The 72,089-nt window shown below is 34.7% G+C and overlaps 2 protein-coding genes, 1 long non-coding RNA gene and 1 other non-coding gene across 5 annotated transcripts; 3 read left to right on the forward strand and 1 right to left on the reverse strand.

Annotated features, from left to right (window-relative positions):
* Positions 1 to 5,033: 5,033 nt before the first annotated feature.
* Positions 5,034 to 5,621, forward strand: LOC107776775 (uncharacterized). The gene has a single exon (XM_016596697.1). It carries the CDS (start codon positions 5,034 to 5,036, stop codon positions 5,619 to 5,621), a length of 588 nt encoding a protein of 195 aa, XP_016452183.1.
* Positions 5,622 to 30,971: 25,350 nt separating this feature from the next.
* LOC107776772 (putative aminotransferase TAT2) lies at positions 30,972 to 40,949 on the reverse strand. Its single transcript, XM_016596694.2, has 8 exons — positions 40,935 to 40,949; positions 34,862 to 35,235; positions 33,194 to 33,533; positions 32,605 to 32,823; positions 32,454 to 32,513; positions 32,047 to 32,202; positions 31,870 to 31,963; positions 30,972 to 31,358 (listed from the first exon to the last, which is right to left on the reverse strand). The coding sequence occupies exons 2-8, from the start codon at positions 35,188 to 35,190 to the stop codon at positions 31,228 to 31,230; spliced, it is 1,329 nt and encodes a 442-aa protein (XP_016452180.1). The 5' UTR covers positions 35,191 to 35,235; positions 40,935 to 40,949; the 3' UTR covers positions 30,972 to 31,227.
* LOC142165481 (U2 spliceosomal RNA) lies at positions 39,924 to 40,118 on the forward strand. Its single transcript, XR_012696192.1, has one exon. It is a non-coding gene; the product is annotated as a U2 spliceosomal RNA (small nuclear RNA).
* A 4,498-nt stretch (positions 40,950 to 45,447) lies between the features above and the next one.
* Positions 45,448 to 49,319, forward strand: LOC142182713 (uncharacterized). Of its 2 annotated transcripts, XR_012711692.1 has the most exons (5): positions 45,448 to 45,705; positions 46,381 to 46,608; positions 46,697 to 47,447; positions 47,667 to 47,734; positions 48,892 to 49,319. It is a non-coding gene; the product is annotated as an uncharacterized LOC142182713 (long non-coding RNA). The 2 variants fall into 2 exon arrangements; XR_012711691.1 differs by having other exon boundaries at positions 46,381 to 47,447; positions 48,892 to 49,318.
* The last annotated feature ends 22,770 nt before the right edge of the window (positions 49,320 to 72,089 follow it).

A 72,089-nucleotide genomic window follows, 5' to 3' on the forward strand; every position in this document is an offset into this window, starting at 1 on the left:
ATTAAGAAATCCCCACAGACAATGCCAAATTGTTTGACCAAAAAGATATTGAAACCTTTTCGACTAAATCAATAGAAATAATTAAGGGGTAAATCTTAGTTAAACATAATAAACTCCAGATCTATAAACTAATCGGAAAATAATGCATAAAATGAGATAGAGGTAATCGATCTTATTGATACTTTTCATTTTGTCTCTCACTAATCAATGGAGGAAGCCATTTTACATATTCTCTTGGAGATTGCTTTGTTCTTCATTCTACTATGAAGGTTATAGAGGAGAGGAAAGAGAGAGAGAGAAGTCCCCCTTTTAGAAGATTTTTACCCCATATATATAGTTAGGGAATCTTTGTTATGTGCTTGGTTTGATACACTTTCATACTACGTCCGCCTCCGTCGTCCCCTAAGCGTTGATTTTTGACTTGGCCGGTGTGGTGAATACTGGATTTGAAATAAACCATGTCAGCTTTCACTGTTTCGCCGCTTGGAGGGGATGTCGGCTGGATCGACCGTAGCGGTCAGATTTTGACCAATACAGTATCTTTAAAACAACAAATCAAATTTAATTGTTACTCGTATTTTTGAGATAAACAGTTTACTATTTAATTACTCATGTTATCTATCACCTAACCTAACACATGAAATCTTAACCTTTAACCACAAGGTTTAATATATATAACTTTTTTTGCCGCACCATTTATGCAGAGCTTACTTCTTCACATAAAAAAATTCAAAGAGTGATAAAATAAGATGAAAATGTATAAAAAAAAACTAACTGTAACAAGTGATAATAATTATGTGCAATAAAACAGCACATGTTTAAATTTTGTAAAGCATATGTTTTAGGTAAAACTTGCACGGAGCGCCTTATTTGGTCACCCCCATTTAACTTATACCCATTTTTTTTAAAAGTTTTAACCTGTACCTACTTTTAAAACAACTTCAGGTCTCTGTCTCCTCCTCCTCCTTCGTTTTCTTCTTCTTCTTCTTCTTCTTCTTCTTCTTCTTCTTCTTCTTCTTCTTCTTCTTCTTCTTCTTCTTCTTCTTCTTCTTCTTCTTCTTCTATAGTGATACGTATATCCCTTCTGAGGGAAGCCAATAATATGTAAAAATGGAGCAACAGAGACAATGATCTTTACCAATATTGTCAGATCCCATTGTTTGTTGAAGTTCAGCTCCACAAACTAGGCCAAGAACTGCCACCACCACCAACATCTATTTTCATTGTACTCTTTTGGTATTTATTATTGCAACTTCCTTTACAATCCAATTCGAACCCCAAATGCTTGTTTCTTTCAATAGATTTGGAGAAAACGGATTCATTGAGAGGGGTAGTGATTATAGTGGCTTTAACCCCACGTGAAGCTACGAGTTTAGCCATGTCTAACGTAGGAATCATGTGGCCATGAGCCATAAAAGGAAAGAAGAAAAAATGGAGTTGACCCATGTGTGATAAAAAAGAGAGCATTTGGGGTTACAAAACTTCAGCTCTAAAAAGAGAGCATTTGGGGTTACAAAACTTCAGCTTTATGCCAGTTACAAAACAAAACTTCAGTTGTAGAGCTGAAGTTCGCCAGTTACAAAACAAAAACTTCAGCTCTAGAGCTGAAGTTCGCCAGTTACAAAAACAAAAACTTGCTACTTCAGTCTCGTCTACTAGAATGCTGAACTTTTGCGTGATTGCCTTTTCTACTTCAGCCTCGTACGCTGAAGTTACACGAAAAAGTGGGTACGCTTACAAATTTTTTTGCAAAGTGGGCACAAGTTAAAACGTGACCGAAATAGCGGATATAAATGCAAATGCTCCTATGTTTTAGTCATTAGCTGTTGGTTATGTTTTAAAGAGTAGCCATAAAAGTGGCTATCTAATGTCATTTATATTCTTATTGAATGCTCAGGCCCATATCCGACTTACCTGATCATGGGCCTAAGTACCCAGTCCAAGTCAGCTAGGTTGAACAGAGCCTGCCTTTAGGACTCCAACTAAAAGCTGTCTGAATTTTCTTTACACTGTATTTGACGGCTATTTGTGTAATAATCCCTAACGTACATCCAATTACTTCTATATCATTATGAAATACAAATAGGCAAAACTATTTACTTCTCAAATGTGTAATATAGATAATTAGACGACAAATATCAATTTTACGCAAATAATCGGTCAAATTTACTATTTATATTTTCTATCCGGTATAAATAAATTAACACACACACTATATATATATTGTACATATATTATGCATCTTCCAACATTTTTAGTGTAAGCAGTCAAGCAGCTATTTAGGTTATGGTACTATTACACAAAAGCCGGTCAAATTTAGTGTTTATTTTTTCTAGCTGATATACATAAATTATATATTGAATACACACAATTAAATATTTATTATATATACATTATACATATATTATATATCTACCAGTTATTTTTAGTTTAATAGATTAGGTGAACGGTTATTTGGATTAATTCTTCTATATGCTATAAATCAGTGCCTAGACGTGCCAATTGCAAACTATTAGTCCAAGTCTATATTGTTTTTTTTTTTGGAATTTTTACCTCTTATAGCAAATGTTAACATCTTATTTATTTTAAATAAATACCATTTTGAAAAATTATATTTTATATATACCTTTTAATGTTTATAGCAAAATATCTAATTTTGGTTACCACCTACCCCTAAGCCACTAAATGCGCTATTTTTTATTTCTCTCTCTCCTTTTTTCAGATTTTTCTCTCACATAATTACCGTATTTCACATAAACATCTCATTCCAAGTTCTTTCTCTCTCTACTTTGATACATGTCATTCTCTTCCCCCATTCTCTGAAAATACCTAGAGTAACAAAAAGAAAAAAAGCTGGCGCAGCAGCTTAAAGAGAGGAGAACGGCTGGACAAAGAGTGGACCTAATCCAAAGAGACATCTTCAGCGCCTCACACCCCTTTAGATCTTCATCATTCTTTTCCTCAAAATTGAAGATACACATACACAGATATAGTAGAGAGGAACGGATAAGAAGAGAACGAAACAGAGAGAACGAGAGTAAGAGGTGGCCAATTTGTTGCTTATTCAATTTCTTGGATTACCATGGAATTTACAGTTATCAATTCCAACGAAATTATCTATCTTCTTGTTTTATTGTGTTGTTTACAATACAACGAAATTATCTACTTTACAGGATGCGTGGAAACATGGAGATTCAGGGTTTTGCTCGATTGCGGATTCGCCGGAAATTAGGGTTTGTTCTTGAACAAAGACAACGAAGTTTGGGGCTGAGCAACTTGAATTTCTGTTAATATTTTTCAACAGGGAATCGAACTCCAGATGTTCCCGACAAATATGTAGCGCTAAGAACCCTTTTTGTCAAGTGATGTCGCTCCATTTTATTTCTATAGTATTTAGTTTGCATATCAATTCGTATTCATATATTTAGTAAAATTTTCTGGTCAAGCGGTGTCGTGAGTCCAGGTGCATCCGCCCCTGATTTTAACAAATGACAATTCCATATATTTTCTTATATATTAATTTATTTATTGTAAAATATTATCTTAATGTAGTAATTTTAAAACTCTTTGCATGTTCTTTACAGATTGACGCTAGGCGCATATTTTAAAATATAATTTACATGTTCTTTTTGTACATATATTTTATTAATTAACGTTAGGCACACATGCAACGCACGCATATTAAGACTAGTTAGAATTAAATAATAAAGAGATTATTTAATGAATATACTATTAAATCTTGTATATTTTACTTTTAACCCAATGAACATCTACTAATAATAGTATATTCATTAAATAATCTCGTTATTATTTAATTCTAACTAGTCTTAGTATGCGTGCGTTGCACGTGTGCCTAACGTTAATTAATAAAATATATGTACAAAAAGAACATGTAAATTATATTTTAAAATATGCGCCTAGCGTCAATCTGTAAAGAACATGCAAAGAGTTTTAAAATTACTACATTAAGATAATATTTTACAATAAATAAATTAATATATAAGAAAATATATGGAATTGTCATTTGTTAAAATCAGGGGCGGATGCACCTGGACTCACGACACCGCTTGACCAGAAAATTTTACTAAATATATGAATACGAATTGATACGCAAACTAAATACTATAGAAATAAAATGGAGCGACATCACTTGACAAAAAGGGTTCTTAGCGCTACATATTTGTCGGGAACATCTGGAGTTCGATTCCCTGTTGCTTAGTGTTAGAATTTTTTAATCCATACAGTATATTTTTGAGTGATTGTGATCTGGTGTATTATACAAAAGAAAATATTTAGTATTAATTCTAACGAGACTAATAATACATTTAAAAAATTAATAATATACTTCAATTGTGTTTTATTCATATATTAGAGTTTGTGTTTTTAATTTTTTAATATGATATTGATCACGTCTTTAAATATCGACACGCTTATAAAAATTTCTGCATACGCCCTAGTTAAAATGAATATAAAAAATGACAATTCACTTAGTATCATTTTAATTTGTCGTATATTGTTTCACCCTTATTGTGTAAAGTTTGCTTTTTTACCAATTTAACTTTTGATAAGCCCAGTGCCAACCTCTAATCGACAAGATAATGGGAAGAATAGAGTCATGGACTTCCAAATTTCTATCTTATGCTGGCAGAGTCCAACTAATAAAAAGTGTGTTGTTCTCTATACAGATATACTGGGCACAAGTTTTTGTGTTGCCTAAAAAGATTACAAAGTTAATTGAAGCAATGTGTAGAAGTTTTTTGTGGACTGGCGAAGGAAGTATATCGAAGAAGGCTCTACTGGCATGGGAGAAAGTCTGCTTGCCTAAATCTGCAGGAGACTTCAACATTATGAATATAGCTGTGTGGAACAAGGCTGCCATCTGTAAGCAATTCTGGAATTTGTGCAAGGAGAAAAAGAAACAGTGGATCTAGTGGATACATAGCTACTACATCAAAGGAAGACACATATGGGATGTTCAACTAAAACAAGCATCGTGGATAGTGAATAAGATCTTAAAAGCAAAGGAGACATTCATGGATGCAGGACTCAGCTATGAAGACATCATGAATATGCAAAGCTGCTCAATCAAAAACATATATCACAGGTTGCGTGGAAGATTTGAAAAAGTTAGTTGGAGAAGGATAGTCTGCCATAATACAGGATGCCCACGATGGACATTTATTCTAACTGTGGCAGCTCATGGGAAGCTATACACAAAGGATAGATTGCAGAAGTGGGGATTGCAGGTAGATCAGAAGTGTGTATTATGCAACCAAGCCAATGAAACTATACAACACTTGTTTTTTGAATGCACATATGCGAAAGCATTGTGGAGCGCGCTGTTAACATGGCAAGGAATTAGAAGACCTGTAGCTGGTTGGGATGAGGAACTACGATTGGCTGAAAAGAAGACTAAAAGAAATACAGCTGCTGCAGAGTTGTATAAAATGACAGCAGCAACAACAGTATACCATGTATGGAAAGAAAGGAATACTAGAATTTTTCAAGCAAAGGTGACAGGTTGGGAAGCAATGAGTAAGAAGATCATTCAAGAGATACATTGTCGAAGTACCAAACATACAACGGGGATACTACATAGACTAGATTGGTACCCAGTGTAATAGTTAGATATAAGTGTATATAACAATATATGGGGAGGGGGTGAAGTATAGGAAAGAAGGTTATCTTGTAAGGTTTTTTTGACTTACTTGTAAATATTTTCCCTGGTAATACAAAGTTTAATTACCAAAAAAAAAAAAATTTGATAATATATTATAAACCGATATATATTAAAATTTCAAAAATGTGATTTGTTTTATTTTTATTTTTACAAATTAGTTAATTCAGAGACTTTTTTTTGGTTAAATTGATTCAAGGACTTAATATTTTGTTCTTAACTAAAGGAAAATAATTTATTTTTATTGATTTAAATCTTAATGTTAGTCATCCTAAGTTTTAGTTATTTAACTGTAAGTCTATATTACAATTATTATTCAATAAGAATTCTATGTTCAAAAGGAATTAAAAAAGAGCACTATATGACAGATTCTTTATGCGAGCAAAACCATTACTGTTATTGATTCTTACCAGCCAATCTCTTTCTTTTATATTCTTAAAATTAAAATATTTTATTAGTTAAGCTTGATACTTAAATTTTAAAAACTTTGGAGTTAATGAAATTTGAGATTATTCCCACTAAGCATGGTTTAATCCAAAACTTTAGCGGATTTAAAATTTTGAAACATTAGAGAAATAATTAAATAATTATTGTATTATTTACAAAAATGCTCATAAACCTTATAAAAGAACTCCTAAAATTGGAAAAAAGAAAAGGAAAATAAGGACTCCTAAGCAGCAACAACAACAACAACAACAAGCCCAGTAAATTTTCACAAGTGAGATTTAGGAAGGGTAAGATGTACGCAGCCTTACCCCTATCCTGGAAGGATAGAGAGGCTGTTTCCGATAGATACTCGACTGGAGAACGGATAAAAAAAGAGAGGAGAAAAATGTGACAACAAGTAGGAATAACAACAAAATAAAGAAAAACAAGGACTATTAAACTAATACTCATAAACATCCAAAGAAAACACCTAAAACTGCTAAATCTAAATAGTTGATAACTTGCTATGAAAACCCCTAAAATTGGAAGGAAATTGAAAGTACTTGATTTTTATATCAAAACTCTAAATATTAGAGAAATAATTATTTCATTATTTCAAATATCAGAGAAATAGTTAAATGACTATTTCTACATATTAAAAAAATAACTTAAATTATTATTTTTTCTAATATGAAAACGTGTTTTACAAGATAAAAAAGAGGAATCTTACCTCAACTCAAAATAAATAGGAATATGTAACTTCTAAACTTCTTGAGAAATTTCTTCGTAAAATCTTGGACATGTCATAAACTGTTAATATGAAGTATATGTTAAAATAAGCAAAAAAAAAAACTAAAATCGTACAATAAAATAATACTCAGTTACTTAGTTTTCATATCATGTTTGTCCTTCTCCAAATACTCAAATTGAAGTAGCACCGAAGAAGGATCACTCTCAACTTCATCACCGACGAACTCGTGACAAATAAATCGCTTGATGATAAGTACAAGCAATATTACCTTTGGCCCAGAACACTGGAAAAATTTAATATTGATTCACTTTCTCCTTATTCTCCCAGATGCGGGAAGTAAGACTCAGATGGTTCGGGCACATTCAGAGGAGGAGCACTGATGCACCGGTGAGGAGGTGTGAGCGACTGGTTGTAGTGGGCACGCGGAGAGGTAGAGGGCGACCTAAGAAGTATTGGGGAGAGGTGATCAGACAGGACATGGCGCGACTTAGGATTACTGAGGACATGGCCCTTGACAGGGAATTATGGAGGTCGAGCATTAAGGTTGTAGGTTAGGGAAAGTTGTGAATATTTCTACAGCACAATAGAGTGAGACTAGCCAGTTAGGAGTTAGACTAAGAATGTCATTGGTCGTCTATTGATGCAGGGCTTTACCTGCTAGTTTTACTATACCAGCCATCTATTTCGTATTTCGTATTCTGTATTTCATATCTCTTATATTGCTGTTATTTTATTATGCATTTTTATGGTACTAATATATCGGCTCCTGTTGCTTTTTTGAGCCGAGGGTCTCCTGGAAACAGCCTCTCTACCCTTCGGGGTAGGGGTAAGGTCTGCGTACATATTACCCTCCCCAGCCTCCACCTGTGGGATTATACTGGGTCGTTGTTGTTGTTGTTGTTTCTCCTTGTTCTAAAATCTAAATTAGGTTGATGAATGCATCAGCCAACCATAATAGTGTTCATGGAGAATAAAGAGTTTTTAAACTCTTTAGTAGCCATATTATTTAATAAGTTTCATACCTATATTCTCGCATTATTTTTTTCTTTTGAACCTGCACAATTTGACTTCTTTTTCATAGGGGATATTATATAATAAGTTTCTATTATAGTATCCTATAGTATAATTTTTTAACCTACGACAATCCCACTTCGTATGGGATATCTATTTTATTTTGGAAAGTTTCCAACTTATTTTCTTCTTCTTTTCTTTTTGTCCTACGATATTTGTTTTTTGCTATAAACATTTTTATTTGTATTTACATTTTAATCCCACTTAGAATGCATTTTACGGAGGGTAAAAATGACGAACGACATTTTGCTAAAGGCCTTCGTGCTTTTAATAGAGACTAGTTTTAGGGTACGCGCATTGCGCGTGTACCCTGTCACAATGATTAACTATTTTAAAATAAGATTTCATTAATATTATATTAAAATGTGTGCTTGAGTTATAATAAAAGTGCAAGATATGTTAGTGTAAATAAATAGATTATGAATTTTTAGTGTAAGAGATATAGCTCGTCACAAATCTAAAATATTAATTGTAATTACACTTCTATCAAATATATTACAAAATTTAATTTTTAAATAATAATTTATTCTAAAATAGTAAAGAATCAATGAGTACTTTATTTTTGGATCTTTATGTTATTGAACCGCTAGTGTTATTTAACGTTCGTGGACTAATTTTGCTCACTATATATATGTGTGTGTGTGTGTGTATTTCACATATTTACTACAAAGGTAACAACAAATTAAAAGAAGAGAATTAAAAATTAACAAAATATATAAACAATTTTTTCTCGGCCCCAACTAAAAGTATTCTAATAACATAATATAGTGAAGGAATTGTATTCTACATTACAGACTTCCAACTATTCAAGGTTTTGCAATTTTATAAATGCAGCTTTTCTAATAAGTAAAAGTTTTAAAATAAGGAAGAATTTTAATAACGAATAATATAATCGATTTTAAACTCCTAAATATTAGGAATTGCTACACAGTTCAAATAGGAAAATATTTAATGACCAAAATTTTAGTTGATTTTAAACTCCTAATTTATAGGAAAAATAATTGAATGACAATTTTGTCCAGTGTAAAATATGTTTATGAAGGGTAAAAAAGGCGAACGATATTTCGCTAAGGGTCTTCGTGCTTTTAATATAGTACTAGTCTTTATGGTACGCACGTTGTGCGTGTACCTAATCCCAACGAATACAAAATATAAAGGAAAGTCAAATAAATATTATTTTAATATTTGTGTTTGAGTTATATAATAAAAGTTAGCGAATAAATGTAGTAAGATGGGAGCCAATACAAAGCTAACAAGCGGGAACCTTGATCTAGACCCAGTAGGATCAATTGAATTAGCAAATCTAATGTGCGTACAAGCATCTTTTTCCTTTTATTTTTGAATTTGGCACCATTTAAAATTATGAAAATAATGATAGCCAATCCTATTAGATTTTTTTAAATAGATTTATTTGTTGAAGGATTAATTTATTTTTTAGAAGGTATAAAATTGGATATATCGGCCAACTCAACTCTATGGTAATTTACTTCATATAAATTACTCCATAAATTTTTAGATTATTAGGTGCCTTACATATTTTTACTTTTTGTTTGGTTTATTTTTAATTTATTTTAATACTTTCAAAATCGTTATTTTTCAAAATTTACATATAATAAGTAACCAAATCTCACCGTAGTTTTCAAAAATATTCTATGTTATATAATTTTAAAGTTCTAAATATTAGAAATTTAAGCAAATGACTATTTTGCCTAATTGTGAAATATATTTTTAAAGTGTAAAAAAGGCGGACAACATATCACTAATGCATGTACCCTAAAGCTAGTCTTAAGATACGCGCTTTGCACATGTATCTAGATTAATAAATATAAAATCTAAAATGTTTTAGCCAACTAAGAGAAAATAACACTAAAGATTAAGGATAATTTACATAATCTTGTGATGGGATAAAGAATTTATGTACTGAAAATGACATGAAAATCAGTTGTTTTCAATCTATTTGTTTTGTCTTCAAAGATTAAATACCGCAGAAACTACAATAGAGATTATTGTTATTTCTATGACGTAATAAGTAACACACAATTTTTTTTAATAATGATTCTTCAAAGAATTATCAAATAATACAAATTAAAAAAATACTTTTATTATGATTCTTCAAAAAATTATCAAATAATATATATTAAAAATTAATTAGAAATTTGCAAACAAAGAAGTTGGCATATTTTTAACTTTAATATAATTTGCCTATTTTTTTTTAATCAATTTAACTTATTAGATCTCGATAAATACTTGTTTAACTATTTTTTATACAGTTTTATGTTTGAAGCGGAGATGGCTTATGAATCTATTTTATATTTTGAGTAGTTGCCGAAGTTATACTATACAAACATTAGTTTGATGAATTAGGTTAAGGAGCCATGATTCGGTGCATGTTCTTTATTTGTAATTTTCTAGATTCCGTTTAATAAATAACTAGTATTAGTACCCGTGCGATGCGTGGATACAAATATCAAATTATAATTTGAGTTATTGGAATTATCTTAAAATTTAAAATTTCCAGATAACATGTTTCTTTTTATTTATATTTTTATTTTATATCTGTAACAATCCAACTCCTTGATTTAGTACTTGTATTTTATTTTGTGGTCAATATTAAATAATACTAAACATATCACGTTTGTGATATGTCTTGTTTGAGCATATTATTTAACAAAATTCTTACTACCACTTTATGTTTCACCGCAAATTCGAATAAGTCTTATCCTTCTACATTTTCACCCAAAACAATTCTTTCTTTAATCTTTGCTTCTAGTTATTGCATTATCTATTACTTAATAATGTTATATTCATGTAATCTTTTATTAGCTTACCAATTGACTTGATATCTTGCTTATTGCCCTTTTGATAAATATATATAAATATAATTTTTTTTCCTAAAAGCTAATTTATTTTTGTACTTTTATCCTCTTAATTACTTGGAACTCTTTTTTCATTTAAATCTTTCAATAATATTTTTGAGTATTATTTAATTATTTAATTTCCTTATAAATTCAAAGGATAAATATTCTCACACTATCTCTATTTTCCTCTTTATACATCCTCTTCCCTAGTCCCTACTGTGAATTTTTAATTAGTTATTTACATTAATATTTTACCAATAAACAAAATATATAATATCACATTTTTATATTAAGTTATAACTTTGAATTAGTTTAAAATATTAATAGATATATTTTTTCTTATTATATTTTAAATCTATTAAATTTTCTTATAATTGTTTTTTATATCACGTGTAATTAAATTCTCTTTCTCTTTTAACGTTAGGATACAAATTAGACTTTAATTTTCGTTCATAAAATTACCCACATAAGATATTTGTTCTGTATTTCCTTAGTTTTAATTTATTATCCAATTTTTAGTTTTTTATCTAGTAAATTTTAATTTTGTAGTCCTATCCATAGTTTGAGCATTTTCACCATAATTTTAATTTAAATCTCAAGTTCAAATCGTCTTTCCCTTCTATTTTTAATATTAAATATTTTTAAATTTTTTATTATTGCTATTAAGTTACCTAATATGTAGTATTTTATTTTCTTATGTGGCTTTCATTAACATACCTCTTTATTTAATATCATAATCTATTTATATCCTTTAATATTATTAGATAAATCGATGTATGATTTTTTAATATTGAAAAAAATATTTATTTTATTTAAAATTAATACTCAAAATTATTAAATAGTTTAAATTCATTAATAATATTTTTAAGCATTATATATTTACTTTATTTTTTAAAACTAATTCTTAGTATAAATAACCTCGCATTATCTCTAATTTATTAATATTTTGATATTTTTTAATTTTTTTAATCTATTAAACTTCAGTTATGTGGCCTTATCCACATCATGACCTTTTTTATCATACTTAAAAAAACCTTTTTATATCAAATTTAAATAAGTTTTATCCTTTTTTGTTCTTTATGATAGAAATTTTAATTTTTTCTCTGTTTGTTTCTTATTTTGCTATTGTATATTCAATACTTAATATTATTAACATTGTCATGTGCTTTTTATTAGTTTACTTGAATTTAATATCCACTTTTATCACATTCATTTTAATATAATATAAATAATAAATAAAAATTATTTCAATAGTAACTTTGACTCTATTGCTCATATTCTTAAATATGATTTTTCTTATCATATTAAAAAAAAGTCTCATCTCAAATTCAAATATATCTTATTCTTCTATTTTCTCCATTGGACCACATTTTCAAAAATCATCTTATACTTTCAAACTTAACCTAGCAATACTCAATTCAAATATTAATCGTAAAAACTCTAATTGTTGCAGCAATATTTCCACTATTAATTTAATAAATATTTATTTATGTATAAAATATTTATTTGTCTGAATTGTAATTACTTTATATAATGAGGTCAGATACCTATAGTAATGTATATTGTTCACAAATAAGCTCAGATACAAAGCTTGTACTAAATAAAATATTATTATTCCAACTTAAAATTAATGTGTAATATACAAAATAAAAATTTAATTAATTCTTTCTCAAAAAACACAAAAGTTTAATAAAAGATACCTATTGTAATGTATATTGCACTCAAATAAGGTCAGATACAAAGGTTTTACTAAATAAAGAATTATTATTTCAACTTAAAATTAATGTGTAAGATACAAAATAAAAATTTAATTGATTCTTTCTCAAAAAAAGATACCGACCACAACTGAATTATACATAAAATTTTAATTAAAGATACCTACAGTAATGTATATTGTACCAAAATAAGGTCAGTTACAAAGCTTGATCAACTAATTAAAATTCGTCCCTACCATAATTTATTTCGTCCCTACCATAATTATACAAAAAAAATGTTAACTAAATTATACTATTAATAGAGATTTGTATCATAATTAAAAAATAATTCTTATTGAACTATTACTTCTATTAATTATGTTTTCATTTATAATTCAAATTTTTAATGTTGTCTTAAAATTGCCAAGTGACTTTTTTTAGCTTGCCACTTGGCTTAACCTCATGCTTCACTACTCTCCTTTTAATATAATATAGATTATGGGTCCTTCTCTAATGATAATTATCAATTATACGTAAGTAAAATTTTATTCGAGTATTAATTAAGTTCCTAAATATTAGGAGTTTGTATATAGTTCAAAAAGGGAAAATTTAATATCAATGTCCTAAATATTAGCTGAATAATTAAATGACTATTTTATCTCGTATGAATTCTATTTTCGAATGGTAAAAGAGATAGAACGATATTTCGCTAATGGCCTTCATGCTTTTAATATAGTATAGATAGATATAGATATAAATAGATATTATGATTCTCACATTATCCTTGATGAGTTATACGGCAAAGTCAATTATACAATGAATTGACTGCTTATAACCTAAAAACTTGCTTTTGGTTATTCAATAATGCCTCAGCAGACTATTCGAGATGATTTCTTTATAAATATTCCAAGAGTTTATGAGATTTTTGAGATCCTTTATTGATCTAGTTACGAGAAATAATTATTTTCAATTTCCGAGGAAAAGAATGCGAAAGAAAGAAATGAAGTCATATACTCCCTCCGTTCACTGTTACTTGTCCATTTTAAATTTTTTACGCCCTTTAAGAAATAATAAATAAGTACATAATTTACCATAATATTCATATTAATTGGTGTATAGCCTTAAAGAATTTGAAAAGTGATTTATAATGAGTAATTAATGCTAAGGACAACACAGAAAAAAATAAATTATTTTTCTCTTGATGTACGAAAAGTGACAAGTAAAAATAAAAATTTATTTTTAAAATACTTGACAACTAAAAGTGAACGGAGGGAGTATGTTTTAAAAAAAATTAAGAAAATTTTCGAAACATTAAAACGACATAACACACATTTATCATTTTGCCATGAACCTCTGAAACTGCCTTCCTCAGTTTCTTTCTGTAAGAATCTTTGTATTTCCAAGCAATTGTTGCCTACATTAAAAGCTTTATCCTTAAAACAGGTGAAGAGGCGGAGAGTCAAGATTTGAAGTTTATGGTTTCTGAATTTGTCAATATAAAATAAATTTTCTAATACTAATATATATAGGGTCTAAGCAACAACTAATGATACCTTAATATTAGAATTGGCCGCAACGAGTTCTTAATTCTTCTCTACTCTAATATTTTCTTTGTCCCAATTTATGTGATGGGTGTTCAGATTTCAATAGTCAAATGAATTATACTTTGATCGTAGTTTTTTCATATGCCTTTTAAATATTTGGATTATTAATTACTGTGACTAGTCTTCTTGAGACGAGGGTCTTACGGAAACAGCCTCTCTACCCCTTCGGGTAAGGGTAAGGTCTGCGTATATACTACCCTCCCCAGACCCCACTAGTGAGATTTCACTGGGTTGTTGTTGTTATTGTTGTGACTTATAGTACTTTTTACGTAATTTTTAAATATATAAATTTTATTTTCAAAAATTTAAAGATTTTATATCCAGATGCACGATTAAATTAAGAAATTTGAATCTCAAAAACTAAATGTATCACATAAATTGGCAAAGGAAGAGTATTGTTTTATTATGGTCAACAAGATGGAGATATGATTGATATATAAGTTTCTTGGTCACCTTAGCAGAACGATATAATTAGGAAAAATGATATTGTATAGTAGCTGTAAAATAATAAACGAAAAATGTATAAATTTTATATATATATATATGTGTGTGTGTGTGTGTGTGTTATATACAAAAATTTATATAACTTTTATACACTTTTTCGACTATCAGATATTAATAGTTTCTTGTGCAGGCTAAAAGTAATAATACCATGTATAATTAAGGGAGGTATTTGTGGCCTAGTAGTGAAGGAATGTAGCAATTAACGCAAGATCATTGTAACTATAAATAGTGTAACACAAGGAAAATATTACGCGTATTATATGTTTACATCAAACCAAATAATTCAACCTTATCAATTACTAATTAGAAGTGTGAAAACACGTCACTTAATTATGATCAATAGATCAATAAATGTGTCTGAAAAACACATATCTTGTATTCATTAGTTTGATGTAAGTAACATGATACATTACATGATACAGTACGTAAATTGTTTCAATAATACATGTCTTTCAATTTTTCCACACCCAAAGATCTTTTCCATTTTGCCAACTTAAACGACAATTTGATCCTTCTTCTGCACCCATCAAACAAGCATAAAGCTCATCAAATTGCAAATTAGACTCACTATTATTTTTTACCAATGAACAACTCACATCTTCTTGGTAGTTAGAACTCACTATTCCTTCCTCACAACCACTAGAAATGGAATTAGCTGCATTTAAAGGAATTAATCCTTGTATTTCCTCATATCCTTGTGCTTTTTTACAAGCAACTAACATCTCATTTACCTTCTTCAACTCGCCTCGAAGACGTTCGTTTTCTTTCTCAATCTTCCTCTTCTCAGCTAATGTAGTGTCAAGCTTATGTTGGAGTGCATTGTAGTCGAGCTCGAGGCTCTGGTTCTTCCATCTAGCTCGTCTGTTCTGGTACCTGTCGAACACATAATTAAGTAAATAAACGTTTTCTCTTTCAGACAGTTTAAGTTTTTAGATGAAGTGATCATATAATTTAACAGAACGTACGTACCATATAGCAATTTGTCGTGGAGGAACACCTAACTCTTTAGCAAGTTGGATTTTTTGCTCTGGCTCAAGCTTCTTTGTTGAATCAAAACTCTCCTCTAACCTCTTGACTTGTTCTTGATTTAGCCTCTTTTTGTTGTGGTTCAATATAGATTGGTGTTTATGTAGGTATTGAGAATTCAAGAAATTATTCATGTTGTTAATTAGAAATGAGATAAAGTTTGGAATTTGTAATGAAATGATGTATTATGCTTTTATGTTGTTGCATTTATACAAAAAAATTCAAGTCTTGAAAATATTTTTAAATTATTCTTTTGAATTGTTTAATATACATAGGGAAGGTTCAAAATATTTGTGTAGGGATAGGGCTGACTTCTCATGCAGTGAGTTTGATGTTCACGTGAAGTTGGTCCTACTATGTTATTAAAAAACAATATTTTTTAGTAAATTAACATTTAGATTATTTAACTTTATTATCCGATACAGATTAAGGAGTTGATAATCAAATAAAGTAACAATATCTTTTTATTTTTTAAGAAAAAAAATAATACCAAACTAGTTTTAATGTCCGTATCATGTACTTGGTCATCTTTTTGTTGCTCCACTACAACAATATTTCATTTAAAAAGACAAAAAAATATTAAAGGAAGAGAATAGAAAGAAAACATATCCAAATTAATGCCACCCATTTTTTTTTTGGTGATCAAAGCTAAATTTAAAGAGAGCATAGCTGTATGCAATAATATATATTCCTTATGGTCCTTTTGAAAAGAATATTCACTTCCATGATAAATGTTTAATTATTTGGTAGTTTTAGGTGAATCGGTTACTGATCTACTACTTCTTTTTATCTTCTTAAGCCGAGGGTCTATCGGATACAGTCTCTCTACTCTTTCAAAGTAGAGATAAAGTCTGCATACTTACTACCCTTCCCAGACCTTACTCGTAAAATTTTAACTGTTTGTTGTTGTAGTAGTTTTTAGGCCGATCAAGTTTATGTTGTAGCAAGCCATTTGTTAAAAGGAAATTTTTTTCAATGCAAGAAAGATATTTGAAGTCGTACACCAATAATTTCTTAATTAACTTTATTTAATCAACTAATTTACAATCATTTAAAAAAATTATTTTGACCATTTCTAACTGTAACTATATCATCTAATCTTTTCCTATTATGCCCATCACCAATAGGAAATCAACAATCTTGAAGTGACATTTCTTCTTTTGGTACCTAATCAAAATGGTAGCAAAAAATTATTGGGTCGGGTTCATCCATAAGGCGTGCTAATTGGCACATTAGCTCAGCTGGCCATCCTCCTAAATCCTATTTATAACTTATAATACAATATAATGGATATAGAGAAATAAGGTTTTGTTGGGTTTAAGCTTGGTTTAGCTTAAAATAAAGAGTGAATGGGAAATGGAAGGGAAAATGAAATATTTGAATTTTTCTGTTTGACAAAGGTACATTGCCCCGTATTGGAGGAGGAAAAGAATTTTGATGGATATATATACAATTGCTCTTCTTCTAGCTCTTAAAGTGTTAAGAAGAAGGCAAGTCTCGCACTGTTGTCGTCATTCGCTCGATTTCGGATTTGAATTTGGTCAAATAATTTGATTGATCATATTTTGGACCAAATTTATTTGTTAATATTAAGATTAACGTAATATTGTTTCATCCAAATTAGCCCTTTTATACTCCGCGTTCATAACAATCATTCTAAAGAGTTGCACCTCTTCGTTTAAACTCAATCTGTTGGCTATAAATAGCAGGTCATTCCCTCAGATTTTCCTTACAAAAATTTTGAATTCTCCTTCTTTCTTCTGCATTATTTCAACTGAAAGAAAGCAACAATAAGTGTGATTTGCTACCGATCATTGTATTCGCTGAAACACTTGGGTATGAAGTGTCGCTACACCACTGTGTAATCCGTTCTATCCTGTGAGGAAATAATACACAACCTCGGGTACTAGAAGGGGATTAAGTTCCTTAAGGAAACACTAAATTCAGTGGGCTCGGATTAAAATTCTGTTTCTTCTACATTTCTATTTTATATTATTTTATTTCCAAAATTACTTTACAAATACAAATTAATAACAGGTTTTTCCAACATTTTTTTATGGAAAACAAAAGACGTTTAAGAATTAGCTACACAAAAATATTCTTGCATCACTAGAGTATATTTATGCTGTGAACATAAGGGAGTTCATCCCTCTTGTGAGGAATCCCAACGACCAGTAACTCGAGTCATAGTTGCGGCAGATCCACTTCCATAAGTCTTCTAAACTAGTATTTATATCAAAATACTACACACACACCAAAAAAAAAAAAAAAACATTTCTTCTTTTGGTAGAGTTGAACTAATGTTTGTCAAAAAATGTAGGCTATTGGAAGGGCATAACATTCCCCACAAATTAAATAATGGTAGTTGGAATCTTTGTTCATGCACCTGAGGGTTTATGTAATATTGACATGACTACTGATTTCTATTTGATTTAAATTTGGGATCTTAATCAAGATTTTGGACCTAGCCCCCTTTACTTAACTAGCCCCACCCACCCAACACCACCATCCTACCCCACCCCCAACACCCCCTTGTCCTTCTTTCTCATTGCCTCCAAAATTGTTTTTGGCATATATATATATATATATTGAAAATATGTGATTTTTTCTTACACTAAATGTTTTTTCGCGAATGATAGCATACATATTAGTTACTATTTTTATCAAGCAAATGGAGTAGAGAGTTTATTATTTCTTTCTACTAGAGTCGCAAGCTTATTGTAGTCGATCTCAAGGGAAGAACTTTACTATTTTCCCTCGCTTCAATCTGCCCCAACTCCCTATATTTTTATCAATCTAAAAAAGCAAACTATAAGAAATGCAATATTTCAACCTATAGTGAGAGACATCTTTCACCTTGTAATTCAGGAGCTCCAATTATCATAAAAATTTACTTAAAATTAATTTATAAGTGATTAATTGTGCAAATATTTTTTTCTATGCAATCATTACATAAAATTTAAACTCAATTATTTTTATGCTATTAATTGGTTTAAAATGGTCCAAAGAACTAACGTTGGATTTATGTTTGTCCGTGGAATCAATCATCTATGAGAAACATTAAACAAACTTATCTGTCACATGACTTGCTAGCATGACTACTAATTTAAGTATTAACTTGATAAGCTCCTTCATATTGTTTGACCATGCCATTTTTGGAAACTTTATATTCAAAAGTAAACACTCGATTTTCATCTAGATTATTAGGATTCTAATTAAATCCTAACCTCCTATATTTATCTTCTCACCTATCTATGGTATCGTAATAGATGCAGTACTCTTTTTGTCCCAATTCATGTGACACTCATGTTAATCATTATTTTAAAATGTATTTAATCATCATATTGACAGGAGAAAAAAAAAACATATTATTGTACTTTTCTTATAGTTTTTGAATATTTAAATTGTAACTTTAAAATATTGAGTTAATCAAATCTAATTTAACTTAAAAATTAATTAAATTGACTTTCAATAAGCTAAAAGTACTACATAAATTGGAGAATACTTAACAACAACACAAACTTTTAAGCAGAGAGAGCCGATGAAAAAGGGCAGTGTGGAGCATAAAGCATTCCACGTTTACACAGGGTCCAAAGAAGGGCCGCATGTGTGATATAGATACTCTACCTTAATGCAAGCATTAGTGGCTGCTTCCACGGCTCGAACCCGTAACTTATAAATCACACGGAGACATATGAATGAATCAGGAAATAAAAAGCTAGCACACTTTGAAATTAGATTTATATATGAAGTTAAAATATCCATACGCTTCAGAAAAGATTTGTTTTTTTTACACCTTTGCACCCTGCGAGTTCCTGAGCTTCCCCCTACCAAAATAATGAGCCATCCACCTACTAAACAGTCTAATTTATCAACTTCATAATTAGTCTAATAGAGAATTGCTGGATTCCTTGGCAGTTTAAAGTAAATGATATGCAAATAAGCCACGAGAGAATTGCTTCAGTGATTAAAAGGAATTAAAAAGCCAACTATTTGTACAAAGAAAGACACCATGATCACAAATATATACTCAAAATGGATCAGAGGCTAAGTAAACAGGAAAAGAGACAATAAAGGCACAGAACATAGAAAATACTGTAGAAACTAAAATTAGAAAGAAGACTACATAGCAGTGCCAAATATAGAAATTTGTATTGCGAGGATGTTACAGGCTCTCTGAAAGGAGAAGGAAGTGAATTTTAACATCAACTGAAGAAATTAAGTTTAATTTAACAACAACTGAAGAAATTAAGTTTTCCTCGGATAACACAGAAGAGTATTGACAATAGAAGGATTCATATTTCTTGATCCACTTGCCTGTTTAAAGTAATAAAAAGAATATCTGTTGAGATATGAGCATTCACATATAAAGGGAAAGCTCAAATGCTTTCAACTAATATTTTCAAGTTATTAACACACGAGGATAACAAAGAAAACACATAGTTTTCAGCAAAATTGTCCAACTTCACATAAAAATGCAGTGCGAGTCTGGTAAAGAGCAATGATCCACCGCAAATTTCATAACACCAAAGAAGTTGCAGAGCTGTCTTTGTACTGTCTCAAACAACTTTCTTTTACACCTAGAAAATAAAAGCATGTGATCCTAGAAGTTATTTCATGCAAATATATAAGTTTCCAACCTTTTTAAGAAACAATTACTATTGAGCGAAGAACTTTTCCTCTTTCCAAACATTTAAAGCCTATAAATCAACATTATCAAACATAAATACTATGTTAAATGTATTTGTCTCACAGTTAGAGCCCTATGATAGACTTTTAAGTGTATGCAACTTAGGTTGTGTGTCAAGTACGATATTAGACACAAACAGAAATTCCCAATACAATTACAGCATCATCTATCATTCTTTTGAAGCGGCTAAAGACATCAAAGATATTGAGATGGAATACAGAAAAAAGTGTCTGAGCCTTCCGTAATAAGAAGACAACAACAACAACAACAACAACAACAACAACCCAGTATGATCCCAATTAGTGGGGTCTGGGGAGGGTAGTGTGTACGCAGACCTTACTCCTACCCTAGGGTAGAGAGACTGTTTCCAAATAGACCCCCGGCATCCTTCCCTCCAAGAACTTCTCACCTTCCGTAATAAGAAGGCGAAGGGAAAATTATGGACAAGAGAAGGTACAATTTGAAGCTCTGGCTTATGAAATGCTTTTGTACACTTGTGTCCAGGAGACAGGAGGTCCGAAGAAGTTCAAAAACTGTTCTCAACTCAGCTCACATATGATGAAGAAATCAGAATTACTACTACCATCATACCTGTTTTGTAAGAGTGAGTTCATCGATATATTTATCTTTTGGAAAAGATTACACATTTAAAGCTAAGATGAAATACATCGCCAATTTTTCAACTAAAAGAACAGCCATGTGAAGAAAGTTGATAAATGCAGATAATAGGATCGCTTCCATTGATAAATGCTGATATATCACAACCATACACCCACTAAAGAAAAAGGATTATTCTCGTCTTTCTCGGAGATTTTTTTCACTTCTTATAAGTTTGAACACCCTTGAGTAAATTCCTGGCTTCGCCACTGGCTTCAGTAATAAACAATGACGAAAACTAAAAGTATAAAGCAGCCAACCTCATACGCTGGATACATTAGGTCTCTTTTGCATTTAATTTATAAAAACACTACTATATGTAACCATAGCCTAATCAAGGAGGTCTAATTTATCACAATATTAGAACTGGCACATTTCCTGATTTCTGAGTCTTAAGATCACCAGGACAGCCCGATACACCAAGCATCCCACATTCACACAGGTACAGGAATGGCCACACCCCAAGGAGTATGATGTAGGCAGCTGATCCTCTAGTGAAGCATTAGCGACTGATTTTACAGCTTGAACTCGTGACCTATAGGTCACATGGAGACAATTTTACCGTTGCTCCAAGGCTCTCCTTTAGTTTTACGATCACCTATTTAATAAAATAAATTCGTCTCTTTGGCCCGGAAAATCTTAGCGCATACTAAAATATATAAGTGCAACAACAACAACAAATCCAATTTAATTCCATAAGTTAGGTCTGGGGAGGTACCCCTACCCTGTAAAGATAGAGAGCCTCCTTCCGATAGACCCTCGGCTAATCGGCTCAAGGAACACTAAATTATATATAAGTGCATCTTCCCAAAAAGGTGATCGCAAAGTTCATCTGTTCGTACCTTGATCGTTACGAGTAGTGAAGAGGATAATGCTGGTCTCATCACCGATCAACCATTCAGAAATACTCGTATTACGTAGATGTGGAGACACCGAACGTCCCTTCTGCAACACAGTATTCGATTCCAGAACTTTCACGATCAGCGTATGGCCGTTAGTACCAGGCGTTAAATTCTCCACTTTCACGAAAATCGGCTTCCTTAAACCCGGTTTAGGCTTGTCCTGTGATGAGTTTTCAGCCATTGATTTGATCTGAACTTCACTGTAAATGTAGCTAAAAGAAAAACTGAACCTTTCTCTTTAATGGAGAAAATGTGAATGCGGTATTTGTAGCGTTTTTTTTTCAACTAATTTTAGTGTACGTGCGTTGCACGTGTATTGTGTGCCTATTAATTAAAAAATTATATAACATATTGAATACGAATGAATTATTATAATAGCAATTGATGTAGAGATATATACAACGATCATTTAAATGAAAAAAAAATACTTTATCTGAAAATATAATTGTATTGACAAAATTAAATTCTAGGGATAACTTCAAGCTAGAAGTACTTTGGCCATGTTTATGGAAAAAATTACTTTTTTCAGCTTCTACCACTATTCGAAAGTACCTCAAAACACCTTAACTCTCCAAAATAAGCACATTTAAAAAGAAATATTTATCTTTGACTTCCCAAAAACTTGGCCAAACGGCTTACATATTTGGATGTGAGCAATGTGGTGAGAATCGACATTTTTTTTTTGTCTAATTCAATTTGAAGTTTGATCGTCCAATTCGTATAGAGGCGTCAAAAGAACATTAAACAACCAAACTACATTATCTTAACGAATCCATTCTACGAGCTATTGTAGGTTCAAAAACTTTGGGAAAAGAAATATATGGACATATAATATAAGTATATAATGTAAATAATTAAAACATTAAATTAAAAGGAAAAGAAGAGAGAGGAGAAATTAAAACACAGCCCTAAAATTTGTGAATTCTAATCAACCTAAAACTGCGTGAATCTTCTTTGATTCAAGTATCATAGTATGGTGTGATACAACATATGAACGAATATATAAGATTCAGGTTCACAACTAAAATATATAGGTAAATCATCAATAACAATAATAAAGAAAGCAACAATTACAACAAGAATATATTAACACAATAATTAAAAAAAAAGGAGAGCGTGAACAAAAGCTCAAACTTCTTATAAACAAATACATGTAGTAAAAAGTCTATTGTATGCTAACACAAGATACACATGGAGTTCTTTTGTTTATTAGCTAAGCAAAGAGGTTTAGCTATCCAAGTAATAATGATTCAAAAGTTAAGCCCTATAATTCGAGACATAAACCAGATTTTAGATCAGAAACTTGGAAGAACTATAGAGATCTAAGAGAGGTACTTTGGGAACTTGGAATTTTGTGTATTCACAATCAAATTCATGAATTGCTTGATTTGATGATATTCCTAATATGGAAAAGCCTCCTTAAGGGCGGGTTAGCTTAGTCAATTCGGCCCGAGACGTCGTTCATTGGCAAAACTGCAGTAGGAATTCCGATTTTTCAATAGAACGGAGGTGAACTGATCAATAAGCAAGAGGCCCTACTTACTACAAACGAATACACCACAAAATTGAACTGTACTTATGCCTCTCCCGCATCAAGTCCCTCCCCCCCCCCCCATGTAGGGATTCTATATATTTATGTTTGGAGTGCGCGCGTTATGCGTGTGCCTGTGTCATTGAGTAATTTAAAAAAAAGGATAAATGTTAGTCTCATAAATGTTAGTATGTGAGATATTGTGTTTGAGCTATAAAATAAAACACATATATTCCGAAAAAAGGATGAATATTGATCATATATAGTTAACTCAAAAGAAGTTATCCTATAGAAATCCTTCAATTTAAAATCTATTCCTGTTTCATAATTTTATCACTTTCTTTTCAGTTTTAGTAAGAATATGTAAGCCTTGAAGATTTAAGAGTTTTTCTAAAATACGTCTTGGATAGTTATTTTCAAGTTCATCCTAAAGACATAAATAGGGTCAATGAATCGAGAGAAAATAATTTTTTTTATTTTTTTATTTTTTATCTTTGTTCTATTTCAATCAATAAAAAGCACCACTAAAAGCGTTTTTTTGAACGAGCGACATTTCTATCTTATTGGAAATATATTTTAGTAAATAGGATTCTTCTAACTTTCTTTTGAATTGGATATTATGTACTTAGTAGTTAGTACATGGTAATTAATTATATCTTTTGGTCTTATTTTTATTGCTATGATAAAAACATAGTAAATTATTTATAATTTCTTGCCAAATTAAAGATGAAGACAATGTACAACATTCATCAAATTAAAATTTCAAAAACTTTTTGTATCTTTCATATTTAATCTAAAATGGGAAATATAAGATGTTTCTTTGTTTTTAAACTTTTAAGTTGAGAAAGATTTTCAACTTTTGTTGGTAGAAGGTAATTGTAGAGAGACCGATGTTACGCCAAATTATTTATACGATAAATTTATTTATAAGGTAATAACTAATTACATCTAAGCATTAATTGGTAGTATATTAGAAATTATTTTTAACTTGCTATCACAAGTTAAACTCACTATAGTTTTTTAAAAAATACTTATATTGTTAGTACATAGCCATGTCACAACCACCAATACATTAAGAAAAATGCTATAAAAAGATGTTGCGTATTTTTTTTTCCTCAACATATAAAAGTTTTTGAGCTAATATAAAATGAAGAAATATGTAACTCAACAAATTTACTTTTGTAATTCTAAATATAACTATATACTTTTGCATGATTAGGAATAGGAGACACAAATTTAACTACATAGAATGGAAAAAATAAATGAATGGATAATTAGTACGTGGTAAATTTTATATATTTATCGTTTATAGTTGTATTAAGCTTTAACGGATAAATGTATTAATAATTTATTTATTTAGTCTAAACTGATACCAAAATAAGAAAAGAAATGGACAAAAACTTGGGACAAGCAAGATAACTACGTTTCGCGTTCAGAAATTGAAGTCACCTACAAGGAAATAAATTATATTAATATGCTAATATTTAGGACTTTTTTACTTAGTTCAAATAAGGAATGTTTTGATAAGTACAATTTTAATCAATTTTGAAGTACTACATATTAGGAAAATAACTTAAATTACAATTTTGTCCAAAGTTAAATTTATTTTTAAAGGGTAAAAAAAGCGAACAACATTTCGCTAAGGGCCTTCGTGCTTTTAATATAGTACTAGTCTTGTGGTACACGCGTTGCGCGTGTATCCTATCTAAGTGGATTATTTTGTTAAAAATAACTTAATCATCATGCCAAGTAAACCAAATAGTTCAAAAATATTTTATTTGGGGGGTGATAATTCCTATATATTTTTGATTTTTTAAATATTCCCATCTATAGTTTTCAATTCCTATGAAAATACTCATTTATATATGCTTCCTATTCAATTGATTTTGGTTTCTAGAAACAATTCTTCATTTTGTATTTAAAGAAATATCACCTTAATAAAATTTTAATAAGCAATCAGTGAGTAGGGACTTAATTGTATATGCTATAATTGATTTTATTGGGGAATAAATATTAATTGATAAGTAATTCTCACCAACTATAGGTTCTCATATGACCCAAACTTTTAGGAAAGTTGTTAATTAACCAAAATTCAAGGAAAAGGAATGCCAAGATTTTGCTAATATACCAAAACTTAGAGTAGCAATTTTTAGCTGACCTAAAAAAAGTTGATCAATATTTTTATAGGAATTTGTGCTTTTAAAATAATATAGTTTAGATAGATATAAGAAATTAATAAATATAGAAAGTTTTTTGTTGATTAATTTATTTTTAAAATACATAATTGAATTTCTAAAGAATTAATTTATTGTACATCTATAAATTTATAAAGTCTAATCATTGTTTACTTATTTATCCTCCTTTATATATCTATATTTTTTTAAAAAAAAAGGGGTAAAAATTATCACTCATGGACATGCTCTCTCGATCTATGTAAGATAATGTACTATTTTTTCATGGATTCCAATTGACCAACACCTAACATTTATTAATTCTTTTATGAAAATAAAGCACTCCTAAACCTAAAAGAAATTAAAAGTGAGAAAATTTTAATGTAATTTTCATGTGTTATTTTTTTTATTTTTACAAATATGTTTATATTATATAGTTCAAATAAGAAAGAATTCAATCCACAAAGTTTAGTTGATTTTAAGTCCAAAATATTAAAATATAATTAGATGTATATTCCTAAATATTAGAAAAATAATTAAAAGACTATTTTGTTCGGTGTGGAATCGATATTACAAGAGACAATCTAATTTATAATTTGTTTAAGACGGGCAATTTGGCTGGAATTTATCAATTATACAACATATGAAAAAAATAATATTATTTAATAAGGCTTAGATCAGATGTCTAACTAATTTTCTGTTATAAACCGCATTTGTCCAAATAACCTATATATAATTTATAAATAAATCAGATATGAAATCAGCTAAATCCAAAATATGAAACAAAAATATATTAAAATTAACATAAGTTTGTGAGATATCAAATATAAAATAAGCCAAGCTAAATAAAAAATATGAAACAAACAATTATATAAAAATTAAAAAAAGTTTGTAAGATAAAGAACACATAAATTTAATTACATTCCAGACCAAAACCATTATCAAAAAGAAAGCTTTCCAGAGGATGGCTTACAACACATTAATCTTGTAACAAATGCCTACAAACACCATATACAAATTAAAGACAATGTATAATACAAATTGCTTTTGTATTATATTCAAAGTTCTAATAAAATACGTGAATACAAAATTCAACTACTAATATAATGTTTACAAATGCATAAATACAAAATTCAACTACTAATACAAATAAGTGCATGCAAAATTCAACTACTAATACAAAGTTTACAAGTTGAATGTAAAATTCAACTATTAATATAAATACGTAATACAAAGCTTCTTGCTCTAGGAAAGAGAAAGCAAAACCATTAGTTTTGTGCTGCTCGAACAAGTATTGTTTTAAGGATGAAACCTAAAAGGAGACTAAATATTAAAAAATAATCAAATGACTATTTTGATCAGTATAAACTTTTTATTTGAAGGGTAAAAAAGACGAACAACATTTCGCTAAGAGCGTTTGTGTTTTTAATATAATATAGATATAGATAGATAGATATAGATATAGATTTTCTATTCGAATTCCCTTTCGAATTTTCTATTGTTGGGATTTCAATGTGTTCGAATTCTGATTCTCTGTTTCGTAGGTTCACGAGGAAATGGTGCAGTCAAACTTGTTTATTGACCAAAGATCATTACTATTCGCCACGTGGCTTAAGCTGATTGAGTCTTCTAATTTTGGGCATTTTTTTTCTTAAAGTACTTTTTGGAATTTTTCTACTATGGTCTATGTTCATTTTCTTTATTTTTTTCTTTTTTTTTTAAAGAAGAAATTTTAATTATGGTGTAAATTAGGTATTTTATTGTATTTTCTTTCTGTTTTGACACGTGTCACGATATTATTGGTGCGTGATATTACACATATTTTGAAAAGCTAGTCAACAAAAAGATGGTGTGTACTAGATACACTTTACAAAGGTTATGTGTGTAATGTTATTATTATCCACATAAAGTGTGTAAGGAGGATTTGGGCCATAGATCAGGTGACAACTTATGTAATTTGCCTATATTAAAACAATTAAATCAATCATAGTTATAGGTATTCTTGTATTGGGCTTGCTCAAGAGGCGGACCTAAGATTTAGAGATAGTTGGTGCACATTCACAGGGGCGGATCTACCATGTAAAATATGATTCACGTAAACCCGTGGTCCTCGGGTTAAAGTATAGATATGATGTATATAATTTGGCGAAAATAGGTATATATACTTGACGGAACCCATAGTCAAAAGAGACCAAGTGGTGCATTGGTTTTGGTCTCTTATTTCCAATAGCCTAAGGTCAGGGGATCAAATCTACATTCAATCAAAATTTACTTTATATATAGGCTTTTTTACTTTTAACTCGTGTCAGAAATTAATTATATTCGATAACCGAAAAGTATATAAAATTTGTATAATTGTGTATATATATATACAAAAAAATATGTATTTTTCGACTATTATTTTGAAACCGGCTATACAATATCATTTTTCCTTGTATATATAAGGTGTCCTACTAAATCACTATTTTGAAATTTTATTTATATATATATATATATATATATATATATATATATATATATATATATATATATGTGTGTGTGTGTGTGTGTGTGTGTGTGTGTGAAATTTTGCCGAACTTTATAGGTGCCGGTGACCCCTCGTTCTATAATATAGGTCCGTTTCTACCTATCAGTCTCAAACCGGCTATACAATATCATTTTTCCTTGTATATATAAGGTGTCCTACTAAATCACTATTTTGAAATTATATATATATGAAATTTTGCCGAACTTTATAGGTGCCGGTGACCCCTCGTTCTATAATATAGGTCCGTTTCTACCTATCAGTCTCTTTCGGATGATGAAATAACCTCACCAAAATAATCGTGCTAAGCATTCTTCAGGCGTGGCTTATTATGACTGCCAACAGGAAAACTAATGCATGCACAAAATAATCAAGAATTCTCACAAAAATAACGTTTATGTAGGAAGGGTCTAGTGTTTAGATAAGCCTATTTCAGATTGAGTTTAAGTTATATGTAAGGTTTTTAAAATATTTACACAATCAGGACAATCATGTAATTATAGGTAATCTCTTGATAAGCATTAATTAGTTTTTGGTTAAAATGGTAACTAGCCTCCTATCACATGTTAAATTTATTGATAAAATTTTTTACACAATCTCTGGTTGTGCTCATTTAGGGGGCATTTGCATTTATACACATTTTTTGTGTCACGTTTTAACTTGTGACCGCTTTGCAAAAAACAATTGCAAGCGTACCCGTTTTTTCGCATAACTTCAGCATACGGGGCTGAAATAACAAAGGCAATCACGCAAAACTTCAGCATTCTAGTAGTCGGGCCTGAAGTTCAGCTCTAGAGCTGAAGTTTTTGTTTTGTAACTGGCGAACTTCAGCTCTAGAGCTGAAGCACCACAATTAGTAGTGATTTTTTTAAGAAAAATAGTGTACATCTTCTCAGCTCAAACACGAATAAACATACAAAATCTCCAAAATTTTACAGCTCATCCTACTGGTAACATAAAAAGACTAATTTGCTGTAAATTTGGAGCAGAAGTACAACTGCCGAACTGTTCAATTAAAAAAAATTGACATTATAACTAAAGCAGCGTTGCTTCTGGAGATAAATACCAGTTTGTTTTGTAACTTGAAGAAGAAAACAAAGGAAGAGAAGGAGGAGGAGAAAGGGGACTGAAGTTATTTAAAAAGTGGGTACAAGTTAAAAGTTTTTAAAAAAATGGGTATAGGTTAAATGGGGGCGACCAAATAGGGCGCCCCGTGCAATTTTTACTCATTTAGGCTAGGTTGTCAAATTTGGCCCAAGCTCATATGACCTACCCAACCCGCCTAAAGTTGGGTTGGGTATTGACCTACTCATTTATTAAACTCAGCACATCTTGATCCAACCCAACTTAACCAATTTAAAATTGGAAAAATGACACTGTATAGCCGCTCTCAAAATAATAACCGAAATATATTTTTTTTTTATATATATATACATTTCGTATGTTATATACAAAAATTATACAAATTTATACACTTTTTTGTTTGATAACAAAAGAACAAAAGTCTTATTTAACATTTATATACTCCCATAAGAAAATAACACATATTAATTAAAGTTTAGTAAAAGTTGGGGGATTGAGCTATGACCCTATTTTAGTCCAACTTGACGCAGCTCATCTCAGTCAAGTAACTTTTGGGCGGGTCAAATACAGCTCATCTCTACCCAAGTAATTTTTGGGCGGGTCATTTGACCCGCTCAAAATCGGCCCAAATCACCTATTTGACACCCCGATGCCTAGCAACTTTTTTATATGGATATAAGGCTTTATATTAAAGGTAAAGGAAGTACTAGAGTCATTGGAAACTTGATGGGGATGGTGGGTGAAGGTGTGACCCCAACCCTTTTTCTTATTCATTAGCCACGAAAAGCATGTGGAAAGTTGGAAGAATTAATAGCCTGTTTGGCCAAGCTTCTAAAATCTGCTTATTTTGAGAAGTGTTTTTTTTAAAAGTGCTTTTCAAAAAAGTACTTTTGGTGAGAATCGGTTTGTGTTTTGTTAATTAATTTGAAAAACACTTTTGAGCAATAATTAGTGTTTTGCCAAGCCTTTGAAAACTTCTTTTAAGTGTATTTTTTTCAAAAGTGCTTCTCAGAAAAATGCTTTTGGAGAAAATCTACATTTTTCTGCTTCTCAAAAACTGTTTCTGCTTCTCCTCAGAAACACTTTTTTTCCTTCTAAAAGTTTGGCCAAACACCTCAATTTTTAGTCAAAAGCACTTTTGGCCCCAAAAAAAGCTTGCCCAAACAGGCTATAAGAGAGGGAAAGTGATCCATTCCTCCTTACTGGTAAATGCTCCTTCCAATGTGTTTGTTGGGTAGCTTTAGGTAGCTCAATTGTTGCAATAGTCTATCTTTTTATGGGTATATTGTATGCAATTAGGTAAAAATATTCATGCATCTTAGGCTCTTGCTTTGAAGAGGCTTTGACAAAGAACTCGGCATTCTCGCTTATCTTATTAAGACTCACTTGTCTTTCGGGCTTGAGCCTACTACCAAAGATCCCGAAGAAAAGGTGATGCCCAATAGGGGAAGACTATCTTTCTCATTATCTTTAATAAGTAAAGTAGGCTACCAGTCATGTATAAGTTTTAGAAGCATAATTCATGTATGCAATGCATGAGATCCCACAACCAGTCAAATACAACAACAACAACAACAACAACCTAGTAAAATCCCATAAATGAGGTCTGAAGAGGGTAGCGAGTACGCAAACCTTACCCCCTACCCGATGAGGCAGAGAGGCTGTTTCCAATAGACTTTCAATTCAGGAAGACGGAAAGAAAATAAGAAGAGACATTATATCAGTACCGTCAACAGAAACCATAAAAATAGTAGCAGCATCATAAAAACCATAAAATAGATGACATGCAATACAACTCAAAATCAATAGTAATTACATATTTCATTTTTGGTATGTGTAATTCAGGTTTTTCTTGCACATTATTACGTACATGATTGGCAGTTGAATGTGTTTGTAACTTGCCATGTAATCAACCTATAAAATTAATATAGACAAGTATATTCATAAATCAATAAATTGTTATAACTTGCACTATGACTGTGACTAAGCAATCCAACTGTAGCTATAGGTGCTCAGCAGAGAAGAAGATCGATTACAAGGATCGCTTACTAAGTAGAATCAACAATGACCATTTTCTTGATATGAATGCCTTTGACAGAACGATTTGAGCCGTCCTAGTGCTTCCTCAAGAGAAGACGGATCCGCTGCAAAGGTTATTCTAATCCAGTTTTTGAGACCCACAGCGAGTCCTGCAAATGTTTTGTCCAAAGAAAGAAGAAGAATTAACCTAAATAGTCACCCACTCAACCTCTTAAACTAGAAATAGTCGGCAGATATATAATATGTGTATAACCGTATATAATAAGATATCAGTGTATAATCTATGTATAGCGGCTCGGAAAAGTAAACAGCAATCCAGCCAACTGTTTTGTAAAAATCCAAGTAAGACATCATCTTGATATTTCAATAATATGCATGCTCATTTATATCTCCGAAAGCCTTGGAGCAACGATAATCAGCCATTGATGCTTGCATCAGGGTAGGCTGCCTACATCACACCCCCTTGGGTTGCGGCCCTTTCCTGGACCCTGCATAAAAGTGGAATGCTTCGTGCACTGGGCTGCCCGTTTTTTCATTTATATCTCCAAACAATTATTTCCTGAACTATTAGACTTCCTCTTATTTTTGTTCTCTTTCGTGTTTGTGGTTTTACTTTTTCACTACTACGACCATCATTCTTACTAAATTGTTAATTCTTACCTGGAAGGAGTATAACAGATTCTTCTTTCGCCAGTTTGAAACAGAAGTCAATATCATCGCTAATGTCTGTTAAAAGCGATAGATTCAGCTTCACCTGCATATATTAGAGAAATTGTATAAAGAAGGAGAGCATGTCGCGGATAAATTTATAGGTGTTTGATTTCTCTTACTGCTTACCATTACGGCCATTGAGCCTTCTGGTTTATGTGGACAGCTAATACAAGGAATCTCCTTTATCTTTTCGCAACAAATGTCAGCTGTCCACTTCAACAAGTTAATAGTCTTCCTGAAGAAAACTTCTTCGGTTTGCTGAATAATGCGAGGGACCGCCGCCTTCAACATCAACGGTTGTTAGTATCAGGTTATTGGCGCTGATATTAAATGGCTTGCCTAAAATTCCGATATGGGATAGCTATTGCAACCAAATATCTGATAAATATAATCCCAAATTTTATCCTGGAATTAATAATCCTTGTCCTGATAACCAAATGACCCCTAATTGTATTTATGAGTTATCATATCAATAGCCAAAACTCTACGACGCTTTAGACATATAATAACAATATGAAGGATTAAATGTAAACCTGTATAAAGGTAGCTGGACCTCCGCAAATGTCACAATACTTCTTAATGCGCTCAACAAACTGACAAATCAATTCCATAGAAAAGTCGTGTTATTGCTGATATACCATAATTGATCCCTAAGTACTTGATTATGCTGTGTTTAGTACAAACCTTTGGATTTTTGAAGGTGCCATTGGGATCATTTGTGACAAGCCAACCGAGCCGCCATCCAGGAACTAACCATCGCTTAGATAAAGAACCAAGAGTAAGCACGGGAGCAATGGCGCCAAAAACTCCCATCGACACAAATGGTTTAGCTCCAAAAGCAAGGTGCCCGTATACTTCATCCGCAATCACTATGGTCCTAAGCTTCTTAGCAGTTTCTGCAATCTGATATTAACACACAAAACAAATTCTCAGAACTAATGCATACTGCAAAAAGAAAGGAAAAGAATAGTACTCCACGCGTTTCAATTTCTATGTCTTACTTTCCTTTTTCAATCTGTTTCAAAAGGAATGTCGCCTTTCTATATTTAGTAAATTCTTAATTTCAACATTCCCATGTTACCCTTAATGACACTACTATGTTTAAGACCACAGAATTCAAAGGGTATTTTGGTATGTTATACACATCTTTACTTTAAGACGACAAAATGCAAAAAATTTCTTTACATTCTTAAACTTCATGCCCAGGCAAACTAAGACATGAAATAAAACGGAGGAAGTAATCGTTGTGTGTAAAAAGAGTACTAAGAGCAACCTCTTGAAGATGCTGATAACTATAAACATTTCCACAAGGGTTCCCAGGATTTATAACAACTATGCCAATTGTGTTACGATCTGCAAGAGCTTCAACAGCTTTGAGATCAACCTCCCAGCCCTTGTCCGGAACAAGATCAAAGTATCTAACTTCGATGTGCCTAAAGGCAGCACAAAGTGCATAAATTGGGAAACCAGGCCTTGGTAGTAATATGTTAGCACCGGGGCGAGCCAGAATTGACAAGGCTATTTCAATGGCTTGAGTGCAACCAGCTGTGACATAAACATCATCTGCACATAATTTTTCTGTAAGGTCACTCGACAAATAATCTGCAATTGCCCTGTTCGATCAATAACATGCAACAACGAATTAAAACTAAGGAACCAAGTGGTAAAAGACAAAAATAAAGTAACTTCATTGAACGTTCAGAACTTCAATTCAAGAAAAAGAAAAGGAACATAAAGGGGAAAAGACGTTACTACCTCCTAATATTTTCTGCAATCTTTTTATGTTTTTGCGCATAAGACGGACTGGTAATAACCTTAATCATAAGAGTATTTGTCTAAACTACCATTTATCTCTCATTATATATCTCACTTAATTAACATTGCACTAACTAGAACAGTATAGGTAAATTTGGAAAGAAGCATTATTACTTCTTGTTTTTCTAAAACGTCAAATATTTTGAAACAAATTCAGATTGCACTAATATTTGGGACCAAAGGGAGTAACAAATATCGAATGCCCACAGTAATAACAAGAAAAGCTCATACTTTTCCTAATTGTATATATTTGCAGTATAATTGAAGGCGAATTAAGGTTATGGCCTAGTGGTCAATCAATAAAGTGGATTGAGACATGAAGTCTCATGTGCAAATACGCTGAACAGAAATATTAGGTGATTTTTTATCATCTATCCAAACCTTGACGGACAAAGTTACTCGATACCTAATGAGAGATAGTAGATACCCCGTGTAATTAATTGAGGTACATGCAAGCTGGCCAAGAACATCATGGTTTTTAAAAAAAACGAAGGAGAATTGAGGTGAGTGTACATTACTAAAACGTCAAATATTTTGAAACAAATTCAGATTATCAAAACGACTAATATTTGGGACCGGAAGGAGTAACAAATATGGAAAGCCTATAGAGTAACAAGAAAAGCTCATATTTTGCCTAATTGTATATATCTACTTTGCAGTATAATTGAAGGAGAATTCTGTCCAAGCTTTGGTGGACAGAGTTATCCTGTGTTGGCGGGAGGTAGCATGTAGGGCGAAGCTATACTTTGGTAAGGGTGGTAGGATTACACAGTGTATATAGGTAAAATATTAGAATTTAGAGCTTTATAACATATATCGAACACCCTTTGTCGGAAGCATTTTTTTACTTTTTTAAGTTTGAATACCGAAGGGAGCCTTGGCGTAACTGGTAAAGTTGTTGTCATATGACCAGGAGGTCACGAGTTCCACCCGTGGAAACAACCTCTTGCAAAATAGATAGACCATTGGTCTGGTCCTTCCCCGGACCCCGCATAGCGCGAGCTTAACACCGAGCTGCCTTTTTTTAAAATTGAACAAAATAGGAGAAATTCCTGGCTTCGCCGAGCTACACACAGACTGACCCGACGAAGGTAAAACTGAAAAACAATTGAGGTGAAAACATTACCTTCTGGTTTGAGGAAGGCCAACAGTAGGAGAATAACCATTGAATTTGTGAGAAGCAAGAGTTTCAAGAACAGCATTTTGTGCAACATCAGGAGAATGGAAACAAGAATAAGCTGTAGGATCACCCATTCCCAATGATATAACCTTCTTCCTCCTCATATTCTTCTTGAATTTTCCACCATTTTCTTCATCTTCATCTTCAGCTGTTTCTACATTAGCCATTAATAATCCAAGAATGCCTTTGATTGTAATATTATTTGGGGTTTCAATTTCTTGGTTGTTAACTCCGTCACTCAAATTTGCTTTCACTTTCACTCCATTGGTCTCCATTTTTTTAGTTGAAATTTCAGCTCAATTTGAAATTACTCTTCAGTTCTGAAATGGGAAATTTGGTTCGTTAAATAGAGAGACAAAAAATGATAGTCTAAATGATAGCCACTCGTTTTAGACTTCTAGAGCTTCACGCTCTATTTTTTGTTTTTAACCCTTCCAAATCTTGAAACTCTCTAATTCAATTAATTCATACTCGAATCATTTTATATTCTTATATTCGAAATACAAATTATTTGAAATTATTGAATACAGTCATTTTTCTTTTATTTGTAACAAGAAATTCAATTGTTACTATTGCACGCTCACCCAACCAGATTTATTGGTTTTCTTGGTAGAAAATATTGACTTGGCAGTCCAAATATACTTTTGGACTATATAAAATAAGTAACACCAAAATAAAATATAAAAATCAACCCATACGCCCAATCCATCTCGATCCGATTTGTTTATAAGAAAGAATGTTGTAAAAAAAATTTGGTGGATTTTTATCTTTATTAAATGTTCGAATCAGGTGTAAGGGTGGATTTATATGCTTTGTTCGGGCATAAATTATTCTATATGGTCCAAACATCTATGTAGACCGCGAAAGTCCACATTTTTCACTAAAAAAATCAATAAATTTGGTTCAATAATACGGATAGTTGAGTGATTTTCTTGTTACAAATAAAATAAAAGTAACTTTATTCCATAATTTTATATTGTTCAGTGACCATCTGAGTAATGAACTCACGAAATTCACTACTTCAATTAATTCATATTCGGATCGTGCCAATCTATTACGAGATAAAACACTTTCTACCAAAATATCTCTATTTTAAAGGCTCAAATTTTGAGACTTTTGATTAAAGTCGAAACGGTCTCAACCATCTCTACTATTAGGGGTGGGCATATATCGGGTAAAACCGATAACCCGAACCGTTAATTCTTTATTGTGTTATTGCGTTAACGGTTCGGTAACGGGTTAGATTTTTTTATTGGGTTATCGGTTCGGGCTCGGTTTGCATTTTTGTTATTGGGTAAAAACCGATAACCCAATAAGAATGATGTAATTTACTAATTTACCCTTAAGTATATACTAGGGTTATTTATTTTCCTAATTCCCTCTTCACTCTTCACTCTTCAGTCTTCAGTCGTTTGTCTCTCAGTTCTCATTCTTGTTTCCGCCGCAGCTCCCAAGAGTCAAGACGCAAGACTCACCACCAGTTCTCCGCCAGACATCAGTAGATACTGCACAGAAGTGGGAGCGTGCTTTTGTTAAGAAACAACAAAAGTTGGCAGTTTACACGTTCTGGCAGTTTGATTTCTTTGTTTTATATATTGCAAATTTTTTTAGTTGTTTTATCTTATCGGGTAAACCGATAACCGAACCGATAACGATATATAACTGATTAACCGATAACCAATATCTTATCGGTTTGGTTATCGAGTTATGATATTTGTAAACCGATAACCGATAGGCAAAACCGATAATGTTCAAAACTGAACCGAACCGACCGATGCTCACCCCTACCTACTATAGGATTAAACGCTTCTTATCAAGAAGTTCTTCAAATTTAAAGCTCAAGTTATAAAGGTCTTAACTATCTCATCATATTATTTGGTAGAGTGAATATATAGCAAAAATAACATTATATAAACGCTCTCAAAATAATAGTCGAAAAAATATTTTTTTATATACAAAAAATATATAAAGTTTATATATTTGTGCAGCTATTGAATAAATAATTTATATCGCGGACTAAACATGATTTTTGTACGAACATATAGGAGACAAAAGTTAAACCAAACATTTTTTAGGTTGGCATTGGTGGATGAAATTAAACAAACAAAAAATTTAAATTTAAATTCTGCCAAAATTGCTTGAACTGAAAAAAGATCCGTGTTCTAAGTGGGGCCCAGTTGGATACTTGTCGATATCTATATGTGGGACCCATAGGATACTAGGAAACTGTCCGTATTCTCTGACGCTGTGTGGTTAAAAGTTCCCCACGCGCCCGGATGAGAGCTCTATACTCTTCGTGGTGTTGAAAATTATTTTGATTATAATTAAGAAATTTGGTGATTTATAGCCTGTTTGGTCAAGCGGGAAAAATCAGCTTATTTTGAGAAGTGCTTTTGGAGAGAATCAGTTTGTATTTGGCTAATCAGTCTAAAAAAGCACTTTTGAAAATAATTTGTGTTTGGCCAAGCTTTTTAAAAAGTGCTTTTAAGTGTCAAATTACGAATAAGGACATGAATAGATTTACTTGATAATTAATATTATAAGCAAATAAATAATATCAAAAAAATTTTATTACATGCAATATTTAAAAAAAATCATTTTATTTAAGTAAAATATGAAAATAAAATTAAAAAGTACTTAATTCTTTTAATATAAGTTAAATATATTAAAATTCCTTCAACAAATATAAAAACATTCACCCCTAAAGACACTATATATCAGAAAGTTTCCTAAAAATAAGAAGAAATATTTATAAATTAATATCCTAAGTATTAGGTTTAAGGGTTATTTTGGTATATACTATATTTTGTTAAGGGTATTTTAGGTAAGAAGAAAAGCCAAAACTGCTTCTGCTTCTGCTTTTGGAAAGAAGCTATTTTTTTCTGCTTCTCTGAAACTGCTTCTGCTTCTTCCCAAAAGCACTTTTTTTCCCAAATAAGCTTGGCCAAACACCTCAAATTAAGAAAAAAAAGTGCTTTTGAAAAAAAAAATAATAATACTTTTTTCCCCTTGAGAAGCTTGGCCAAACAGGCTATTAGAATACTTTTCAACGTGTATTATTTTGCCTCGATTAATTATAAAGAAAAACAACTTTTTATACTGATTTTCTTATTTTTCTTTTGAATTTTAAACAGTTTTTAATATACATAATATATATTTTTTATTTATAATGCTACCTTATTTATATAAAAATTAAAATTTTGTGGAGCTTATTCCCTGGCTGATAAACGTTTTAAAACAGTGTTTAATCAGATAGAATATTCATGGATTGTGTAAAATACACTAAAAATATATAAAATGTTAATAAGTAAAATCAATTTAATATTTAGGCACCAAAACATATGTATTACAATAATATATTAAATTATCAAATAGATCAAGCATATTACAAAAGATATAATCAAATATTTCAAAAAGGTAAAGAAGAAATATGTTTAATTTTAGGCACAGAGTAAGCACCTTAACGTTTTTAAAAAAAAATTATATGAACGTATTAATATTTGTTACTTAACCATGATCAAGTCATATGTATTACTACTTTAATTTTTACTTATCAAACCAATTTTGTATCTTAATACATACTTTCCTCCCTCAAGATTAATGAATTAGGGTAAATAATAGTGCATTATATATTTTCAATATAGATGTCATTAAAGATGATTGGTTGACTAAGGGCCTATTTGGCCATAAAAAAAAGATGCCTTTTTTCGAAAAAAAGTCTCCTTTTTTTGAAATCAATATTTGGCCATGAAATTTTCGATTTTTACTTAAAGATGAATTTTGAAATTTTAAAAATTTGAAAAACTTAAAAAAAAAAATTCAAAATTTTTACTTCAGATCACTCACAAAAATTGAAAAAACCCCAAAATTATATTCATGTCCAAACAAAACTCTAACTTTCAAATACCATTTTCACTTGAATTTTTTGTTCACTTTTTTTCGAAATTTTATATTCACTTTTTTCCGAAAGATGATTGGTTGACTAAACTCCAATCGCTCAGACATTCTTTATTGTGAGGGCACATTTTTTCGATTATTAGAAAAGAACAAAAATTTTCTGTCAATTCATATGTCGATCTAACTTAAGGAACATAAACAATTCAATTTTAGATTAATTGAGGGGTGAAACTCATTTAAGTTGTCTACGTAACAATTACTTCCAATAGATGAGTTTGGCTTCTAAATATTTGCTAAGTTGAACGAGTAAAAACGACAGAAAGGAATTGAAGCTGCCTTTTATATATAAAACACTTCAAGGGCGGAATTAGGGTTTAAATTTTATGGGTTCGATCTTTAAAATTATTAATATTTAGCTAGTTATATTTCTAAAATTATGAATTCATAATTAATATTTACTAAAATTTTAATAAATTTTTATACATAAATTATTATTTCGCGTCTAAATTATCGAGTTCATATGAATCCAATACCTCAGAGCTACAACAAGTATTCCTCTTGTTGTGTAGCTTAAGCTTAACAAAAGAAATATTTATAGTCAAGTAAAAAGAGAAAAGAACTATAAGACTTTTGAACTTGTAGTATAAAATAAGATATATATATATATATTTTGTGTAGTTATAAAACATTGCATAAAGATAAATTATTTTCAAATAAGGAAAGGAGTCATTCTTTTTGGCACGGACTAAAAAAATAGGTTCACATAAATTGAAACGAAGAGTATTGAATATATATAGAAAATTATACTATGTATAGAGATCAAAATTTACTTTGAATAAATATATAGTATTAAATTTTGAACACCCTTTATAAAATTCCTGATTTCGCCACTAAATACACCCACATAAAACTGTAATAAGTCCTTAATGTAAACATGGTGCTTGTTTTAACTATGGAAGAGAAATTATTTTCTAGTAAAAGTTATCGAGGTACTAAAAAAATTATACTATCTCTTTTTGGAACATATGAGAACTACTTTAAGATTCGGCCATTTGTCGCTCCGATTCGTATAAGGGAAAAAACTTCTTTAAAAGAACAACTATTCAAATGCATACATTTCTCGGCCTTTTGGCAAAGATCAAGTGTAGTATCTATTTTTATCAGTTTAATATATGATGAGTGAGACATCAGCCCACACGATATTAACTCAATTTTTTAAGAGAAATGTCCATTAGAGTAGCTTGTTATCCGGGCCTTCACGCATCGCTTAGGCGTTGCACTACAGCCCAAGCCTGGAGCCAGGGGCGGATGTATAGGTAAAATGACGGAGCACATGAACCCATGGTCTTTCGGCAAAATTAAATATTTTATGTACATATTTTTAAAAATTGATATAATATTAACTGTTGGCACCCATGCTCCAAGAAGGTTGAACGGGGCACTTGGTTGAAAGTTGTGTTATTATCTAGAGGAATAACGATCAATTCCACTCAATACATTTTTTCTTCCTTTTTTTTTAATTATGCACTCATGTACTAAAAATCCTAGATACGCCTATGCCTGGAGCACCCCCAAAAAAAAAACTATTCAAATGCAACTTTAGTTTGTCTTCAAAGTTAACCATGCAGGGGCGGGTCTAAAGGTGTGAGTATGGGTTCCCGAGAACGCAGTAGCTTTTGGCTAGATCCCGTATTTGTATTAAGAAAATCATTCAATGTATAAGAATATTTAGTTGGGAACCCAGTTCTTTAGTCTGGTTATTATAATATATTAATTTAAAATCGATGTAGGAACCCATAAACTAAAAATCCTAGATCCGCCCCTGTAACCATGTGTATCAAATCTAATCGTTGAAACAAAGCAAATTTAACCATGTTATTATCATTTCATCAATATTGATGAGGATAATATGATCTAAAATGTAAATAGACATTTAACATAATAACTACACCTTTTCTCAAAGCTATAAATTTAATTCCAGCATAATATTAAACGTCTATCGTAAACCGTTTTTTTCTTTTAATACAAAGTAAAACTAAGACTAAACTCTATAGTATTATGTTAAAAACAAAAAGGTGATATTTCATTTTAGTAAGCATTATTCTTCCAGTAGAAAACATACCTGTAAGTAGAAGTAGATGAAACTTTGTCGAGAAATGCAATTGTAGCAACCTTAGCAGTTGTGTGAAATTGTGGCTGCCCATTCCCCGTATATATATAGAGAGAGAGTTTTGAGGTACTGGATAGATCTGGATCCAAACTTTTGATGCAAAAAATAATTTATGTGTAAAAAATTATTATAATTGAAATAAAATAATTGAAATGAACTTGTAACTTTGAAAAATAGTGAGTTCAAACCTAAAACCTTAAAAATTGATCTCACTAAGAGTGTGTTTGGTATGAATCCCGAAAAATGATTGATTTTATTACTTATTTTTACTTGTCTGGTTGGTGAATGAAAAACTTTTTTCAAAAAATATTTTATGCTACTTTTCTTACCCCTTCCTCTTCCCCCAAATCCCTATGTATTTTTCTTCGTACCAAACACACTCTAAATCTCCCAAGTTTTTGGATAATAGAGATACATAGGATTAGAAAGACACATAGTAATGTGAGTCAGCAGTTATGCAGATGAGGATGACAAGTCTCACATGAAGACGTCTCTGCCTGTTCGTAGATGAGGAGAAAGATAGCAAAATGAGTTGGAAAAATAGAATTTGATGACTATAGCCATAGAGAATATTTCCCTCAAAAAATATTCAGAAAACAATTCTATTTTGTTAGTATATTATATTTGTAAAATAATTCTGGAGAAAAAAAACAATATATAAACAGAAATGTAGAAGAAACAAAAATTAATTCGAGTCCGCTGAATAATTCACAGTGTTTAATTATAAGTTTCGTCTTCTAACCTGAGAATGAATAAAGAATTCTTGGCACAGAGAATATTGTTATGTCGAGGAAGAGGCAAACCCAAAAATAAAGAAGATAAAGAACACCAAATTTAACGTGGAAAACCCTTCAAATCGAAGGTAAAAACCACGGGATCACAAAGATCCAAAAAAACTCCACTATAACAATAAGATGGTTACAAAAGTTCTCCAAATTGGCTACACAACAAGTGTCAAACACGGAGTAGCAACAAGAGCAACAACTAATCAATTGAAAAAAAGAGTATAATCCACAAAAATAAAGTTGATGTTCGAGGCTCGAAATAAGATGCTATGAGCCTCCAAATCCGATCTTCACCGTTCAAATCTAAGACCAAGAGGTTACGAACACTCAATCACAATTGCAGCCCGATCCAACATTGTTCTCGTTATTTTCAGCTTTCTTTCCTTCTCTAGTGTCTTGATTCAACTTGCGGCAAAACCTTTTGATGTGTCCTTCCTTGCCACAGTGGTTGCATGTAATATTATAGTATTTGGACCTTGACTTACTTCTACTTTTACCTCTATTCCTTGAGCCTCTTGTTCTATCTCTCCCCCGGTCTTCTGTAACCAATATATCTACTTGTGAGGACGAACCCTAAGATTTTCTCCTTACTTCCTCGTTCAACACACCACTCTTGGCATATTCCATGGTCACCTTACCTACAGGAGCTGAATTTGTCAAAGAAACATGAAGAGTTTCCCAAGAGTCTGGCAGAGTATTAAGAAGTCAAAGTCCTTGTATCTCATCATCAAAATTAACTCTCATTCCAGATAGTTGATCAAGGACGCCTTGAAAATCATTTATGTGATCAAGGATAGGGTTGCCTTCCTTGTATTTAAAGGTCATCAATTGCTTTAGCAGAAATAATTATTTGTTCCCGATTTTTGAAGCATAAAGAGTCTCTAGCTTTCCCCACAATGATCTTGCACGTATCTCGTTCACAATATGGTTGCGAAAATTATCTCCAACCTATTGTAGTATATATCCACAGACTTGTTGGTGCTCGAGATCCCAATCTTCATCGGATATACTCTCAGGTTTATGAGCTGAAAAATGGGTAGATGCATCTTCTTCACGAACAACAAGTCTTTCATCTTGCTTCTCCAAACATTATAATTTCTCCCATTTAAACATACCATCTTGCTCATATTCCCCTTCATTCCGTAACAACCCGGATAAATAACCAAGGCTCTGATACCACTGTTATGTCGAGGAATAGGCAAACCTGAAAATAAAGAAAATAAAGAACACCAAATTTAACATGGAAAACCCTTTAAATCGAAGTTAAAAACCACAGGATCACAAATATCCAAAAAACTCCAGTATAACAATAAGAGAGTTACAAAAGTTCTCCAAATTGGCTACACAACAAGTGCCAAACACAGAGCAACAATAGCAACAACTAATCAATTGAAGAAAGAGTATAATCCACAAAAATGAAGCTGTTGTTCGAGGCTTGAAAAAGTGGAGTGCTTGGTGAGACAGATAGTACTCTGATTATCACAAAATAAGATGTACCTTGGCTTCTTAAAGCCACAATCATTAATAAACTCCTTCATCCATAATAGTTCTTTAACACCTTCTCTGACAGCAATATATTCGGCTTCTATGGTGGATAGAGCTATGCACTTCTGTAGTCTAGATTGCCAAGAAACAGCCCCCCCTGCAAAAGTGATCAAATAACCGGAAGTGGATCTTGAATTATCAAGATTGCCTCCTAAATCAGAGTCTATGTAACAAACAAGTTCAGGCTTGCCATTGCCAAAGCACAACTTCAAATCTGCAGTACCTTTCAAATACCTTAATATCCATTTTACTGCATCCCAATATTCTTTTTCAAGATTAGAAAGGAATATACTAACAGTACCAACGGCATGTGCAATATCTGGTCTAGTGCAAACCATGCATACATCAAGCTACCAACGACAGAAGAGTAAGGAATACGAGATATCTCCTTTTTCTCAATTTGAAGTGTTTAGCAAGAGGAGTACTAACCACTTTTGCATCTGTCATATTGAACTTCTTGATTACCTTCTCAATGTATTGCTTTTGGGATAGAAATAACTCCTTTCTATCTCTATATCGGTGGATTTGAATGCCCAAGATTTTCTTTACTGGCCCCAAGTCCTTCATCGCAAACGATTTGCTCAACTGCTTCTTAAGGACTGCAATTCTGGATTTATTCTTGCCAACAATAAGCATGTCATCCACATAAAGCAATAAAATAATAAAATCATCATCAGAGAACTTATGGAAGAATACACAGTGGTCTGAAGAAGTTTTTTTGTACCCTTGTTCTTCTATGACAAATTCAAACTTCAAATACCATTGCCTTGGAGCTTTTTTCAATCCATACAGGTTCTTTTTCAATTTGCAGACATTATTTTCTTTTCCCTTAGTTACAAAGCCCTCAGGTTATTCCATATAAATCTCCTCATCTAAATCACCATGAAGAAAAGTAGTCATGACATCCATATGCTCAACCTCTAAATCTAGACTTGCAGCTAAGCCTAGAACCACACGAATAGAAGACATATTCACAACAAGGGAGAAAATTTCATCAAAGTCAACTCCCGTCTTCTGGCCAAAACCTTTAACAACTAACCTCGCCTTGTATCTAGGCGCAGAGGTATGGTCATGTTGCTTTATTCTGAATATCCATTTGTTAGATAAAGCTCTCTTACCTTTCGGCAATTTCACTAACTCATATGTTCCATTGTCATGGAGTGAATTCATCTCATCTTCCATTGCTTCGATCCACTGATCTTTGTGAGTATCTTGCATGGCTTCATCATAATTCTCAGGTTCTCCCATGTCAGTCAAAAGTACATACTCTTCAGGAGGATAGCGCATGGATTTTTGCTTCTCCCTTGTAGATCTTCTAAGAGAGGTTTCAGGAGCATTCGAAGTAGTTACCTATGCAGGAATTGGTTGCTGATCAACCACAACTTCATCAACTGGAGCATCCATAACATCTATACCATGATGATCATTTTGATCTTGATCACTATCTCCATCATTGTCTTGGGTTCCTTCATGTGTAATAGGTGCCTTAGCAATTGAAACTGGATCAATATCAACTAAGCTCTCATTACTCTGTGAATCTATCTTCTCAGCTTTGTAAACTAAGATCTCCACCATTAAAATCAAGACCAAGATGTTACGAACACTCAGTCAAAATTTCATCCCGATCCAACGGTTAACGAATCGAAAAACGTGATTTGAAGTTGGATGGTCGGAATAAAAATCTGCAGCAACAAATATTTTTCTTCTCTCTTCTCTTTTGATGAAATCTCTCTCAAAAACCACTCTTATGTGCTTAAATCTTTCAAAGACTTGTATCAATGAGCATAGAATAATTCTCCAAAGTTGTCCTATTTATAGATCATGAGTGGTGCTTTCTCTTAAAGCCAAAATCCACTCAAAATAGGAATAAACCGAATCCAATTCCAAATAGGAATGGAAACCAAAAGAGAATACACTACAAGAATGCTGACTTTTAACAACAAAATTTTAATTAAGGGACATGAATCCGGTTGTTAAAAGTGTATGTATAACGACCAAACTTTTTTTGGTTGTTAAAGTCTAATTTCTTTTTATATTTACGAAGGGATGATTTTCGGTCATTAAAAATTAAAATAATCCGGACGTTAAAATATATTATAAGCAATAAGACAAGTAATAAATAGGCGCCAGTTTTTCCCTCGTTTTTTTACCCAATCCACAAGCAGCCCACAACCCTCAACTCTCGTGACCACCCCTCCTAAAATAAAACACCTTTTACTATTTTATCAATTGAGAACAAGATAACTTCTCTCTTTTTTATCAATTGAGAACAAGACAAATTGCAGTTACAAGAATACACGCACATAGCTAGCTTTGAGCAGTCAAAGATCTGCAAAGAATCACAAGTTGATTTCTTTTCTACAACCCAGGGTTTTATTTTCCTTCTTGTCAAGGTAATCTATAAACTTCTATTCAACCTATGTGTTTTCCTATGTATGAATTAACTCTGTGTTTATCAAATATTGGATTTCTTCTTAGAATTACATATCTTTCAAATACTTAATTACATCCAAATTTGAAAAGTATTGCTGATAAAAATTCTTTTTTGTTTGATTGATTTTTGCTCGCCTTTATTTTATATGCCAAATAGTGTGTTCATCTTGTAAAGACGATTATATATGTGGATTGAGTTTGATTTTGAAAGAAAGGAGATTCTTTTCAATAGCATAACAGATCAATCGATTTGGAGAAATATTATGTATAGTAAAAGGATATACTTATGCTCTTGCTAGTTTTTATTGGTTTAGCCACTCATTTGAACATACCCGTATGGTTTTATTTGTTCCTTATTAGAAAGATTTCTCCTTTTCTGTTGTTTTCTTCTAACTTCCTTTTTTGGGGAGGGGTGGAGGGAAGGGAGGGGGTTGGTTTACCTTGTTTTAAAGTAATGGGGCATGACTGAACTATATGTGTTTCTTTTTTTAGAGGATGGGGTAAACAGAGTATATATATTTGTAACGATCCGACCGGTCGTTTTGAACTTTTGCACTTTGATCGCCAGTTCCCGGGCATGACTTGCCCCGTGTAACGTATTATGACTGATGTATATCATTGGTTTTGGTTTTCAGGAAAAATTAGAATGAATTTGAAGGAACAGTCTCAGTTGAAAGCTTTGAATTTGAAAGGTTTGACTAAAAGTTGACTTATTTGTATATGAGCTCGGATCAGAAATTTTATGATTTGGATAGCTTTGTTGGGTGATTTATGACTTAGGAGCGCGGATATATTTTGGAAGTTCGTGGAAGGATTTGGCTTGAATTGGCAAAGTTAATATTTTGGCGAATTCCGGTTGATAGGTGAGATTTTGATCCGAGGGTCGGAATGGAATTCTGAGAGTTGTTGTAGCTTCGTTATGTCATTTTTGATGTGTGTGAAAAATTTCAGGTCATTTGGACGTCGTTTGGTCGACTTTTTGATCGAATTCGGATTTCGGAAGTTTTGGAATTCTTAGGCTTGAATCCGAGGATGATTTAATGTTTTGATGTTGTTTTGAGCATTCCGAAGGTTGGAACAAGTTTGAATTATGTTATGTGGTGTGTTGGCATGTTTGGTCGGGGTCCCATGAGGCTCGGATATGTTTTGGAAGAGATTTTGGAAGATTTTGCCGTTTTGAGCATAAGCATGTAATGATCCAAAGGTCCATTTTTAGTTCTAGAGATCGAAATTTAATTTCGAGACTTCCGATATTTTGATAATGAATTATAGGACTGATCTAGAAAGTTTGGTCTAATTTCATCAAGTCGTGATGGGCTTTTTGACACGAAATATGAGTTAATTGTTTAACGAGCAAAATGGGTATTGAACTAAGAAAATGAGCTCCGAATTGAGTTTCGACTGAAGGGCTATGTTCGTATTATTATTTGTAACTCATAGGAACAAGAATCATCGAATTCCGAGTTCCTATGATGGAGTTAGAGCCTTTTTAGTGAAAAGAAAAGCTGCTGCAATTTTCTGGGCAGTTTCTACATTTTTCGCACGTGTGAACAGTAACCGCACCTGCGTGAACAGTATCCGTGTATAGTACCATGTACAGTAACGTGCACAGTGCCCGTGTACAGTACATATGAACAGTACAATTTTCCATTTTTACCAAATTGGAGCTCGGGGAGAGGCGATTTTCAGAGAAAACAATGGGGTAAGTGTTCTTAACTTAATTTTGGTTAGATTACCTGAATCTATTACTAGTTTTGGCATTTATTTGGTGATTTTAGTTGGGAAAATCTTGAAAACCCTCTCGGTTTAATTTGAAGATTTGAGGGTCGAGTTGATGTCAGATTTTTAATGGAAAATGTAGAATTTCATATGGAATTAATTCCTATAATTTTTATTAACTGAATTGAATTATTGTGGCTAGATTCGAGGCATTCAGAGGTCGATTTGAGAGACAAAGGCATCGCGAGATAGAGGATTAGCCGGTTCGAGGTGAGTAATGACTGTAAATGATGTCCTGAGGGTTTGAAACCCCGTATTTGCACATCGTGGTGCTATATTGAGGTGAGACACGCGTTGGATGATGAGCGCGGGGTCTTTTACTACTGGGGATTGTGACTTGGTCCATCCCGATTGATGATTTTACCGCATATTTGATTGAAACTTATTTGTTATCATCATGATTTGGGTTGATTGCCATACTTGGGCTTCGTGCCAATTATTTGAATCCTTTGGGAATTTTTACCACTATTTCCTCACTGTTTTGACTTATATTTAAACTCAGTCCTGTTGATAATTATTGTTTTACAAACTCAGCCGCTTTTATGCAGATTTGAAAACTCAAATGATATTTCTAAATGGTATTTTGAGCTGAGAACTACTGTTTTACAAATGCCAGAGGGGCTTATGATGATTTCCGGACTGAGTGAGGCTGAGGGCCATGTGTGAGGATATGCTGAGTGATATGAGGCTGATGGCCTGAGTTACTATTTACGCCACGCGGTGGCTTGAGTGATGTGAGGATATGCTGAGTGATGATGCCACGAGGTGGCTTGATATAGCGCTTGGGCCGTAAGGGGCCCCTCCGGAGTCTGCACACCCATAGTGAGCGCGGGTACCCATTGTTCTGAGTGATTGATACTATGCCCGAGGGGCTGATATGAGTGATTGTGAGGTAGCCCGAGGGGCTGATACTGAGTGATTGTGAGGTAGCTCGAGGGGCTGATATGAGTGATTGTGAGGTAGCTCGAGGGGCTGATACTATTCCAAGAGTGAGCCCGATGGGCTATTACTATTCTGATATTGAGCCCCAGGGGCTGGCACTATTCTGATATTGAGCCCGAGGGGCTGGTTCTGTTGATATTATGCCCGATGGGCAGTTTGTTGTACATGTTTTGCTCGAGGGGTTGTTTACATTTCTATCATTTTTGTTACTCACTTGTAAACTACTTGCTTTACTTGTTGGAAAAAAAGAAGAAGGGGATTTTCACTTGATTTCCTACTGCTTTACTGTTTAAAGTGATTTTACTGCTTCAATATGGAATACCTTGTGTTTTTGCGTGATTTCTTGCCTTCAATCTTTATTTATTACTATTACTCACTGAGTCGGAGTACTCACATTACTCCCTGCACTTTGTGTGCACATTCAGGTATGTTTTGGCTGATCGGAGGCAGAGTTATCAGGGTTTAGCAAGGTAGCTGCCGGCATTCGCAACACTGCTTTTCTCTCTCCTCATTTCATTAGTCTGTATTTGTACACACTAGGCTTTCAGTTGTATTTATACCCTAGTAGATGCTCGTGACTTGTAACACCCCGGTTAGGGCTGTGTCGGGTTGTGCTTCCATTAATTATATCATTAAATCATATTTAAACCGTTTATTAATGTTTAACTATTTTTGAAAAGGCGATATGGGTTTGTTGGCTGACCTTGTCTTCACGAGAGGCACCATCACGACCGGAGCGGGGTTTGGGTCGTGACAAGTTGGTATCAGAACCTAGGTTACATAAGTCTCATGATCATGAGCAGGTTTAGTAGAGTCTCGCGGATCGGTATGGAGACATTTGTATTTATCCTCGAGAGGCTGCAGAACCTTTAGGAAAACTTCACATTCTTGAATTCTTATCGTACGTCCTTTGATTCAGCTTGAAATGTAACTCTTTGAATTCCTTCCACGCGTTTGTATACATGCATGAGCGCTCAGTATCAGATGTGCCTTGATGGCTTGTGATTCCCCGATCTAGGGGCGAGATGTGATCTCTGTGAGTTTGATGTTGGGCCAGTCTGGAGGACTTGAGGCCGAATATTTGCCTATGGCTTGAGCACCGAGGTGCTGATTATGTGAGCAAGTATTTTTGAACTTATATGTTCGGTAATGTCCCTATTAGTGGGAGTGATGGCTGGATAACTATGTGATGAGTATGTTAGTACTGCGAGATGTATCCATCTTGATTTGGGGTATAGCCCCGAGTTATGGGTGTGCAAAGAGTCTTTTCATGTGTCCTAGTTGGGAGTGAAGTAAATTTCATGTTGCGATATGAGTTCAGACTCAAGAAGACTAAGTGACTGCGTAATGGTTATGACGGTGGAAGGTATACATAAATGTTAGTTTAAGGCGAAGAATGTGGGTTATCTCATGCGAAGTGTTCTAAGGTTGTACGATCCTTATGAGTCTGTTAGATTTGTGAGTGAAGGATATGTGTTGCAACTTAAATTGGGTCGCTTAGTGAGTGGGTGTAACTGTTACGAGAGTGGAATGCGAGATTTGCAGAAGAGTTAAAATTCTAGATGATCTATGTTTTCACAAGCTTATAAAAGATTTGAGTTTAATCGCATTATGGTATCATGGCATCAATAAAGTATAATCATTATGAGTTATTGAGCGTGTGTTGATCTATGGCTTTGAGCCAAGTGGGGGAGTCAGCTATTGAATAGTTGATTGCACGGTTATGTGCTCTAATGGTTCCAGTTCGAGCCGTATTTGTAAATCAGTTGTGGTTCGAGTAAAGGAAATTTCAATAAAGGCTATGTTATGCTTTATGGGTGTACAAGAATCGGGGAATGACTTGAGTTGTGGTTGGTAACGAATGCTCGGTGCATAGAGCAGGAAGTTGCTTGGTTATATTAGAATGAGGTCACATTCTGCAGTGTCAGAGTGCTAATGAAGCACAGGTTGTTCGGTTCGTTTAATCAATCTAACTACGGTTTGAGTAGTATGGATGACTCAAGAGAATGGTCCTATTGTGTTCAAAACTCTACATGCAATAATTGGAGGCTTCTAAGTTGTACTTATGGATAGAAACTGAGTTTTCAGTGGAAGATGGCAAGACTTGTGGTATTTTCTATATTAATTATGGGACTCTATATATCAGTATCGGGAAGGTGAAGGTAATGGCTTTGGGGAACACTTAAAGAGTATTTAGCGGCTTAGGAGCCTAAGACGGTGTAGCTTTATGCTTGGGTTTCATGTGATAAGCCTAGGTTGAGTAAATTGTGGTGCTACAGCAAGAAGGAATATCAAGTTGAAGATGAATCAGAAGGAATTTAGATAGATGGGGTATCTTGATAGTAGACCAAATCGGTATGGTAAGGATATGATTAATTCCTTATGTGTGTTCGAGGTAATGAGTTCCTACAGCTATTTTTCAACAATGCTCTTGGGTTTTGATGGCTTGCTTAGCTTGGTCTAGTTAGAAGGATTCAGTCATGGCAGTTGAATTTGTGCAAATAGAATTGGGAGAGTTCTTATTGATTTCTACCATGGTTGGAGAGGTACAATTTCTCCGAGTGTGAGAAGCATAGGAAATGTAATGATTTTTCTTCTATATGGGATCAATGGAAGTTCTTGGCTAGATGAGTTACAGTTCAGTTCTGAAAGGAGGTTCATAAAACTCTTAGGCAGCGGGTAGCCTCAAATGATTAAGGAAATGGTACTGCTAATTGGAAATAATTTGACGAGAGTCTATGTTTTAGTAAAAGGGCAATGCTATTAAGTTGATAGCACTTCGGTAGTATTGTGTCACCTTCTTTTTAGATCGACTGGTGATATTCGGGTTTGCTTGGTGGTGTGAGCACGTGATTTTTGCTTCACGAAAACTACTCCAAAAGAAATCAAAAAATAAAACAAAATTTTCTTGGTGTACAATTTTTAGGATTTACATGGCATTTTTTTGGATAATTATTTGTGTTTTTGTCCGTAAATGTTTACTTTGTTATAGTTAATTGAAAAATAAAATATATATATATATATATATATATATATATATATATATATACATACATATATATATATACATACTGCATACATTTAGGATTTAATTATACATTTAGGAATGAATTAAACAATTAATTGACTCTAAAAGGAAAATCATAAAAATATGCGTTTTATTCTATCTTGTTGTCATTGTGTGATTTTTTTTAAAAAGGTCCTAATTTGTGTGTTAATTGTTATAAGTGTTAATTAATATTTGTGTAGTTTTATTTTTGATTATTACAATTTAATTATGAATTGTGTTTAAATTGATTAAAAGAAGAAATGAAAAGAGTTTAAAAATATAGGGTCAATCAGATCTGGGCCATAAATTTAGACCCAAAAAATCAGGCCCAAACATTCCAAAAGACCCGGTCAAATCCAGTCCACCGGCAATTAATCCAAACGACGCCGTATTGGCGTCTCAAATCTGAGCCTTTGATCAAACTGGATCGAACGATCCAGTTCAGCCCCTGCATAGTTGAAACGACACCGTTTCAAATGATCAATCTGAGCCATCCATTTTATTTGATCTAACGGCCTCAAAGCCTTGACCAAACTCTACCCCGACCCGTCACTCCAATACCCGGACCTCCCCAGTACTACTCCAAACGACACCGTTTGAGTTAAGTGAATTGATCTGGACCTTTGATCTCTCTTGATCGAATGGCCAAGATCAAACCACCCCTCCCCTATATAAAATCAATCTCTTAACCCAGCCCCCTAACCAAACACCCCCCCTCGTCTTCCTGTTCATCATCGTCCCTAAGACGATGCCCCCAAACCCTAGCCGCCCTAGCTCCCCCTCGCCTGAAACCCGGCGGCAACTACGCTGCCGGTCACCAAACCAACACCCTAAGACCACCTGACCACCCTCTATCCAAATCTGGTAACCGTTTAGCTCGAATCTTCCTGGAGCTTCTCGAATCTTCATTTGAAGATTCGAGCCAAACTCAGATCCAAACCAACCAGTCCCTAATTAACACCACAGCACCCCCTAACCACCCTCGTTACAGATCTGTTGGTTGTTCACCTCGAATCACCCTACAGATTCTCTTCAATCGAAGATTCGAGCATAACCTAAACCTACCCCAACCCACCCCAAATTCATACCAGTTACTCCCCTGACCTCACTTGTAACCAAACCAAGCTTGGTTTGGTTCGAATCTGCCTAGAAATATTCAAACCCTAAATCCGAAAAAAACGAAACCCTAAAATTCCAAACCTTGGGGTCTGTCCGATTAAAAGAGGTATTCTCAGTTGAGAATACTTCGATTAAAGTTTGTTCGACCTCAAAAATGTCCAAATTCGAGTTCGATCCTGGGTCCGTATATTTCTGAGATTCTGAGGTATTTTTCTTTTCCTTCATTTTTGTATTCATGTTTTTCTATCAATGTATCTGTTTAGTTTAGTTTTATTAATTTTCCATCTTTTATCAATTAATTCTGCTCATCTTCAGTGGACTTTTTATTTTGTCCAATTCTGTCATTTGTTTATGTTTGCTGTAATTATTATGTGTTATAAATTGTGTAATTGATTGATAAGTTGCATCAATTAATTAGTTTCCTGTTAGTTCATGATTCTGTCAATAACACTGATTGCTTATTGCTTTGTTGCTGATTTGTTCAGTGTCAATTGTAATATGTAATCGACTAATTAAGCGTCGTTGATTAGGCTGTTTGTATAGCCTGAATCATTTGGCATTTCTGGTATTTATAGTTTTCAATAGTTAGTTGTCCGATTAAATCAGACTTTGTTTGATTATGAGCATTGTTCTGAATCACTGAAACCCTTAATATTTGATGTATTTTCTGCCTTAAAGTACTAGCTGAATTGGTTATAGCTGTTAATCAAATCAGTTTTGGTTAATGGTTAGTTAAACAGATTTCAGAATTAAGATTTCAATGTAATTGAATAGTTGTATTAGGAGGCAGTAATATTAAGGAATTTCAGGGGTGATTTAGGAATGAAATAGTTAGGATTATATTTTATTGTTAGTGCTTTGTTAATAGGGTATTAATTAATACCCTAATGGGGAACCAAAGGGAGTGGAGGGGCTGATTAAGTGGAAAATTCAGACTTAGTGGAGATTGAGTGGAAAATTCTGATTTATGAATATCGGGCCAAAATAGGCAAGTTGAAACAACAGATCAAGGATCTAAAATTCGAGAACAAGGTACAAGTTGCTGCCGATAAGGGAGAGAAGAACAGGTTAGCCCAAGCAAATGAGGCTCTCGAAGCCCAAAACCGTCAAGTCCTAAGGGATGCCGACAACCAATGGAGAAGACGGTCCGATGAAAGGATGATAGCAGGGTTAAAGAATCAGGTCATTGAAAGCCGAAAGGACTTGGAAAGATTCGAGGCTAGCATAGCAAGAATACGGGCCAGATGGGCAAAAGGTGCAGCAGCACGGAAAAAGCACATATGGCAAGTGAGAAGGGATTATGAAGGGAGTATTGCAATATTGAGAGAAACAAATTCCACTCTCAGAGATCGGGTCCTTAAACAAGCCCGAGATGCTAGAACAGACAGGGAGCGCTGCTATGATTCAATAGCCCGAATGGAAGAACAAATGGAGAGGTTCCAAGATCATCTCATTGACAACACTCGAGTATTGGGACTAAAGAATCAACGAATAGAACAGCTGTGCATAGAAAGGGATAGAATCAGGAGTAGGATCGATGAGATTGGGCGTTACATCACCATGAAGTGCCTAGTATGTGAAGAAATGCCCTGTGATACCCTTTTTGCCTCAGTCATGGGTTATGTCCACCGGATCATGGAGGAATTAAAAAGCTTGCAAAGAGGCCTGGCACCAAAGCCCGCGGAAAGGCCGAACGATGCCTCGCAGGCACCAAAATTCAAGGCTTTAATATATCCCTAGTTCATGTCTGCACTTGTTTGGTTTTTAAAAGCCTGTTGTCTACCCCTCTGTTCTCTTTTCATATCAAACAATGTTAATAGTGTGGAGTCTGTATTTCGCTTGATTGTTTTTCTTCAAATCCGTAGCTTGTAATGTTAATGTGGGACATGATACGTAGGCAATCTACATAAGATTCGACCACCACTAAAAGATAAAAAGAAAAGGCAAAGTGAATAAAGAAAGGACATAAGCCGGAATGACGCATGCAATCGAAGCAAAAACATGTTAGAAATGGTTAAACTGCCTAGGAACATTGCATTCCCCAATGTGAAATTGCAATATGTGCTAAGCTCTAACGCTAAAAGTTTGTTGTTTATACCAGAGAAAGAGATTTCAAAATAGTTAGCTCGTTAGAACGGTCTGGCAGATTACCATTACCACACAAGATCAAAAGGGCCATTCCGGAAAGTATGTCTGGTTCGGACAAAAGTGTTGAGGAAGAAAAAACAGAGATGCAAATGATGAAGGAGGAAATGGACAGGTTGAGACAAGAGATTGCTGGGATGCACCTAGCCTGGGCTAAGGGACAAACACCACCAATGCTTCCCCCTACTCCTACCCTTTCACCAGCTCGAACTCCAGAGCACCCTTCCACTAGTCCATCAGCGAGCTTCCCCATTACCCAATACTATCAGGGGGAAACTTCCTATAATCCCCAAGCTTCACCACCTAAACAAAACCCTCTTCCACCAACTGTTCCTATTTTCGTGGCACCTCCACCCGCCACATTGCAAAAATCACCTGATGAACCAGTGTTTCAGGTTCAAGACAATCAATATTATCCTCCTGAACTCACCTTCAAAGCACCCGAGCCATACACTTACACCCCTCACCTTCAGTTCCCAACAGAAACGGAGAGGCCAGCTAAAAATCCGGAGCAAGACGAAGTGCTCCGTAAAGTAAAAAGCCTGGAGCAATCCTTCAGGAATATGCATGCATTGGGTAGCCAAGTTAGTGTGGCCTACAAAGATCTGTGTCCCTTCCCCGATGTTCAATTGCCGGCAGGTTTTAAGATGCCAAAGTTTGACTTATATGAGGGTCATGGTGATCCCATGGCACATCTACGAGTTTTCTACAGTAAGATGAGAGGGGCATGTGGAAAGGATGAGTTGTTGATTGCTTATTTCGGTCAAAGTTTAAGCGGGTCCGCATTAGAATGGTACACGAGGCAGGATCCCAGTAGGTGGTATACTTGGGACGATCTAGCACAAGCATTTGTAGGTCATTTCCAGTATAACCTTGAGATCGTCCCCGACCGTCTCACACTGTTAAAACTTGAGAAAAAATCCCGGAGAGAGCTTCAGGGAATTTGGATTTCGTTGGAGAGAACAAGCAGCAAGAGTCGATCCGCCAATGAGGGAAGGTGAAATGGTGGACTACTTCTTACAAACTTTGGAGCCAATTTACTTTGGTCACCTGGTAAATCTTTCAATGAAGTAGTAAAAATGGGCGGCATGGTTGAAGAGGGACTCAGGTCCAACAAGATAATGAGTTATTCGGCGATCAAGGCCACAACTTAGGCTATCCAAAGCGGCACGGGAGGTGCGCTCAGGAAAAAGAAGAGAGAAGGTCGCAACAGTCGAAGCAGGTACTTGGTCCAGATCAAGAGGTCCAGCCCCTCGCTACCAAACCAGACCCCATTACCCAAATTATCCACACAATCCATACAACCCTCCACAACCTTATTATCCACCACAAGAGCCCTATTTCTCCGTCCAGCACGCCCAAACTTACACCCAGCCTCCGGCTCATCCGCAATGGCGTGCGCCGGCTCCCCAATACACATATCCTCCTCCACAAAACACATATCCACCATTGAGGGCCTACAGGAATCCTCCAGGGCCAAGCTTCTGCGGAAATCAGGCTTTCAGAAATGAAAGGATGCAGAAGCCGAGAACATTCACTCCGTTGGGAGAAACCTATACTACTCTGTTTCACAAGTTGAGGCAGATAGGCTTATTAAGTCCTGTTGAACCCAAATTGCCAAATCCCCTTCCCAGAAATCTAGGCCATTCAGTAAGCTATGAATATTGTTCAGGAGCTCCCGGGCATGATACTGAGAAGTGTTGGAAGTTGAAGACTACCATACAAGATCTTATTGACACAAATAGGATCGAGGTTCAGGCACCAAAGGCACCCAACATCAATGAAAACCCGTTACCGGTGCACCATGAAGCCCACATGATCGAGATAGTGCACGAAGGAGGGAAACTTAAAACACCCTCACAAACGGTAATGATGATTCGTGCCAGTTCGAACGAAAATTCGACCAGTGGAAAGGTAGTGGTACAGTTGGGAAAGGCAGATGACAAGCCATTTTTGGTAGTAGGGAAAGGTTCGTCTGTTGCTGCGAAGAAGCCAGAGTCAGCCAAGGCAGTACTGCAGGGAGTATCAAGCACACCAGTGTTGGTGGTAAAGGGGGTCCATGTAGAACCAGTTGTTATCAGGCCAGTCACATAGTTGCCGGTAACAAATGAGAAAGCTGTGTCGTGGAGCTACAGTCAAGTAACAGTGATGCATAAAGGAAAGGAGGTGGTGGAAGAAGTATGCGAAACTCAGGGACTAACTCGTTCGGGAAGGTGTTTTGTTCCCGCAGAATTGAGAAAGGTCAATCCTGTAACAATAAAGAAGCCAGTAACGGAGGAAGAAGCAGAGGAGTTTTTAAAGAAGATGACGTCACAGGACTACTCAATTATATAGCAGTTGAGGAAGACCCCGGCCCAGATTTCGTTGCTATCTTTGTTAATCCATTCAAGCGATCATTGTCAGGCCTTAATGAAGATTCTGAACGAAGCCTATGTCCCGAACAAGCTCTCAGTGAACCATTTGGAGAAAATAGCGCACAAAATCTTCGAAGTAAACCGAGTGACATTCTCTGACGATGAGTTACCGGTAGAGGGTACTGAACACAACAGAGCACTCTACCTGACGATAAAATGCGAAGAATCGATGGTCACTCGAGCACTAATTGATAATGGGTCAAGTGCCAATATCTATCCTTTGGCCACTCTGAACAAACTAAAGGTTGCTGATGATAGGATCCACAAGAACAGCGTCTGCGTCCGAGGTTTTGATGGGGGCGGTACTGACAGAGTGGGCGATATCATACTGGAATTAACCATTGGTCCAGTCGAGTTCACCATGGAATTTCAAGTGATAGATGTGGCGGTGTCGTACAATCTTTTGTTGGGATGACCCTGGATCCACGCAGCTAAAGCAGTGCCTTCTACACTGCATCAAATGATCAAATTTGAATGGGATAGACAAGAGATTGTGATACACGGGGATGACAGCGCACATGCCGTCAGTGATGCTATTGTGCCCTTCATAGAAAACGACGATGACAAGGGCCCTTGGGTTTATCAGGTTTTCGAAATAGTCTCAGTAGACAAAATTCCTGAGGGTGGGGGCCTTCCACTTCCCAGAATCACAGCTGCAACCTTCATGATAGCCTCAGAGATGTTGAACAACGGATTTGTACCAGGGAAAGGTCTGGGGATTGATCTGCAGGGAATGATCCAGCTAGTTTCCTTGCCTAAGAACTTGGATACTTTTGGTTTGGGATTCAAACCTACCGCAACAGATGTAAAACGGGCCCGCAAATTGAAGAAAAGAGTCTGGGTGCAGAAAGTTGCCAGTCCCGGAAGTTCTTGGACCTTTGATCGGGCCAGATGGAGATTTGAATGAGGGCTTTGAAAGAATGTTCGCAGATCTCAACATGATAGAAGCTGGAGAGGGTTCCAGTAAGGCAGACATATAGTTTGTGGGTCCTAAGGCCAAGGTCAACAATTGGATAGTTACTCCTCTTCCTACTCGGAGGGAGTCCTGGTAGTTGGCTCTGATTTTCCTTCTTATTTTCTGGATTATTCTAGGGTTGTAATCCAGATTCCTTTTTATTGTGTTCAATAAAGTGTGAAACCTTGTTATCCTATAATTCAATAAAAAGAAAAGTTTCTTCTTTATTTCTTATTTTATATGTTATTTTTAATTTTGTTTCCTTCGTTTCATTTTCTGAACAGTTCTTTTCATACTGCTTCTAACGACATGGCATGCACAACGGATCTTCAACCTAGTCTAAAAGATCAATCTGATTCCGAACTAACTATACAAGAGGTCTATTATGATAATGAATCGGAATACGATAAGGATGAAGCCTTCGAGGAGATAAACAGGGAGTTAAGCCAGTTTGAAGAAAAATCCAAGCCCAACTTAAATGACACAGAAGCCATCAATTTAGGGGATGTCGGCGATGTTAGAGAAACTAAAATAAGCATCCACATTGCACCAAATATCAGGGAGGAATTGATCAAAACACTTATTGAGTTCAAAGATGTTTTTGCATGGTCATATGATGACATGCCGGGGTTAAGCACAGATTTAGTGGTTCATAAATTGCCCACTGACCCGGCATGCCCTCCCGTCAAGCAGAAATTGAGGAAGTTCAAAACGGATATGAGTGTGAAGATTAAAGAGGAAGTAACCAAGCAGCTGCAAGCAAAGGTTATTCGTGTCACTCAATATCCTGATTGGTTGGCTAATGTGGTGTCGGTGCCAAAGAAAGATGGGAAGATCAGGGTGTGTGTCGATTACCACAATCTGAACAGGGCAAGCCCAAAGGACAACTTTCCTTTACCCAACATTCATATCTTGATCGACAATTGCGCCGGACATGAGATTGGATCTTTTGTAGATTGCTATGCTTGGTATCATCAGATTCTGATGGATGAAGAAGATGCGGAAAAGACGGCATTCATCACGCCATAGGGGACTTATTGCTACCGGGTAATGCCATTTGGTTTGAAGAATGCTGGGGCAACGTATATGAGAGCAATGACCACTGTGTTTCATGACATGATCCACAAAGAGATTGAGGTGTACGTGGACGATGTGATCATAAAGTCCAAGCATCAGGAAGACCACGTAGCAGACCTAAAGAAGTTTTTTCAAAGACTTCGAAGGTATGATATTAAGCTTAACCCAGCCAAATGTGCATTTGGAATTCCATCTGGAAAGCTGTTGGGATTCATCGTCAGTCGGTAAGGTATTGAACTGGACCCGTCAAAGATCAAATTTATCCAATATTTTCCACCGTCGAAGAACAAGACAGAAGTAATGAGTCTGTTGGGAAGGTTGAATTACATCAACAGATTTATTGCACAACTCACAGCAACCTGTGAACCCATCTTTCGGCTATTGAAGAAGGATGTCGTGGTAGAATGGACGGCGGAATGCCAGGAGGCATTTGACCAGATCAAAGGATATTTATCAAATCCACCTGTATTGGTTCCACCTGAGCCAGGGAGACCGTTAATTCTTTATCTAACGATCCTAGAGAATTCGTTTGGCTGCGTGTTGGGGAAACACGACATTACAGGAAGGAAGGAGCAAGCCATCTATTATCTCAGCAAGAAGTTTACAGTATATGAGGTTAAGTACACTCAACTCGAGAAGACATGTTGCGCCCTAACTTGGGTGGCCCAGAAATTGAAGCATTATTTGTCCTCATATACTACTTATCTCATTTCCCGCTTGGATCCGCTAAAGTATATTTTTCAGAAGCCTATGCCCACAGGAAGGTTAGCGAAATGGCAAATATTACTAATGGAGTTTGACATCGTCTATGTGACGAGGACAGCCATGAAGGCCCAAGCGTTAGCAGATCACTTGGCTGAGAATCCTATTGATGAAGAATACGAGCCGTTGAGGACGTATTTTCCTGACGAGGAAGTAATGCATATAGATGAGTTGGAATTACCTGAGGAACCAGGTTGGAAGCTTTTCTTTGATGGAGCCGCAAATGCGAAGGGCATTGGAATAGGAGCAGTACTTATTTCTGAAACAGGACATCATTATCCTGTTACAGCTCAGCTGCGTTTCTATTGTACCAACAACATGGCTGAGTATGAGGCATGCATTTTAGGTCTGCGATTAGCTGCTGACATGGATGTCCAGGACTTTTTGGTCTTGGGAGACTCGGACCTCCTGGTGCATTAGATTCAGGGTGAATGGGAAACACGGGATTTAAAGCTCATACCATATCGACAATGTTTGCACAATTTGAGCAAGCGATTTCGATCAGTGGAATTCAGACACATCTCAAGAGTTCACAATGAGGTTTCCGATGCATTAGCCACTCTAGCATTGATGTTGCACCACCCAGACAAAATTCATGTTGACCCGTTGCACATCCAGGTTCGTGATCAGCATGTCTATTGCAACATGATATAAGAAGAAGTGGATGGCGAGCCATGGTTTTATGACGTCAAGGAGTACCTCAGGATGGGGATATACCCGGAGCAGGCCATCGGAGATCAAAAAAGAGCTATTTGGCGATTGTCAAGGGGATTCTTCCTCAGTGGAGGAGTGTTGTATAAAAGAACCCCAGATTTGGGATTGCTGAGATGTATAGATGCCAGTCAAGCCACGACATTTATGATAGAGGTACATGTTGGAGTTTGTGGGCCACATATGAGCGGATATGTATTGGCGAAGAAGATTCTTTGAGCAGGGTATTATTGGCTCACTATGGAGCGTGATTGTATCAATTTCGTGCGGAAATGCCATCAATGTCAGATACACGGAGATTTGATTCATTCTCCACCGACAGAATTGCATACAATATCAGCGCCATGGCCATTTGTTGCATGGGGCATGGATGTCATTGGACCTATTGAGCCGACAGCTACCAACGATCGTAGGTTCATTCTGGGGGCCATCGACTATTTTACTAAGTGGGTTGAAGCTAAAACTTTCAAGTCGGTAACCAAGAAAGCAGTGGTGGATTTTGTTCACTCCCATATCATCTATAGATTTGGGGTCCCAAAAGTGATCATCACGGATAATGGTGCTAATCTTAACAGCAATTTGATGAAAGAAGTATGTCAACAGTTTAAGATTACCCACCGTAACTCCACACCATATCGTCCCAAGGCGAATGGAGCAGTTAAAGCAGCCAACAAGAACATCAAGAAGATACTGAGGAAGATGGTAGAAGGATCCAGACAATGGCATGAAAAATTACCATTTGCATTGTTGGGTTATCGCACCACTGTCCGGACTTCAGTAGGTGCAACCCCTTATTTGTTGGTATATGGAACTGAAGCAGTAATACCGGCAGAAGTTGAAATTCCATCCCTTCAGATTGTCGATGAGGCTGAGATTGATGATGACGAGTGGGTCAAAACCCGTTTGGAGCAGTTGAACTTGATTGATGAAAAGAGATTGGCGGTTGTGTGTCATGGCCAGCTATATCAAAAAAGAATGGCGAGAGCCTACAACAAGAAGGTGCGCCCTAGAAAATTTGAGGTAGGACAACAGGTATTAAAACGAATCCTGCCACATCAGGCCGAAGCAAAAGGCAAGTTCGCCCCGAATTGGCAAGGACCGTTCATTATAACCAGAGTATTGTCCCATGGCACTTTATGTTTAACAGATATCGATGGGAAATGCGTCGACATGGCTATCAATTCTGACGCAGTTAAGAGATATTATGTATGATTTCTTTTGATTGTAATTATTGTTTGTGGTTGGCATTTATCGGAGAATAAAATGACGAAGGCAATTCTTTCTTCTATCCAAACACTTTAACCTTTGCTTCCCCTTTTGAGCCTTATTTTTTTTTTCATATCCCTCTTTTGGAATCATAAATTAAAATAAAAAAAAGGGAGAAAAAAAATAATAATGATAATAAAGACAAAAGAAAAGTCACAAGAAAAACAAAGGAATTGGGAACTACGTTTGACCTGATTCCTCAAAGAAGGATACGTAGGCGCCTCACGGCTTGGTCATAGTTAAAAATAAAAAAATAAAAATCCCCCAAGCAAGAAAACTGGGGCAGAAGTTATGTTTTAAAGTTTCAAAAGAGGTTTGATTCCAAGAGTTGTAATGTTTCACCCAACAAAATTATTTTTGAATTTTTGATAGCTTTTTCTTTTAGCCAGACACGAAAACCCATATTGATGTCCAAAAAAGACCTTCCGATCAGTATCCGAAAAGTGCCAAGTCATTTCAAACGGAAGTCGGGAACAACCCTCTGATCCCCAGCAAAAAAGAGGACCATAAACTAGAAATGAATTGATAGCCGAAAGAATCCCCAGCAGAGAGAGTCATATCGGCAGCACTCCAATCCACAACTGAAAAAATAAAATAAAACGAGAGAGTCTTATCGGTGAAAACCTTCACAGGCACCATAAGGCGACGGAAGTTGAGAGAAATAAAATGAGAGTCTTATCAGTGAAAACTTTCACAGGCACCATAAGGCGACGGGAGTTGAGAGAGACGAGAGAATCTTATTAGTGAAAACCCCTCGAAGGGCACTATGAGGCGACAAGACAAGATTGGCGGAAAGGATCTGCGGTTGGCAAAGAGTTGAGTGTTTTATTTATCCCCGGCAGGATGAGGCTATCCGAAAGATTGATTGATACAAATAGATTGGGTTGATTAATCCGGAATGCACGACATGATTGTTGGGATCGGTTATATCTTTCAGATAAGTTATTTTCTTTCTTTTTCCCCATCATTTGTTTAGAAAGACTTCTTCTTTTTCTATTTTTGAAATCATCACTTTTTCATTTCTTGGTTTAAAGACTTTACCTCCCCAGCAGTTTGTTTTTGAAAAGGATTTTCAGAGCTTACTACCAGTTGCCAAAATGGTGCAAAACAAAATGCGAATAGGACAGGCCAAAGATAAGGCGACAAAGCAAAAGAAGTTGGTCGCAAGGCCAAATAATGAATGGGTCTAGAGCCCAAGAGGACCAAATTTCCAGGGGGAGTTAGAGAAAAATAGAAAGAACAATAGTTGAAAAGTTATGGATCAAATTCCAAGAGGATCACCAGCAGATTTGCGAGATACAGGAACAACTCTGACAGATTCTTGACCAAGTTCCACAATGGTCGAACAACACAGAGCGGGGAAGGAAGAGAAAAGAAAAACCATCCCCAGCAGGAGTATCATCCTCAGCAAAAAATATCCTCCCCAGCAAGTTTTATAGCAAAGCAGGGAAAAACCATCCCCAGCAGAAATGGCACGACCACTCGCCCCGTTTTAAACTAACAAATTTTTCTTTGATTTTAAGTAGGGAAAGGAAATATTATTGACAGCAGGAAGACAGGGTCACAAAGAAGATTATCAAACTGGGGCAGAAAATTTTCTCTCATTACGAAAATTTTCTTGAAATCAGATAGCCATTTGGGAAAGAGAGAAGGTAACACAAGTTATGAAGAAAATAAAATCCCCAGCAGTATACAAGAAGGGAGATACAAGTTCTAAAATGAGAGCAATCTTGGAAGAAGCAAGATAACACAAAAGTTGTAAAAGCAATGACCTTTGAATCAATATCATCCCCACCATTGTTAAAAGGAGGAAGATAATTCCCCAGTAGTGTTATTCCCGGCAGGTTTCAGGGAAGTGGAAGCACTAAGCTTTAAAGGAAATAGTCTTTGAAGAAGGAAAATGACATATTTGTGAAATACAATATCGATGTTATTCCCAGCAGTTTTCAGAGGAACAAAACACCAGTTTGGAAGGAAGTAGTTGAAGAAGTCAGGAGCCCGCCTAGAGAATGGAGGTGTTACATTTAAGTTATTGTTGAAGTCAGGAGCCCGCCTGATGAATGGAGGCCGAATTATTTTTAAGTTATTGTTGAAGTCAGGAGCCCGCCTGGAGAATGGAGGCTGAATCATTTTAAGAAGTTGGAGAAGTCAGGAGCCCGCCTGTAGAACGGAGGTTGTTATATTTTAAAGTTGAAGAAGTTAGGAGCCCGCCTGAAGAATGGAGGCCGAATTATTTTTAAATAATTGTTGAAGTCAGGAGCCCGCCTGGAGAATGGAGGCTGAATTACATTTTAAGAAGTTGCTGAAGTCAGGAGCCCGCCTGGAAAATGGAGGTGTTACATTTAAGTTGTTGTTGAGGTCAGGAGCCCGCCTGGAGAATGGAGGCCGAATTATTTTTGAGAATGGAGGCTGAATTACATTTTAAGAAGTTGCTGAAGTCAGGAGCCCGCCTGGAGAATGGAGGTGTTACATTTAAGTTGTTGTTGAGGTCAGGAGCCCTCCTAGAGAATGGAGGTTGAATTATTTTGAGGAAGTTGTTGAAGTCAGGAGCCCGCCTGGAGAATGGAGGCTGAATTATTTTGAGAAAGTTGTTGAAGTCAGGAGTCCGCTTGAAGAATGGAGGCTGAATTATTTTTGAGAAAGTTGTTGAGGTCAGGAGACCGCCTGGAGAATGGAGGCTGAATCATTTTGAGGAAGTTGTTGAAGTCAGGGGCCCGCCTGGAGAATGGAGGTTGAATTATTTTTAAGAAGCTGTTGGAGTCAGGAGCCCGCCTGTAGAACGGAGGTTGCTTATTTTAAAATGGAGAAGTCAGGAGCCCGCCTGTAGAACAGAGGTTGTTATATTTTCAAGTTGTTGAAGTCAGGATCTCGCCTGGAGAATGGAGGTTGTGTCATCTTTCAAAAGTTAAGATTGGAGTCAGGAGCCCGCCTGCAGAACAGAGGAATACATTTCAAGATCAAACAGAAGTCAGTAATGAGGAGGGGTACAACAAAAATCCCTAGCATAACAAGCTTTAATGTAGGAAGCAGTGTCTCCAGCAGACATAACGGAATAATAAAACTTGTGTTCAGAAAAGCAAAAGGTCAGTGTCATCCCCCGCAGTTTTCGAAAGAAAAGCACCAGAGGAAACACAAGCCGACAAGAAAGCAAGGCAACCATAGCAAGTGGAAGATAGATAATATTTTGTAACTCCTAGCTTAGTCTAGCATCTTGTTTTCTTTTGGCACGGTGTAATAAGGAGATCGGTAAGTAATAGCAACAGCATGCAGCAGCAGTAACAACCAAATTAAAGTTCCATGGTAGTCCCAGCTACCAAAACTTCCCGAACTATATTAACCTGATTTCCTTTTAGCCAGGGATATGTAGGAAACCTTCGAAGCAAAGGTTCGGTTAAACCTTTTCAAAAAATGCTTCACACGGAGTATTCCAACGGGAAAAAATCGCTCGTATCCGCTCACTTTATCTTTGCACGAAAATTCTTTGTGTTTTCGGACAAATAGGGGCAGCTGTGAGCACGTGATTTTTGCTTCACGAAAACTACTCCAAAAGAAATCAAAAAATAAAACAAAATTTTCTTGGTGTACAATTTTTAGGATTTACATGGCATTTTTTTGGATAATTATTTGTGTTTTTGTCCGTAAATGTTTTACTTTGTTATAGTTAATTGACATATATATATATATATATATATATATATATATATATATATATATATATATATATATATATATATATATATATATATATAAACATATTGCATACATATTTAGGATTTAATTATGCATTTAGGAATGAATTAAACAATTAATTGACTCTAAAAGGAAAATCATAAAAATATGCGTTTTATTCTATCTTGTTGTCATTGTGTGATTTTTTTTAAAAAGGTCCTAATTTGTGTGTTAATTGTTATAAGTGTTAATTAATATTTGTGTAGTTTTATTTTTGATTATTACAATTTAATTATGAATTGTGTTTAAATTGATTAAAAGAAGAAATGAAAAGAGTTTAAAAATATAGGGCCAATCAGATCTGGGCCATAAATTTAGACCCAAAAACTCAGGCCCAAACATTCCAAAAGACCCGGTCAAATCCAGTCCACCGGCAATTAATCCAAACGACGCCGTATTGGCGTCTCAAATCTGAGCCTTTGATCAAACTGGATCGAACGATCCAGTTCAGCCCCTGCATAGTTGAAACGACACCGTTTCAAATGATCAATCTAAGCCATCCATTTTCTTTGATCCAACGGCCTCAAAGACTTTACCAAACTCGACCCCCGACCCGTCACTCCAATACCAGGACCGCCCCAGTACTACTCCAAATGACACCGTTTGAGTTAAGTGAATTGATCTGGACCTTCGATCTCTCTTGATCGAACGACCAAGATCAAACCACCCCTCCCCTATATAAACTCAATCTCCTAACCCAGCCCCCTAACCAAACACCCCCCTCGTCTTCCTGTTCATCATCGTCCTTAAGACGATGCCCCCCAAACCCTAGTCGCCCTAGCTCCCCCTCGCCTGAAACCCGGCGGCAACTACGCTGCCGGTCACCAAACCAACACCCTAAGACCACCTGACCACCCTCTATCCAAATCTGGTAACCGTTTAGCTCGAATCTTCCTGAGGCTTCTCGAATCTTCATTTGAAGATTCGAGCCAAACTCAGATCCAAACCAACTAGTCCCTAATTAACACCACATCACCCCCTAACCACCCTCGTTACAGATCTGTTGGTTGCTCACCTCGAATCACCCTACAGATTCTCTTCAATCGAAGATTCGAGCATAACCTAAACCTACCCCAACCCACCCCAAATTCATACAAGTTACTCCCTTGACCTCACTTGTAACCAAACCAAGCTTGGTTTGGTTCGAATCTGCCTAGAAATATTCAAACCCTAAATCCGAAAAAAACGAAACCCTAAAATTCCAAACCTTGGGGTCTGTCCGATTAAAAGAGGTATTCTCAGTTGAGAATACTTCGATTAAAGTTTGTTCGACCTCAAAAATGTCCAAATTCGAGTTCGATCCTGGGTCCGTATATTTCTGAGATTCTGAGGTATTTTTCTTTTCCTTCATTTTTGTATTCATGTTTTTCTATCTATGTATCTGTTTAGTTTAGTTTTATTAATTTTCCATCTTTTATCAATTAATTCTGCTCATCTTTAGTGGACTTTTTATTTTGTCTAATTCTGTCATTTGTTTATGTTTGTTGTAATTATTATGTGTTATAAATTGTGTAATCGATTGATAAGTTGCGTCGATTAATTAGTTTCCTGTTAGTTCCTGATTCTGTCAATAACACCGATTGCCTATTGCTTTGTTGCTGATTTGTTTAGTGTCAATTGTAATATGTAATCGACTAATTAAGCGTCGTTGGTTAGGCTGTTTGTATAGCCTGAATCATTTGGCATTTCTGGTATTTATAGTTTTCAATAGTTAGTTGTCCGATTAAATCAGACTTTGTTTGATTATGAGCATTGTTATGAATCACTGAAACCCTTAATATTTGATGTATTTTCTGCCTTAAAGTACTAGTTGAATTGGTTATAGCTGTTAATCAAATCAGTTTTGGGTTAATGGTTAGTTAAACAGATTCCAGAATTAAGATTTCAATATAATTGAATAGTTGTATTAGGAGGTAGTAATATTAAGGAATTTCAGGGGTGATTTAGGAATGAAATAGTTAGGATTATATTTTATTGTTAGTGATTTGTTAATAGGGTATTAATTAATACCCTAATGGGGAACCAACGGGAGTGGAGGGGCTGATTAAGTGGAAAATTCAGACTTAGTGGAGTTTGAGTGGAAAATTCTGATTTAGTGGAAAAGGGGGTCGGGTAGTAAGTTGAAAGAAAGGGCAGATTTGTATAAAAAGGGGTTGGGGACTGATTTTAAGGGCAGTGAGAATTGCAGGGAGAAAATTCTGGAACAAAGAGGAAAAAAATTCAGAAAAAAATCATAACTTTTACATTAAGAGTTAGAGTGCTGAGGCTGAACTTTTGCATTAAGAGTTTCAGGCTGCTTTTCTTGAGTGTTTGAAAATCAGAAACTATTGTTTCCTTGCATTTGTCTGTGTTTCATTTTGGTACTATTGGGTTTCAGTTTAGTATTTCTTGGGTTTACTGGTTGTTGTTGTACTGTTGTGTTGCTGTGTATGGTTGATGTTTTTCTGCACTGATCTTCCTATTCTTCTCTTTGCTTTCCAAATACCAGGTATACAAATTGATACACTGGTTCTTGTAAGTTGAAACTTGAAGCATGAATACAAAGAAATTAAGAGTTGAAGTTTTAAATTCATTATAGTTGTCTACTTATTTGTATCTGTATTAGAATACCTCTTTCATTAGAATCATGTAAGTGTTTATTTATGTATAACTGGATATGCCTTTTGTAGTAGTTTAGTGAGAAAATTGCCTATGTATGTTTAGTTAAAAGAATTGATGATATAGTAATTCCTGTTCTGTTACTTCAATATTATTTGTTAAATAGCATATATCAAAAGCATGTTAGGCTATTTAGATGATTCTTAAAACATTCAATAGTTATCTCATTGAACAAATGTCCTGTTTCTGAAACTGGTAGGAACATTGTTTAATTAGATACCATTGTTTTATTTCATGCATGTAAATGGTTTAGGATAAAAAATTAGGTTTCAAGTTCTTTCGTTCCAGTAGAATGCCACTTTAAATTTACAGAAATTTGTTAACAAAATGACACCATTTTTTAGTTTTGGCAAATTATGAATATGTGTAGAAACCATTAACTAGGTCCAATTTGAAGTAGGATGGCCCAGGTCCGGTTTTATCCTTTATATGTCGTACCTGGGACCATAACTGTCAAATAGACTGCTCTTACTACGTTCATTTTAGATTTAACGAATCATGTTCGAAACTCAACTATAATAACTCGTAAGTATGTAAATAAAGTAGGACCTTTTTCTTCATTTACTTTAGAGACAAATGAAATAGAAAACATAGTCATTATAGGACGACCTTTAAAATAAAAATGAAATGAGCCTCGCCAAATAAACTATAAATTGCGGGGCCCTCAATAAATATTGTACTAATTTTTAGACTTCGGGATGGGCCGTTTTAGTGAATTTCTCGGCCTTTCCCAAAATAATAACGCATTAGCCTCTTTAGGGCGCACCTTTAAATTTATCTTCTCAAACTCGGGTGCACATTTATGTGACCCAAATCCAAATCCCAATGAAGTCGAAATGTGTCAACAACCACGAGTGCATTTATGTGACGTGATTCGAGACATATTTTTACGACGTTGCAATTCTCTTTTAAAATAACAATAATAAAAGCGGCTAAAAGTTAAAATTTGCACATAGACTCATAATTGTTAAAATCAGATAATTTACGCCAAAGATGACAGTTGAGCGACCGTGCTAGAACCACGGAACTCGGGAATGCCTAACACCTTCTCCCGGGTTAACAGAATTCCTTACTCGGATTTCTGGTGCGCGGACTGTTATACAAAGTCATTCTTTTCCTTGATTCAGGATTCAACCGGTGACTTGGGACACCACAAATCTCCCAAGTGGCGACTCTGAATCTATAAATAAAATCCCGTTTTGATTGTCCTTTAATTGAAAAAACTCCCTTTATGCCCCTTTGCGGTGGCGCGGGCAAAAAAATAGGTGTGACAGGTGGCACAGGGAAATTTTAGAGTATCTATATTGGAATGATTGGGTATTATAGGTGTGTCATATATTCGGACGGCGAAATTGGGATAGGATATGGTGATTCATGTGCCGTATGGATGTGGAGACGGAAGTTTTCATATTCAGGCTATGTTGTGACTGTAGATCGTGTGTATCAGCACTGTTTAGTGACTACCGATATTTGGAGGCCCGAGTGGATCTTTCTTTGCTTGGTATGTGAGATTTTGGATGTGATGTTGGGGATTTAGACTGATCGTCTCAATGTTGGGTTATTCTGGACTATTGCTTTATGGGCTAGGTTGGAAATGCCAAAGGTTGAGTGGCGATGTGCGTCGAGTTATGTTCTAGTAGAGTGGTTTATATTTCATAGACCCAGCGGACGATTGGGAAGGATTTCTTTTCTTAATTAGGCCTTCGTGATGGATGTCAGTGCAGAGGTTTCTACCATTGATTCAGTTCCGGTGTTGAGGGACTTTCCAAAAGCATTTCTTGTGGTCGGGCATGTCGTCAGGCGAGGTTGTGGATTTTTGTATTTATGTGATGCCGAGCACCGTATCATATGGCTCCGGCAAGAGTTATTATAGTTGAAGGAGCAGCTTTAGGCTTCCTTGGTAAGGAGTTCGTTGGCAGGCCAATATGGATGCGTGTTCTAGTTCGAGTCGGCTTGGTTGGCCCCGAATTGTATTGTTGAGGGATAGGTTGATTCGACCGTTATTGAGCTTATTAGTGATCTGGGGAGATCTATGAGTTGCCTTCCTCTGTTGTGAGACATTATGATTTATTGGTTATGGGTACATATGGTGCGGTTCTAATGGGGTTCATAGTGGAAGTCGAGCAGGAAGAGTAATCGGGTGTTGCTCGGTGAATGGTGTATCGGTTACGTCCTATCGGGTTTGCGTGGTATATGTTACTTGTTTCACCATTGGTGTAATGATTTGCTTTGGTTCCAGACGTCAAATTGTGCATGGTTGTCAATTTCTAGCATAGTGACTTGAGGTGTCCCATATAGAGTAGTGTTTGGATAAGATCGCGCATTGTAGCAAAGCTATGTGGAAATAAGACCTTACGGGTTAGATTCGTGTGTCCTATTCTATGATGTGAGACGGGTTCTCAGCCTTGTGTTGTGGTAGTACTGGTGAGCTTGAGGTACAACTCTTTCATTTGAGTCATTTTCATGATTTGAGTATGTTCGGACCGTTGCTTATTGGTGCGCGTATTATGCTGAATGTGGCTTAGGCCTCTATTGGTGTGACATGTCACCAGGGTAGCGTGTTGGGTCAGAGGAGATCGTTGGGATCATTAAAGAAAATAAACGGATTCGATTTCAGCATGTTTGATGGGTAAACATCGAGGTTTGGTTCCAAAAAAAATTTGCTATGGTAATTGCCAGAGGAGAAATGGCTTCATGAATGGTTGATCTGAGAAAGGTTATGGTTTATTGCGTGTTTCATTTATCGTTGGCAGTATATGAAAGTGTTGGAATAAGACTTTAGCTGATAAGAGGTTTTCTATCAGTATTTGGTTGTTATGGGCAGCTGCTGTGAATAGAAGTTATTGCTGCTAGCGTTGGAGTTATATGGTATATCATGTGATTGCTCCCGAGGTTGCAGGCATGGGTTACTACAGCTAGTTCGGGTCTATTCAAAGTATAGGTGTGAGGTTTTGATCGTATTGATGGTTTCAAAAGTGAAAATGTGGTTCTATAATTTATGGGCTAGATTGGATTGTGTAATTTTAGTTAAATGGTGTTATCAGACCTATATGAGATAGGATGACGTGGGATCACCCCCGGCTATATGCGTGGTAAGGTTATTCAGTGATTGGTGGGCTTTTAGAATAGCTCTGGGTACGTTCGAGGACGAACGTGTGTTTAAGTGGGGGAAGATGTAACGACCCGACCGGTCGTTTTGAACTTTTGCACTTTGATCGCCAGTTACCGGGCATGACTTGCCCCGGGTAACGTATTATGACAGATGTAGATCGTTGGTTTTGGTTTTCAGGAAAAATCAGAATGAATTTGAAGGAACAGTCTCAGTTGAAAGCTTTGAATTTGAAAGGTTTGACTAAGAGTTGACTTATTTGTATATGAGCTCGGATCAGAAATTTTATGATTTGGATAGCTTTGTTGGGTGATTTATAACTTAGGAGCACGATCGGAATACATTTTGGAAGTCCGTGGAAGGATATGGCTGAATTGGCAAAGTTAATATTTTGGCGAATTCCCGTTGATAGGTGAGATTTTGATCCGATGGTCGAAATGGAATTCCGAGAGTTTCTGTAGCTTTGTTATGTTATTTGTGATATGTGTGCAAAATTTCAGGTCATTTGGACGTCGTTTGGTCGACTTTTTGATCGAATTCGAATTTCAGAAGTTTTGGAATTCTTAGGCTTGAATCCGAGTGTGATTTGATGTTTTGATGTTGTTTTGAGCGTTTCGAAGGTTGGAACA

This window comes from Nicotiana tabacum, chromosome 1 (genome assembly GCF_000715075.1).
Source record: "Nicotiana tabacum cultivar K326 chromosome 1, ASM71507v2, whole genome shotgun sequence".
Taxonomy (NCBI): domain Eukaryota; kingdom Viridiplantae; phylum Streptophyta; class Magnoliopsida; order Solanales; family Solanaceae; genus Nicotiana; species Nicotiana tabacum.

Coding starts and splice junctions, on each gene's coding strand:
- LOC107776775 (XM_016596697.1), top strand. CDS start 5,034: ATGGATGCAGGACTCAGCTATGAAGACATCATGAATATGCAAAGCTGC.
- LOC107776772 (XM_016596694.2), bottom strand. CDS start 35,190: ATGGAGACCAATGGAGTGAAAGTGAAAGCAAATTTGAGTGACGGAGTT. Junction 32,514..32,604: donor GCACCTTCAAAAATCCAAAG/GTTTGTACTAAA, acceptor TTGATTTGTCAG/TTTGTTGAGCGCATTAAGAA. Junction 32,203..32,453: donor GTCCAGCTACCTTTATACAG/GTTTACATTTAA, acceptor TTGATGTTGAAG/GCGGCGGTCCCTCGCATTAT.